A 69,501-nucleotide genomic window follows, 5' to 3' on the forward strand; every position below is an offset into this window, starting at 1 on the left:
AAGGGATGTGAAAAATCTAAATTTTTTGGACAAAAATAGTGAGTTTGAATGGTTAGGGGAGTTTTGACATTTCAACCGTGAGAAATATCAAGAGTGGGGTTCTTGGATTGATTAGAAATAATTTTTTTATTAAACAGACTATTAATAGAAGCCCTAAAACTTAGGGACTAATTAGAAAAAAACAAATCCTTCCACCAGGGTCCTTTAAGTAATTTCCCCCTCTTTTATATTAAACTAGAAAGCAATAAATATAAGCATGCTTTGATAAAACCTAAATTAGGAATTTTGATAGAATTAATTAAATGGAATTGAGTTTACCTATGCCATTAAATCAAAAGAATCTCTTAATTCCAATTTTACCCTTACTCCAAATTCAAACTCATTTTGTGTCTTCTTTACCGTAATCTACTCTCTCCCTTTCCTTTTTCAACCAACAAATGCTCTGTTAACCGCTAGTCAGGAAAATAAAAGAATAATCGATCCGTTCCAATTTCCATCTCGCCTTCTGTCACTAATTTTTTTTTTTTCTAAAAATCAGTTAAAATATTTAAAAATTAGTTTGCTATAAATAATCACAATTTCTGAAACCGCGTAAACAGTCTGGCCATCTTTATCTAAACAAGAAGAAAAAAAACAAAGTGACGAAGAGAAACAAAAAAATAAAAATAATATAGAGTTCTTCGAATTATTTTCTGATCTTCAAACGTGATCCTGTAACAGAAATGAAAGATATTTTTTCCAACATATAAAACTCCCAATGTCAGCTGGTAAGAGATACTATTTTTCTCCCAATTTTTCGATCTATTTATCAGTTATTTGTGAACTTAGTAAAACAAAATCTAGAGTAATCGATTAGTTTTCCCCTCGAAAGCTTCAAGATTCGATTAGACTCTTATAATCGTTTGATAGATCGGATTGAAATTCGTTTGAAAATTAGAGGATTTCTTATGGTTTTGATTTGAAATTGGGGTTATTAACCCTAACCTTGTTTTCTGTTTTTAATTTCTGTGTGCAATCTGAGGTTCAGTTTTTGGATTTTTTTTTTTATGAGATTAAGAATCTAAGGTTGTTGTTTGTCTACTTTTTTGTCAGTTTTTGATTGATGAGGAATTTCGTTGAATGAGGGAAAGATTTTAGAGTACAAGGTTTTGTTTTTGTTTCATGGGCAACACATGCCGTGGATCTTTCGGAGGCAAACACTTTGAGGGCTACACTGAGCCTCTTGATCGCCCGATCTCTAGGGTCAACACCTCCGAGTATTCGAATTCCGATTACTCACCCCACAGCTTGAATTCCCAACATCTCATTGTCGAGGGATTTACAAAGGAAAACCCCCAAAAAGACCATAATTTATCTCTTATAAGCCCAACTGCAAAAGATAACACCATGAGACGAGGGATCGATAACCAAGCTTACTACGTATTAGGTCATAAAACTGCAAATATTCGTGATCTTTACACATTTGGCCATAAATTAGGACAAGGGCAATTTGGTACAACTTATTTGTGTACAGAGAATGCCACGGGTAACGAGTACGCGTGTAAATCTATCTCGAAGAGGAAATTGATTGCTAAAGAAGATGTGGAGGATGTTAGGAGGGAGATTCAGATAATGCACCACCTCTCGGGTCACAAGAACATTGTGTCTATCAAGGGTGCTTTTGAAGATTCACTATATGTGCATATTGTGATGGAGCTATGTGCGGGAGGCGAATTGTTTGATCGGATTATTCAAAGGGGGCATTACAGTGAGAGGAAGGCGGCAGGGTTGACGAGGATTATTGTGGGTGTTGTTGAGACTTGTCATTCACTTGGAGTTATACATAGGGATTTGAAGCCAGAGAACTTTTTGTTGGTTAATAAAGACGACGATTTCTCTCTCAAAGCCATTGATTTTGGGCTCTCGGTTTTCTTCAAACCAGGTATAAAAAAATTGTGGTCTTTACGAGAATTAGATGTGCATTAAGCTTCTAAGTATCAGAAATCATAAATTTTCGTTTTATTTCAGGTCAGATTTTCCAGGATGTGGTTGGAAGCCCATATTATGTTGCTCCTGAGGTACTTTGCAAGCATTATGGTCCAGAAGCTGATGTATGGACTGCTGGGGTTATACTGTATATATTGCTGAGTGGTGTACCACCTTTTTGGGCAGGTATGTATATTTAGTGTTTCTAGAGGCGTGCGAAGCTTACGCCTTGAGGCACACCTTAAGATGACTTATTAAAAAATGCCCTAAGGATACGCCTTTTGGCTGAGGCATATGCCTTGCATTTTATTTTTAAATAATGTATTTCTTCCTCATTCTTCTTATTTTTTCTTGCTAATTTACTTTTTTATTTCCTTTTTGTTATCTAAGCAAGATTTTATAATTTTTTTTCTTATATTTCTTTGTTATTGCTAATATGCAATATACTATTGGAACACTTAGAAATGAATTCAAATGCAAAATAATAATATATATAAATCAAATTGTTGAATTAAGCTGATTTATAATAATTTTTTTGTAGTATTTAGTATAGTACATGTGAAGTTATCGGGAAAAAAAAATATTTAGAGATATTTTTGCAATAAATATAAAATAATTATTTATTGTAGAGACTTTCAGCTATTCAAAGAATTTTTTATTTTTTTATTTTTGTACTATTATTTATTGTAATGGATTAAACTTGAAATTTGATTGTGTGGATTTGAAATTTACAAATACTCCAATTGCTATCCTAATTTTTAGTTTTTAATATTATATTATTTATTTTAAAATATAATCCATCTGACGCTTACACTTTTAGTGTCTGAAAACATTGTGTGCATGGTTTGATGTCCTGTCTCATTCATGGATGAGACCAAGTTTTCTTGGACAAAATAAACCATTTAATTTGGTTTAAAATTATTTATTCATTTATATTTATATGAACACAATTATAATTTTTTTTTCCATAAAATAAGGTGGATTAGAGGATGTTTAATCATAAAATCATATTTTGTTTTGATTACAAAAATTTAAATTAAAAAAACATAGTCATTTTAATAAAAATATACAAAATCCCAGTTGACTCAGATGAGTCTTACTGACTCGACAAGATTTTTAAAATATCGTCCGAGTCATCTCGTTTGTCTCACAAGATTTTGCACATGTGAGACGCCTTGTCTATCCGTCTCATTCATTGAAGATACCAAGATGACTTGGGCGAGTCATGACGGTCTCGAATGAGATTTAAAACCATGGTATGTGTGATGTTAGCTTCTAGTGCTGCCCAAGTTCTTGATTTAGTGGTATTGCTATTCTAATACTTAACTTCTTTCAAATTCAGAAACACAGCAGGGGATATTTGATGCAGTGTTGAAGGGAGAAATTGACTTTGAGTCAGACCCATGGCCTTTAATCTCTGACAGTGCCAAGGATCTTATCCGGAAGATGCTCTGTTCTCATCCGAAAGATCGTTTGACTGCTCATGAAGTACTATGTATGTTATCCCTAATATATTGGCTTTTTAACGAAACTGATGGTTTTATACAGTATTTGTGAACAAGTTGATGGAAGCAACTACTGGTTATCTGGATTGGTGAAAGCTCCTTGATAATGATTGTGATCACACACAAAATTTCAATCAATGTTTTGCCACTAAATTCAGTATGGTTACAGTCACATTGTTATGAAATTAAGGGGACGAGTTAAATGGCATATCATCGTATAAATATTGATATACATTTGATATCTAGGTAGGTTGAAGGTTAAGTTTGATTAAAGGAAGATGATGAAGAAGAGAGAAAGGGAGGAAAAAAGAATGGGAGAAATTTTGGAGAAAGTTGTGATTTAGTACGCAACTCATATATTTTAAAATACACCGGGAGTGACCAAGTTGCTCTTCTAGAAATAAGGTAAATATAATGGATGCATAAATCAAAGAAACTGACAAGTAGGCCCAACTTGTATAAGCACTTCATGTTATGTATCCTTGGAAACTCATTTGGTAAAGATATCTACCACTTGATCTTCTGACTTCATAAATGGTGTATAAATCTGACTTGTCTTCATTTTTTCTCTGATCAAATGTCGATCAACCTCAATATGTTTAGTTCTATCATGTTGAACTGGATTATATGTGATATTGATCGCACCGTTATCATTACATTAGAGGCTCATTGGACTAGGTTTATCTAAACGAATTTATGATAATATAATTCTCAATCATAATCTCACATGCACAATGTTCCATAGAATGACACTCTGCCTCAATACTAGATCTTGCAACCATAGTTTGCTTCTAACTCCTCAAGTTTACAAGGTTACCATCAACAAATGTATAGTAGGTTAATGCAGATTTATGATCTGTAATTGAACTAGCCCAATAAGCATATGTGAATGTCTTTATCCTCATATGTCCATGATTAGAGAACAATAAACTTCTCAAGACAAGTCATCATAACAGAATGCATAAATTGGCTAATAACATTGATAACGTTGACAACATATGCAACATTTGGACGAGTAATTGATGGATATATTAACCTTGCTACCAACCACTGAAAATACTCAGCATCGATAAAAAGTTGTCCATCTTGATTATTCAAACCATGACTCTATTCAATCGGAGTATCCGTAGGTTTAGCTCCAAGTTTTCCAGTTTCTCAGAGAAGGTCTAATACACACTTTCTTTGAGAGATAAATATTGAGTATCCGTAGGTTTAACTCCAAGTTTTCCAGTTTCTCTGAGAAGGTCTAATACACACTGTCCTTGAGAGATAAATATTCCTCTCTTTTTTTAAAAATTTTTTTTGGCAACTTCAATTCCCAAAAAGAATTTCAGTGTACTGAGATCCTTTATTTCGAGCTCCTTTCCTAAGTATTCCTTGAGACGTTAGATTTCTTCCATGTTGCTACTAGTTAACACTTTATCGTCCACATAAATAATTAATGTCATGGTACCTTTTCATCATTCGCCTAACAAATAGAGTCTGATTAGCTTGACTTTGCAGTTTGCACATAACCCTGCTTTCTTCATAGCACTGCTTAACCTCTCAAACCAAGCTTTTGGGAGACTACTTTTGACCCATACAGTTCTTTCTTTGGCCAACACAATTTTCCTTCATTGCCTGGAAACTGGAAACTAGGTGACATTCATATAGACTTCTTCCTTAAGATCACCATTAAGGAATGCATTCTTCTCATTGAATTAATTTAAGGGCCAAGGTGAATCTATTAGAATCCTTCTCTCTCAAGTTGACATCTGGGTAGAGTTAGGGTTTAAGTTTGATTAAAGAGAGAAGAGGATGAAGAAAGAAAAAAAATGGGGAAAATTCTGGAGAAACTCCCACTTATATGTTAAAATATAACTAGAGTGACCACATTGCCCTTCTATACCACCATGCCATTTTCTTATTAAGTAAGAACACCAGACTAGTGGTCCATCTGATGCAGATTTGCTTTGTCCCACTTGTTTCTGTCACTTGAAAAGATGATTCAGAATCAAGATATCATTAGTTACTGGTGCTGTCAATGCCATGCGATGGCTTCTTTATTGTAATAAGTCTTTCCACACTATATTTGTTATCCACGCACATTTCCTAGGTAAAAGTGCCATTGTATGAAGGACATGCCAAATTTTTATGGGACTACGATGTTATTAAGCAACAGTTGCCCTCTGAAAGTGGTCCCTACTCCCATCAACACTTTTAGAACTTAGCTCATTAAAATTGGTGGTCCTCAACTATTCAGATCAACCTGGGGACAACTGTATTGCATCTTCAAGTTATTGGGATTTTTATGGTTTGGTGATGCTGAATTTGATTTCTGCACTTCATACCAATGCTTTTCCTTGTTCTGTCCTGGAGGTTGAGTAGGAATCAGGATACTCCTGCTTAAATGAGATGTCTGGTTAAAATGGTTGCTTAATGTTCTATTTCCTTTGTTAAAATATACTGTTTTCCTTTCATTTTAAATCTAGGTCATCCTTGGATATGTGAAAATGGAGTTGCTCCTGATCGTGCACTAGATCCAGCCGTCCTTTCTCGTCTTAAACAGTTCTCTGCAATGAATAAGTTGAAGAAGATGGCATTGCGGGTGAGTATTTTTTTTCCCATGAGCTGTACGTTTTTTTTGGTAGGTAAAATTTTGGATTTGCCACTGGGTAAGCCTATTATTATTTAAAGGAATCCTTTCATTCCTTTAGAAAACAAATTTTATTCTTTGAGGTTTGTGCTGTCCATTTTCAGGTTATAGCTGAAAGCCTATCAGAAGAGGAGATTGCTGGCTTAAAAGAGATGTTTAAGGCAATGGATACTGACAACAGTGGAGCAATCACATTTGATGAACTGAAAGCTGGTTTGAAAAAATATGGCTCTACCTTGAAGGAGTCGGAGATCCGTGATCTTATGGATGCAGTAAGTCTTTTACTAAAAAAGTGTTTTGTGCTTTGATGGATGACATTTGATGATAGATTTGAATCACATTACAATATTATTTTATCTGATTTGGGTGCGTTCATTTGAATTTATTGTACCCATCTCAAAATTTTGAAAACCATATTCGATTCTATTGCATTAGAGAAACTTATATTGGGGCTATCTTTGTCATAAGTTTAGAGGTCACGTCCCATGTCATTCTCAAAGCATGAAAGACTGTCAGACTCAGCTGACTGCTGTCTATGACATCTAGGACTAGGGGAATTTAAGATCAATATTGTGTTACTGGAATTCCTTATTTGATTGTCATGGGTTTATTTATTTTTTCCTTATCAATTTTTTTTTAAATCTTATTGATCGAAAGAAAGGGGGAAAGTATTGTTCAAGTACTTTAAAACATATGTAAGGAATCACTGGTTAGCTACACCTATTCTATTGTATACATTTATATGGGAACCTATACTTGTCAGATGAGGAAAGTAGAAGTGATTACGGTCTATGACCCCATTATAAGATCACAGAGAAGAGAATTCTGAGGTGTTTTGTTAGGCTTAGTTTATGAAAAGATAACACTCTTTCTAAATTTTTGGCTATAGTGGCTTTCATCTTATCATGTACAAGAATTCTTTTTCCACTTATGTCTTTATCTTTCAAAACAACGTTTGTTTTATTAATAGATGGTGATTTTCATTGAAGAAACAAAGGAGATCATATTATAAAAAGGTATCAATTATTTGAAATCATCATTCTCAGTTTCTCATAAAAAGCCACCCCCACAATTTGGGGTCCGTTGAATGAATACTGGTCCTCCATTCAATTCTTACAAAGTCATATCTCTTGTTAATTAAAATTTTGCATATCCTCTCTCACCACTTAAATCCATATTCCTTTTGATTTTGGTCTTCCTCTCTTTTCTTTTTTTTCATAACCTTCGCTTTGAATGTTCCTTCTAACTATGGCTGTAATCGGCCTTCGTTGTACATGAACAAACTCTCTCTGTCGACTTTCCCATAGTTTATCACCTATCAGGGGCTACTCATAAATTTTCACAATGCCTTCATTTCTAGTTTTATCTTTCTTAGTGTTCTACTCATCCATCTGAACATCTTCCATCTCTGTTATGCTCAATCTATAAACATGTTTCCTGATGCTTGACATTCTGTTCTATAGAGAATAACCAGTCTTACTTCCGTCTATTGAAGTTTTCTTTTTAATTTGATTAGGATATGTTGGTCACATGGTACTCTAGAAGCGCACCTCTTTAGCCATCTAGCTTGATTCTATTGGCAACATCCTCCCAAATCTCTCCATCCTTATGGATAATAAACCAATGTAAATGATTGCTTCAGAGCATTCCTGAGCATTAATTTTTAGTGGACCTTCCTGAGCATTATTTGGTTTCCAGCTATAATCCTTATATTGGTTATATGTGATTTGTTAGTGTTGACAGGCTTATTGAGTTTCTTGTTTTTGGGGTTACGAACCTAATCAGAAATGTTATTCTCATCTCTCTTATGAGGTTGTTATGCCTAGAATGTGATTTTCAAGTGTTCCATGTAGCTGACCTAGCCTAATCTATTCTAGGCAGATGTGGACAACAGTGGGACCATTGATTATGGTGAATTTATTGCTGCAACAGTGCATCTTAACAAGCTAGAACGTGAAGAACATCTTGTTGCAGCATTTGCATACTTCGACAAGGATGAAAGTGGATATATCACCGTTGATGAACTTCAACAAGCTTGTTCAGAGCATAACATGACTGATGCTTTTCTTGAAGATATTATAAAAGAAGTTGATCAAGACAATGTAAGTAATAATGTTTTAATCTTCTGAGAGTGCCCCATTAAAGGGAGTTTATTATTTATTATTTATTATATACCCTTTTATTTCCCAAAAGTTCCTTTATTCCTTTTCTGTTACGAATGAGAAGCACCCTTTGCCTTCACAAGTGATTGTCGGGAGTTACCAAAAAGCTGGTATTTAGCTCATAAATCATAACCATCAGAAACTGCATGCTTTACATCAGTTGGTTGGTTATGTTTATAGTTTCATAAAATTTATCTTGTTAGGTCTATACAATCAGTTATTATATTGTGGCATCCTTTGTAATTTCTTAGAAACAGGCACCTTGTGATAAATTTTTGTCAAAGAACTTAATGACTATTTGTTGTGACATTTTAAATTAAGTAGGTTTGCCTTTATGACATGAGGATGTGACCTCTGCCTAAATTTTGTGTGATTATTGTAAATTCATTTACTTTTCATTACCAAATAATTGGACTATTTGCTTCTCTTTTAACATTTTCTTTTCACCTACTATCACAATAAAACGAGGAATACTTGAGTATACATGTTTGCAAGCCAATCGACTGGTAATGTACAACTAACACATGTGCAGGTGGTTGGGATCAACCACTACATGTCCTGCTTATGGTATCTCCTAGGCACAAGTTGAATATAATGTATTGAATGATCCTTTTCTTTTGAATGGTAGAAAAAATCGACAAGCTTGCTAGACAATCTGTATAATAAAATACAACGGTGGACGGAACCCACTCTTTTCTCTCAATCTCTATACCCCATAAAGAAAGTATCTGGAGGAAGACTTTTACCTTTATTGCCTTTTCTCTTTCCAAGAATACCCACAACTTTATTGTCTTTCCTCTTCTACCCCTTTCTAAGAATACCCCTCTACCTTTTCTCTTCTTCCCTTTTTCAATAATATCCCTCCAACTTTATTATCATTTCTCTTTTACCCTGAATCCCAAAGAGGATGCCCTCCCAATAATACCCCTCAACTTTATTATCTTTCCTCTTTTACCCTCGCAATCCCAAAGAGTATGCCTGTGCCGTGCCGTAGGCACAAGCAAACTCTAGTAGTATATAAATTGGATGAGTTGGGTATATTTTCATTTCAATTTTGACCTAGAAGACATACTAAGCAGGGCCAATAAATGGTATGTTAATTCGTTGCTAATGAACCTTGTGTATAGCCATTTAAGATGTTGGATGTGCAATTGTTCCAAGCTAAAATAAGTTCTGATAAATTGTTTTTTTGGTTTTATTCAATGGCTTGGATTAACTTTCGATATTTATGTTTCAGGATGGACGGATTGACTATGGTGAATTTGTTGCTATGATGACAAAGGGCAATGCAGGAGTTGGAAGACGAACCATGCGAAACAGTTTGAATATGAGCATGAGAGATGCACCGGGAACTCATTAACTTTTGGTTACGCACATGTTGTGTACAGGTATTCTTCAAAATTTTATTTTGTTTTCGTGTCCTTCTCTTTCTCTCTTTATATAAGTGTATGAGTATAACAAATAGTGTCACCTTTTCAAGAAACAGTTAATTTTTACTATTGCTGTCTATGGAGAAAATTGTATTGGATAGATCTTTTAAGCTGAAAAGGCAATATATCTTAATTCCTTTGCTTACATAATGCAAGATTATAAATAAAACATAATAGTTTTTGTTATGTTGCTTTTCAACAAATAAATTACATGGCCATAAAATTTAAGATATGCAACGAGTAGGCTGCAAGGATAGTCTACTCACCATGTACTGGTATATGTAGCACACTTGCAGACCAATAAAAAAAAGTAGCATACTTGCGGGGTGGTCCCATTGAGGAGATAAGGAGAAAAATGGAAACAAACATACCTTAGTTTTTATTTTATTTTTTTTCAAATTGTTCTGCCCAGGGACCTCCGCTGTAACATTTAGCATATTTTCTGAGTGTCCAAATGAATTTGGGGACAAAATAGTTATTATCATCCTATTTGGTTGATTTTGCCTTGGATATCTCCTTGGTGAGATTGATTAAGATGACAACTCCCATCGCCGCTTGTGTCAATTGTACTGGTTACATTGCTATCACCTGTCCTTGTGTTCCACTTAATGGGTAATTTATATTTCCTTCTTGCAGAGGCACGCCGTTTTTTCATAGAAACTTACTTTGACTTGCTAGGTTACCCACGAAAGAGCTTTATCTTTTTTAAGGGAGGGGTATGTAGGTTGGGATTTACACATTTCCGACCTACCTCTGAGGATAGGGTTTATATGTACTGCATCTTTGCCGTGCATGTGGCATAACTTGGCTTTGGTGATGAAGATGATGACAACGAGCCTATGGACATGAACATTCTTAGCTAAATATTTTCTTTTTAACTATTTCTTTGATTTTCTCATTAGATCTACTCTGCAGCTAGAATTCAGAAAATCTTTTTCAGTTTAATCCATGGATGTAAGTGTTTTATGTAAGTTTCAAGTCTTGTGTTATCCGCTTTCTCAATTCCCGCATCCCCAGTGTTGATTCTTGCAAAACTGAATTACTATGACAAACAATTCAAAAATATGTTATTTTGTACAATTTGTCTCATCAAACAATCTATCTTATGAGAGGTGCATTTTATGATTATGAACCCTATCTAGAAGATTTTTTGGAAAAATCAGACTTGGATCAACTGCTTTTCTTTAAGTTGGCCAAATGAGACAACAGTGTCTAGTAGTAAATCTAATGGGAGTACTGATATCATGCTCTCTGGGTCATTGAAAAACGTAGGCACATGTTGTGTAAATGTTTTGTATTCTGTTGCGCTATGCAGAGCTTCAGGGGTGAAGGGGGCAGAAATTGTATATATTTTGAGAGTTATATTGCCTCATCACTTTCTTTTTAATACGAAAGGAGTGCTCATTTCATATTTTCTTATGATGTTACCACCCTAATTCATGTAATGGCTACACATCATTAGATCATATAATGACACCATAAGAGAAATTGTTGTCTCAGAGGTTAGAAGACCTCACCACACTCTTCTTAAATTATATTAAAAAAAAAAAAAAAGGTAAATTTTATATTAGTCGTGATTTTTTGCCACCCCCTCTGACATACCCCCCTATCCTTCATGAGCTTATCCTTGCAATTCACCTACCTTTTGCAAATATCAAATCCTACCTTACTCAGAGTAATGACTTCAGTTTCCATTTTATAAGTAGAAAGCTTAACAAGCAGGCACATCTCTTGGCTTCTCGTAGCCTACTTTGTAACTTGGTCATGGAGAACTTATCTACTCATGTAAGGGATTTTAATTTCACTCATGAATAAAATCTATTATTATCTTTTTAATATAGAAATAAATAATACAATAAAAGATTGTTTTACTTAACCCCAATCTTTTAGGTTTTACTGAATATTATTATTTTAATAAAAAAAATTCCATTACTTTAAAGAACACATTCATTTTCTCTTATGGATTTCCAAATGAGACCAACTAGTTGCACGCCTCTAGTGGTTGGTTGCACTTCAATCTTAAATTTTTTTTATACCTCCTTTTTTATATTATTATTATTTTATAATCTCTCCTAACCTACAAGTTGCACTTCATTAGGATTACCCACTTGATCATCTTTCTTATTCTACGGCGTCCTCTTCATTTTAAAACAATTAGCAAAATAATTCTTCTTTTTTGGTTTTTGTAGAAAAGTATTTTGGTCTACCGGGGAAACTGAGAAAAAATCGGCTAATTCTCTTTTGCACAAATTTTTATAAATAAGTTACATTTTTTTGGGCATGGTTGAAGTAGAAGGAAAAAAACAAAGTGCAACATTTTTCTTTTTGGAGTGCAATTGTGCAAAATGAAGTGCAAGGGGAAATTTTTAAGTGATGGAGTGCAAATGGTAATGGATGGTGTGCACCTAGTCGGTCTGTTTTCAAATTTATAGAGGAACTGTTGCCAGAACAATTGCTCCTTCCACACCAACTTTTACTAATGCCGCACCAATTAATAGGTAAATTACCAAAGAATTGTAAACAGTTAGTAAAAGTTGGTGTGGCAATAGTAATTCTCCAAATTTATACTCCTCGTCTTTATTCCTGAAACCATAAAGATAGATTTAGATTCCTAAAGAAGAAGAAGAAGAAGACAGTCTCAGAAGGAGGCGATGATGATGATGTTCATGAGAGGAGAGCCATTGGTGGCGAAACTCGCAACACTGGCGAAGTTCGTTGTTTTTCCAGGTTCCATGTTCGCTGCTTCGATCTACTCTCCTCAAGAAGATCCTAACTACAATAACAACAAGAATAAAAAAAATAATCTATTTCTTCTCTTTTCAGGTTCGATTTCTTACCAGAATTTAGGGTTTACGCTTGAATCATCTGAAAATTTTCTTATTTTTATTCTGGAGATAATTAATTAAGAACTAGGGTTTCATGGAATCTTACACGGATTTGATCTCCGTTATTTTGTTCTAATTTCATTTTTCCAAGGTAATGGATTTAATTTGGATGGGAATTTGATTGAATGAGTATACTAAACGAGATATTTATATACCCGATTATGTTGATTGATATCTACTAACCAAATCGTCGATTGCTTGGATGTTTACATCATTTTGAACTTTGTTCTAATTATTGGATTGCTAAATGAAGAAAATATAAAAGATGTACCTACTCGTCAATTCTTTTTTTTTTTTTTTTTTGTTCATGAAGTTCGTGGTTAATCCAGAGAGGGCTTTTTTTCTTCCTTGGAAGCTTTCAAGTAGTCCTAATATTTGGGTCTCTCCTCTTGTTGTGATTTGGGAATATAAATTTAGTGGGATCTACAGGAGGAATTCTTATCATTTGAGTGTGGATGTTACAAAAACTATCGTTGGTGATGCATAAAGTTACGTTATTATTTCTCAAGTTTTGAGGTAATTGGTGTTGTCGGCATGGTTTTAAAATTCGTTTTGACGTCTTGTCTCTTGCATGAACAAGACCGAGTCATCTCGGACGAGTTTTCTGATAAGTTTGAGTCGTTTCGTTCAACAATGAGAAAAATGAACTATGGTTTCAAATCTCGTCTGATACATTTGACTTGTCTATCCGTCTCCTTGGTGGACAATACCAAGATGTATCGGACGAGATATAAAACCATGGTTGTCGAAGTAGGAGCCTTGATGTCTTTATTATGTTGTTAATGTAGCCAACACCAGAATTCTCTTGCTTTTTCTTTCTTTTCTTGATCGAAAGAGTATAAATCACACAAAAAAAGGGACAAAGGCTGAAAATTAAATCATAGCGGAACAAGGGCTCCTCAAAGTCCTATAGAAGAAAAAAAATAAAGAAAAAGCAAAGAGTTTGGAAGGTTATTAAAATACACTCCTACCTAGAAAAAGATAGTAAAAAACAAATGTTGTGCATCCGATAACAATAGAAGAACACAGGATAACAATGCTTTAGTATTGAAAATAATATATCAACTTGCATCTCTGTCGCAGGTGCCAACTAGCTTTGTTGGTAAAGTCTTTGGGTGATGATACCGTAGACCTTAGCTTAGTTCACTCCAGCATCGAGTTACTAATCTCACTAAAAAGAGGCTTATGGAACTACCCAAAAAAATCTCCTTCCCCTCCAAATTCTTGTTATTCCTTTCTTTCTATATGGTTCGACAAACAGCAAAAAGCAAGCATGGCCCATATGACCCTGACTCGAGAAGAGAATGCTTAGGTCCTCCAACTCCAAAAATCTTTTACCATACTCTGAGCATAATGAGCATATGCTAATGAGCTCAAAGAAGAAATATCACCCTTCTAGAGGACAATGAAGGAGTAAATGAATACCTGACTCACTGGTTCTTTTGCATATGACTGGAAAGTTAACTATCTATTTCTCCAAGATATCAAATGGGCGACTATCAAAGCAGGCAATCCAAACAGAAAACAGAACCCTACAAAAAAGCATGTAAAAGTTGGGATGTCTTCAAATGGATGACTAAAAAAAAATAAAAAACTGGCTGAGAAATTGATAGTTATCTTCTCATACATATTATTTTTTGAGAATGCGAGAAACCTGATGCTTTTCATTCAGCAATATCCTCATTTAGAGGATGGATCTTATTCTTAACTTGATGTTTTTAAGCCATTGTGTTTTAATTTCTTTTGTAAGGGGTTAAATTTTAGAAGGTGTCAGCTGGTTTAGTTAGTAAAGTCTATGGGTGATGATGCCATAGCCTTGGGTTTGATTCCTGCCACTTTGAGTTACTGATCTTATTAAAAACTGGCTTACTGGTAAAAACAGCGGGCCCGGGAGGGGGGGGGGGGGGTGGAGTGCTAAAGGAGTATTTATACAACCTGATAAAGTGAACTTTCCAATGTTTTGTACTTATGTGACCTTATATCTCCAGTTCCTTAAACTTAACATATTTTCATAAACTCGTCCATGGCCTTGGTCTATCTAAATCAAACATTTAAACATTGGCTGGCATATTATCCAAAGGTAACTTTCCAATTTTGTACTTATGTGAGCTTACCTCTCTTGTTCCTTGAACTTAACATATTACCCCATATACTCATCCATTGCCTCAGTCTATTTGGATCAAACATTTTAACATTGATCTGTGAAAGTAGAAGAGTATGATAGTTTAGATTGGAATAATATTCTATTAGAAAAAATAACAACACATCACTGTGAATCTATTACATTCATTAGCAATACCTTGAACAAATTATTTTCACTATTTAGGTGTATTGTGCATATGAAGGGGGAGATTGAGGTGAATGGTCCCTATAAGAGTTATGTTGGCAAATTGGATATATGCTACAGTGCCATTTGATTGACCCATATTAATCATACTAGAAAAAATTAGGAGACAAAAGCAAGGTCAGCTATGCTTTATGAAGCATACTAACCCCAATTTTGAGGGAAAGGATTTGGTGATGTTAATGATCTTGAGCATCTATATGTGATGATAATGACAGTAATTTTTATTTTTTTCATTTTCATTATCATCACATTCAGATGCTCAAGATTATGCCTATAAAAAAAAGGCTATAGTATTAGGCTCACTGCATGTGTATGTTCTTTTCTTCTTCTTTTTTTTTTTTTTTTTGGGGATAGATAAAAGGAATTTATTGAAAAAGGGCATGGCCAAGATGACCACACCAGAACAGAGATGAATACAAGCACAGAAAAATAAAAAAAATAAAAAACCCCTGACCAGAACACAATACTCTGCTACACCTCTGTTACAGATCCAATCCCATCTCCCCATGAACTCATCAAAGAAGACCCCTTTTGTTTCCTCAAAGACCTTGCTCCAAGGGGGAAGAAAAGTCCCCAAGATGAAGATGATGATCCCAGAACTTTGGTTCTCCTTATCTTAAAAAATACGCGCATTCATTTCCTTACATTTATGTAGTTACTGCATTATGAAGCCTAACTTTGATTAGCCGTTGGAGTCAACTTCGTGGAACTTTCTTTCCTTGCTAGTTGCTACCAAAAGCAGTTCTTTCAAGCAGTTACTCAATTATTCAAAAAAAAATTTGTAGATTTTGTGACCTATTTAAAGCTGCTCATCTCACCTGATTGGGGGGGGGGGGGGACTGAGGTGTATTTTGTGGCAATAGCCTTTGGTAGAAGCTCATGAACACACAAATTCCAGGCTAGGTTCAACAATCTAAATACAAAACATCACTATAATTGATGAAGTGAATGTTTTTTCCCCCTGAAGATACCAGAACAAACTTGATCTTCTATGCCCCAACATCCTGATCATCGATTTAATTTCAACAGCTGTCTGCTTGAAGCTTTCAGATACATCTTCTAAATTTAAACTTCACATGCTACTAAGCTAACTTATTACATAAACTTTGGAGGAAATTACAATTGAAATGTTGAACTTGCATTCTGCCTTTGGTTTAGGCATTCCTATGTATCTGCTTCGAGGAAGTGTCTTTGTTGTGTTCTTGATTAGAGGAGCTTATTTTTGTTGTTAGGGAACATCTAGTTGGCTCAATTTTGTTTTGATAATTTTATTTGGTAAGGATAAGTTGGATTGGCATATTCAACAGTGATGTTCATGTAATTTCTCTATGACCATGTTATCTATGGGGTACCATCTACTCAAAAGACAGCTCCCGGGTAGGTCAGGTTTTGTTGACTACACAATTGCACAGTCCTAAATTTATGATAATGGCATCCGTATTGTAATTTTTATGAGGATTTAATTTTCAAACTCTTGAGGAAAAACTGGCATTGGCCCAATGATTGCGAGTTTTGTACTATAAAAGGCATAGCCAATACAAAAGAAGCAGCCCATTGTGATGGTCCGAGAGAGAGAGAGAGAGAGAGAAAGAGAGGGGTTATAGGTCAATATTTACATGCTTTTGTTGCCTGCAAGAGAGAAGTATGTCTCACTATGAAATTAATATTCTTTCTTCTTCTGATGCAGTAGTTTTCGAGGCTTGGGAGTGCATGTTCGGAATGCATCAGATGGCTCTCAACTGCAATAATCATCCTTCTACTATCTAGATCTTTGTTATTATTTGGTCCTTGCTGTAGTAGGTAAGATGGCTGGTTCATCTCGACCTCTTGAATTGTGGACATAAATTTTCGATTTGAATAATATAGGAAGACCTCATCTTGTGTGTTCGTTTGTGGTGCAATTTTATTTTTCTCAAACCGAGAATGAATGTATCTTTGATCATATCCTCCATTTAATACCCCATGTTTAATCCATCAGGATGTAGTGGTAGAGTAGACTGAACCTTGAAGAGATGCATTAGGATGAAAACTAAAATTAACAATTATTACTTTTAAGCCTTGAATCACAGACATCTTTTGACCTAAACCTTGAGTTTTGAATTCAATTATTTCTGTTAAGCGGCCTCCATATGGTAGCTTAAAATATTTTTCCCGGTTGTTTCATTGAAAATTTGCATTTCTTAAATTATATATTTAGACATGCTTTGTGTTTTTTTTTTCCACCAAAACTATTATCTTTCCTCACTGTTTAATTGTACAACGGAACATATATAACAAATGAATAATAATTATTGTCTTCACATAAAGATCTGGTTGAAGAACTATTTGTTTCTAAATGTCTTTATATATGTATAAAAAAGAATAGCAAATAGTATACAAATATTTCATATTGTACTTAGCTTACTATTTGTTTCTAAATGTCTTTATATATGTATCCAAAAAGCGTAATAGTGTATAGATATTTCATATTGTACTTGGCCTGGTTGTGTGGTGATTGTTTTGCAATTATGTGCTTGTGATAGATAAGTGGGGGAGATGTTGGAAAAGGGATAAAAGAAAGGTGAATGATTGGGAGATCAAAGAGGGGGTGACAACTTTCCTTGAAAATCAGCATGCGCTGTACAAAATAATGTAGGAAAATTGCCTTAATGAACCCTGAAGGTGTTTTTTTTTTCTTTTTCTCCTAAGTACTCCATAACTTAATAATTCAGTTGGTTTAACCCCCCATTTTTTTTTTGTTCTTAATTCAATCATTATAGATCGACGATTCAAATAAATCATTGAGATTGACAATTTGAGTTTTCATATTTTATAGTGGAGAGGGCATGAAGAAAGATTCCTGATCTTCCAAACATTGGATCTTGAAGAAAAATCATTAGCTTTTCAAAGTTTTCCCTTGGTCATCTGATTAATTTTGTGGTCGTTTGCAAACCATCTATTGAGCCATGCGTTTAGTATGCCTCAATGTATTAAGGAGCTTTCCCATAGCACTCCCGTTAGAAGAATGTGACCGACTTTAATTTTCAAATAATGGGATGGAGGGAAAAGATAAACGTACCTTCTTGAGAAGTAGAAACGGTAATAATCACCATTCCTAATAAGATTCTAAAAAATTTCATTGTTAAATGAACGTAAATTTTAAAATAGTTGTATATAAGCCTATCCCATTCTTTCTATGGTGCATGGTTGAAATAAAATATTATTTGTAGCTTTCCCAATTCAAATCTAAATTACAATGTGATTAAGCACTTGTATAGGCAAAAATTCAAATATGCACGAATAGGGCAATGTAATTATAGCTTTGAAGATTATGATTGATGTTGGTGCACGTGTGTTAGAAAAGCATTTGGTTCTTTTTTTCAGGCTGAGCCATGGTTAAGTTACGGTCCCAGCCAAACATTTAACCAAGACTGCATTGGGGTTTTAGTACAGGAACCAAGGGAGGGAGGGAGGGACCCATGTACGTACACCCAATTGAACATGCAATCATAAATAACGTGACATCAGATGATAAAACTCCCAATCCCATCGTTCACGTCGCATCAAAAGCCCTGCCATCCTTCAGGGTTTCGAATATCCAACCAACAGCTACTGATTTGACATAGAGAGAGAATCCAAGAGCAATCTTTGAACAATAATTTCTAAACTTCTGAAAAAGCTAAAATACATATTATAATAATAATAATAATAATAATAATAAGGGCAAATACTTAGCCACATTTAATAACAACAGTAGGTGTACACAAACATATATATATATATATATATATATTGAGAGAGGACAAAGAAAGAGAGAAAGATTTTAATTAGAATCCAAAGGTCCAGTTTTTTCTCCTCCTGATCCTCCTCTGGTAGAAGGATCTAGCATCCTCTGAAAGTCGGACCTAACTGAAGTGGACATATCATGAACAGTAGTAGTATCTCCTAATACTGCAGTAGCAGCAGAAGTCCCCAAAACCCCACACCCCATCTCAAAAAACAAGGGGTTTTGCCATAGATTTTGATGATGAATCTTATCCATCCAATGCAGGTTAAAGTCAATTGGTTCAAAATAGGAAAAATTAGTCTCCTGCTGCCACTGTTTAGGAACAGTGGCTGTTTCCTGTAAACTGCACTCTTGATGTGATAGGAAGGACTTGAAGAAGATTGATGGTAATGGATTGGTGTTTGTAGGGACTGAAAATGGGGGTTGTATAGTGATGGGCCAAGGTTGATGAGGTTGACACACACCACCTGCATTTATTAGGGTATTTAGGTCATTTTCTTCGTTAACAAGGTAAGGGTTTTGGAGGGTTTGAGATTCTAATATTGTTGTGTTGTTGTTGTTGGATTCAAGCAGTGGAGGCAAACAAGTGGAGGGTGAGGATGAAGTGTGGGCTTGGGATAATGGGGTTTTCTTATCTCCTCCTACTTTGTGATATATTCTACAAATCACCCATTCCTCCTGTCCAAAAAAATTAAATTAAATAAATCAATGAAAACTCTATGATTTAATTCGTGATATTATGATGTTAGAATTGAATTTGAAACACACTAGTTTTCTTCAATTTGAATATTGATTAATTTAAAAGCCAGACCCCCCAACATGTTAACTCAAACCCAAAACACTATGAATGTTAGTTAACCAAGTCTTTGTTGTTAATTAGCTAAAATAATATAATGAAACCGCATGGGGCCCACAATAAAGAAACCCTCATCTTTGACGAATAAGTACTCGCCAATCAGGTTCATTTTGATTATGGTGTGCCTCAAATATGAGGTGGATTTGGATCACTAGCCCACTTATCCCAAGAGAACAGAATCCACAATCAATCTAAGGTTAGGTAATTCAGAACAAAACAAAGTCAACTCTTACAAAGCTTAATAGTAAAAAATTATTTTCAGAAAAAAATTGTCATTTAACAACCCTTTATATTCACCTGAAAATGAGAAGTAAAAAACAAGAACTTCTACTGAACAAGGGAACAAGCAAATATTCTCCAGAAAATCCATTTTACTCCACTTTTGACATAGTTTTTTATTTTTTAGCCTGTTTTCTATGGGGTCCATCTTAGAGTTAAGAGGGACAGAAAAGGAATAAATAATTTACCTTACACGTGTGACGATAGGAGAAGTCACCATCAAGGCGGTACTCATGCATGACCCACTTAGTCTTCTCACCACGTGGAGCTCTTCCTTTATAGAAAACTAGGGTTTTTTTCATACCAAGTAGGGTTCCACCACCCGAACCACTGTAGATCTCCTTGTCTTTCCCTGTTGCTTTCCAATACCCAGCTTCGGTTGCTCGGTTCGTTCTCAAGCCTGTTGGGTACTTTCTGTCTCTTAAACTGAAGAAATACCACTCTCTCTCCCCCATCTTAGCCATTTCTGAAAGTTCAAGATATATATTGAGTTAAAAGTTAAAACCAAGACCAAATGTACAAAAAAAAAAAAAAACATTTCTTTCTCATTTGATTTTCAAATATTGTATAATTTTTTTTAAAGGGATTTTATATTCCTGATTTGCTCTTTAATTTATGTGCATGATTTTTTTCTTTCTTCTAAGTAAGCAAAGAGTGTATTAATGAGAAAAAAAAAATGCAAAGGGAAGAACCCTTAATTTATAATCCCTAAAAGAAGGCAACTTATGTGTACTAATGAGAAAAAATTACAAAGGGAAGAACCTCAATTAATTTATAAGCCCTAAAAGAAGGTAACTTATGTGTATTAGTGAGGGAAAAAAAATACAAAACCCTGAATTTATAAACCTAAAAAGAAGGCAACTTATTTGCATGGTTGTTACAATGAGAGAGAGTGTTTCAATGGAAAAAATGTGAAAATAGCTTCGGATTAGATTGAAACGAAGGTGTTAAAAGTTAAAAATATTTTAACTTGAAATAGAAATGTGTCTTGTTCATTTGTTTTATCAACTTTGAAACCCCCTTAAAGAATAAAAATTAGAGCACTTTTCAACAAAACCCATCAACCAAAAAGGAAGAAAATAACAATTCGTCTTAATGATTTTCACATAACACATGAAGAAAGCAATGAATACCTGGTAGTTCCCATGGCTCACATCTATTGAGATCAACCTCTGCAATATCCACACCACAAAAGCTTCCATTAAACACCTTTGAAGCTAAATAAAATGTTACAAGTTCTTCATCAGTCGGGTGAAATCTAAAGCCAGGAGGCAACCCTTGCTGGTTTGTTTCTTCTCCATGAATTTCACTAAGTACTTCATCCATCGCCAACATCACACCGCAGAAATTAACAGTTCGATAGTGTTTCTATGTGTGTGTGTCTGTCTGTGTAGATAGATAAATGAGAGAGAGTTTATATAAGGAGAAGCACTGAAACCGAAGTGGAGGTAAAGCTACGAAGGATAGGAAGATTTGGGTTTTTCATCTAGTGTGTGTGTGTGAGAGAGAGAGAGAGAGAGAGAGAGGCTACTAAAGCACACCTAGGCCTCTGAGAGGGTCCGACATAGGAATTGAAATTAAATACAAAAGATTAGGAGTTAATGCGAAGTCAGTTGCAGAGATTTATGCGTGCGTGTGTGAGCATGTTTTTAGATAGATATAGATGTCAGATTTTCAGGGAGAGAGAAATGAGATCACCTGACCAAAGCTACAAATTTATAACATTATTAGTGGGGTTGGAGTTAATATTATGTGGATTTATACAGCAATTGGATCTGTGGTAATTAGTTTTAACGGTTGTAAATTATACACGTGGCATCAATCAAGTATGTTTAAGTATGATTAGATGATGATCTGATGTAAGTTCAATAAGATAGTGTGGGTAGTTTGCATGAGAAGTAAATACGATGAGTTCAACTCCTGAACTCCTGAGAGTAGTTTTCCATCATAACTCCAGGGTCTCTTGTTCTTTCCAAACAGCACGATTGGTAATTTTTCAATATTGATTGGAGTACGTTTTAACCATAGACAAAAATATAGAAATACACAAATCCCGAGGATAATCCAATGGTCTGGACTATGGAATGACAGTCTCGTCGTACGTTAAATTAAATAAAGAAAACGACAGGTCATCAAATTTGTACGAGTTTGGGTTGGAATCATTGGAAGGTCTGGAGATGCACAATTGTAAATTTCGAGGTCAATCCAAGGGTGAGGGAGACGAAGGTACAAAAGATTCAGGGGTCGGTGGCAGATGCTCTGGTTGTGTGGGGCTATTTAGGTTTGAGAAGCTTGATTCGAAGCTGTGCATTAAACAACAGAAATTAAGTATCAATTGTACTGTACCGTTTATTTTGGAAATAATTAAAATTTTGTAGCTTTGGTTATAAAAATAATTAAAAATTTTGGGAAAACTATACCATTTGATCTAACCTCATTTGCACATAACTAAGTTATGGATTTGAAAATATTTTAGCCTAGCTCGATTAATAAATAATTAATCCAAGAAGAAAAAAATGTGGGAAATTAAGTAAATGCTAATTTTGGATTTCTTCCCAAACGACTACCATATTCAACCTTTCTGAAAATTTAATCTTATTCTTGAGATTTGAAGGTAGAAAGGTAAAATTTTTACCTTTTCGAGTAAAATCCCCTGATGATACATGTAACAATGAGAAAAGTGTTTTTGTTGTTGTGGAATAATTTTTTCTAGTATTTAATGCATGTATTTGATTTTTTGGGAGTTATAGAGTTGGATCCACTTTTTTGAAAATATGAATAAAATCAATAACTAGATTTCTATTCAATGATTGATCTATTGAGTTGGTCTTTTATTCGATGATTTGTTTTTTTTAAAAAAAAAGGAAACAAATAGGGGCTAGATTTTGAATAGGTCTTGCCCCAAGATAAATATAATTTTAGATCATTACTTACTTAAATAGGTTATTAAATTTACTTTAGGTGAAATTGGGAAAGATTTATTGATGGTTATAATGTGTTGTATCTCTTATCTATGAATATTCTTTTTCAAATGGATATTTTGAGATCTCTCTTGTTCATTGATCTTGAAATCAAATCAATATCTATTTATCGATAAAAGGGTCTAGATTAATTGGATTTATCACCAAAAGATGGTTGAGCCTTGTCAACAAAACACTCCGATTGGATCACTTATCTTTCTTTGTCAAGGTCACCTTCCAAGAGCACATTTTTAACAACTAGTTAAAATATCTTAAAATTCATCTTTGCAATTAAGGCAATCAGGACTTTAACGGAAGTCAATTTAATTAGCTATAAGAAAAATTGTTTCCTATGCATCCAACCATTTTTTTTTTTATTTAAAAAGGAATTGATTAAGTCTTGAAAATTTAGAGATATTAATACATTAAAATAAGGGTAGCATTCTTTTATCAAAATCCTAGCCAAAGTGTTTTATCCTATTTGGGCTGAAAGTTTTGGAATGAGCTGAATTTTTGTGAGGATGATCTCTACGGAAAGGAGACCATCCGTACAAACAAACAAAAAATTCAATCATTTTTGAAATTTCCAACCCTCGTTGACCATTAATTTTTAATCGTTAATTTGTAATCATTTCTCATGGAGATTAGAAGTTTCAGAATGGGTTGAGTTTTTGTGAGGATGATCTCCTTACCATAGAGATCATCCTCATGAAAAATCAGTCAATTTTGAAACTTTTAACACATATAAAACAAAACTTTATCTAAGATTTTGATTGTTGAACCTAACCCTTAATATAAATATGATGAAGAAGACAAATTAAAGAATGATCTCAATTTGTTGGAGGATTCTTGGAACGCTAATTACAAAGATTTATTCCACAAAAAGTACATGAATAAAGAAGACTTGTTGCATTCATTTTCTTTCCCTACTCTTTTTCTTGATACCAATGTTACAGATTCCGCATTAAACGCAAAAGTCAAATTGGTATGTACTTGACATTTGTAGAAACTGAGAGAATAGGGAATCATAGAAAAATTAATCCCTCATGTTCCGTCATCTAATATTTGAATCATTTTTTGTTGTTGTTGTTGCTAGGCAAGCAAGGTGATTAGCATTCAAGGGCAAAGTATGTTTAATGTGATTTGAACCTAAGTCGTGGGATAAACACTCCACATATTGTTACCAACTTAGCTACATTGGCACTTCACTTATAATCAAATCATGACTACCATTCTACCAACAAAGGTTTTTTTTTTTTAATAGTGGTAAGCTAGGATAGAGGGACCCCTCCCTTAAATTAAAATCAATGCCTGCGCACATAATTACAGGTTACATCTTCAAGCAAAATACTTGCAAACTCTTGAGGAATCAGACACAAAGAAACCATCCTGACAAGCTCCAAGTCGTGCCAAATAGTGAGTATTGTATTTTTATTTTTATTTTTATTTTCTAGGGATGACCAACTGATTTCCTTGAATTCCATTATGGAAATTGTAGATGCACGAAATGGCACTACACTTTCCTTCTCTTTAAGCTCGGGGGACCTGCAAAACAGCCTACTCCGACGATCAAGTTAGCCAAATTGATCAGTGTAATGTGTTTAGAGAAGAAGAATTCGAACCTCTTTTACTCATAATCTTCTTCCTTATATAGGTGCTTGACTTGTTCGTTTTCTGTGCCACCCCTTGAGGTGACTTGGGGTAGTTAGCCTACTCTCTGACATGTCAGCTGCAGGAGTTGTTGCAACTGCCCTATCACTTTTTGAGAAAGTCAGATTTGGTCTGACATGACGTGGGTGGTTAGAACTGACTGTCTATTGCAGGCTTATATATCAGACCTGTCATACCGACCTACGAGCTGATGGCTCAGCTCCGATCTCGGAATGCATGCATTCGTCGGGATTAATAAACCGACCCACGACCTCAAAGCATTAATCTTGGCCCCTGACCGAGCCACGTGTCCATGCTCAAGAATTTTCCCCCACAGAAATCCTTGCATGAGCCAAACAAGAACATAGCCATAGGCAGGGGCAGGGGCGGAGCCAGGATTTTCTTGTAGTGTGGGCAAACTATGATTAGTTGTACAGTTGAAGAACTTGAATGGAGGAAGGTGAGGGTGCGAGGGCAAAAATTGGAGGGAGATAAGGGTGTGGGGGCAAATGGGATATGTAATTAGTTGAAAATATAGGGGTGAGTTAAAGATAACCAGCTCCTTACTAGCTCCGCCCCTGGCCATAGGTGATAAGCGAGTTAAAGATAAGCAGCTTAGAGTTATTGTTGCAACCAAACAAGCCTTGGAGGTTCAGAATTTACTACTAAAAGTAGGAGAAGGAACATGTGAATGAGGTTATTATTTGGATGGTGGAACCTCATAAATGAGTAGAGACTGAGAGACTGAGTTTAGAAGGACGGATGGACGCCTTGCAGCAGCAACCACATCTGCTAGTACGCCCGAGGAGAGAGAGAGAGACAGTTGAAGAAGCAAACTCAGACAGACGTTCATTCAATTCTCTCTCTCTTAACTCATTTTAATTTGAGTAACCCTAGCCTTACTAAATTAGTAAGGATTTCACCCTTACTAAGGTCCTTTAGCTATCTCTTGGCATCCAAAAACATGATCCGATGCTTCAGGGATGTAGAGGACGAAGTTTTATGCATTTTGAAAAAAAAAAAAAAAAAAATTTAAATTATTTTTCACCATTTAATTTCATTTTTTAGGTTTGGGACTTATGCGGAAGTGGGGTAACCGTCAATTTTCAAAATCTTGGATCTCATTCAAAATAAATTATATTATTAATTATTATTTTTTGGATCTGAGTTTTTCCATGAAACTTAGAGGAATGTGGTGTTGGATTTCTAATGTTGTAATCTATTTGAGCCAAACTACCCTTAGTAAGGCTCAAACTCTTACTAAGCTAGTAACGAAAGGATTTCACTTTTAATTTTGTACAATCGGATAGCATTTCAATCATAGAACTGATCTCTAATCTCCAATAATAAACGCTGTAAAATTCATACACATATATGATCATTCTCATAAAAAATCAGTCATTCTGAAATTGCTAGCCCAAACGTACAAGTTGAAGGATTGTGAATCATTTATTTTTTATCATTAGTTTGTAATGATTTTTCATAGGGTTTGAAATTTTAGAATCTGACTGATTTTTTTTTTTTTTTTGTAAGGATACTCTCCTCACTATAGAGGTCATCCTCACCAAAAATTAAGTTATTCTGAAACTTTTTTGCCATATATGACAAAACTTTGTATAGAACATAGTCTACGAAACACTATCCATATATATATATATATTCCTAATCTAAAATTTTTAACCTCATCAAAAATGATTTACAAATTAACAATAAAAAAAATACATGATCCACAATTCTAAACCACTTTTGATGGTTTTAGAAGTTTTAGATTGGACTGATTTTTTGAGAAGATGGTCTCCTCACCATAGTGATCATCCTCACCAAAAAAATCAGCCTATAGAGGACAAAGGTGTTGATTTTGTGTTGTCTCCCTAACGTTACCTGCTAAACGGAACTTATATATATAATTGTGAATTAAAAGAAATTTTGCAAATCCTATAATATAATAGAAATTTAATTGTGGTAATCCTAAACATGGGTTGTACCTTAAATCATCCTTAAAGTAGATATCAGGCCTATGTCGGCTAAGCCTTACTTGATAGATGACTTCAGGTTGAATTTCAAATTTTATAAGAAATATAAATTCATGCACCTTTTCGAATATGTCAGAAGTCATTTGATGTTACTTTATATTCATCTAAGTTAAACAATGATTAGAGATCATAATAATTTTTTATATGTTATTTTATGGATTAGAGATCTTATATGAAATAAACCAGATTTAATGGACCGCAAAATTTTAACTTGGTCCTATCTTCGTGGGTTCAAGATCATAGCCCTAAATAGGGCTTAAAATGGTATGTACACCGAATCCAAATTTAATGGGTTTGGTCCATCAAGTATATTTGAGTTAAAATATGGTTTGAATATGGGTAATGTCCCTTGATCCGAATCGGATCTGGATCAATTACAAATTCATTTTATATCTGTTAACATCTGAATGCTATATTATTTTGCAAGTTGTAACCAACAATAATTGGGTGTAGTAATTAAGAATTTTTTATTTTAAAATGAGAGGTCTTGAATTCAAGTCACCATTTGACCACATTTTAATAATTTTATTAATTTAAACTTAAATCATTTAACATTTTTTACCTAACCAACCCGAATCAATTAATTTGATGATTATATCCGGATATGAATTTGATAAAAGTAAAATGGTTTGGATATGATTTTTAACTATTAGGATCCAAATCGAATCCGAATAAAAAAAAATTGGCTATGGATATGGACATATTCATATCCAAATCGTATCCAACCCGTTTTAAGCCCTAGTCCTAAACCTTTAGGGGTGAATCTTGCTAGTTAGTCAATGCGACCAAATTACACTCTTGCACAAGTATAAGTCAAATTTGAGGTTTTATGAATAACATGTGACTAGTTTGACCTTTAATCTAAATAATTAAAGCTTGTCAAATAAATTACATAATTGAAAAGTTAATCATCCCTAGAAGATTACTTGGAAGGATCTTAAATCATTTTCTCTCAAAACGGCTTAAGACCCCACTCACGAGAGATGATTAAGCTCTCTAATCCTACTCTAAAACCAAAATAACCACTTGAGAATTACACGTTCTTCTCTACAAGAAAAACATCATTCTCAAACGAACAACATCGAAAATCAAAAAGAAGAAAATTCACACAACACCTCTATAGATGATTGAATACAAAAACTAAAAGCAAAAACTCATATACTTAATCGATGAAATGTGAAATACTGAGGGAATAAAGTCCAACATCAACAATTTTCTTCTATTTGATTGTTGGTTAGATTTTATCATTCCTTTCAATGAATATTTATGATTTGTATCATATTTTCATAAAAATTAAAAAAAATATTTATTATTATTTATATTTTAAAATATATAGTTATATTTTATTACAATAAACATTTTCGCTTGTGACGTTAATTAGTTAGTTTTTTCAACGGTTATTATAAATTACTTGATAAACACTTAACCAACATTTAAAGTTAGAAAATTGATTTTGCTTTTTTTTTTTTTTAATTCCTAAACCTTTAGGGGTGAATTTCGCTATATTTTAAATATTGTCATTTTATATTTATTTTGTGTCATATTTTTTGTGTCGTGTTATTTTTTTAATAATCATTTGGATTAGAAAGAATCCTTATTTTTCTTTTGACATGTGGCAAATAATAATTGGTTGAATCATCAAATATTTGATTGCTTCAACTTATATCATCTGCCACGTGTATGAAAGCTGTTATCAATCCAATTCTGTAGAGAATCCATAGTAAAGATACTTTAAAAGATTTTGTAACAGTGAATGAGCAAATTAAATTCAATACCTTGTCATAAAAGTCGCACGTGCGATAGGTAGCAAATGAGTTAGACAGTACGTATCTGATGCACTCGTGCACACGCCACAGCCCTTATGTGATTGTGCTGACGTGTCTAGAAAGGGTGTGGTGAGAGGGGCCAAGTCTAGTGTTTCTGATTTTGTCGTTTAGTCTTAAAGCCTGGCCTACAAACTCTAGCCGGGTCTGACCCAAGCAACAACTAACTCGTTCCCTCCCCCCCTCATTTAATGTTTCCAAACTTCTTCTATCCACAAAATCAAAATACCTCGAGATACGAGACATTAACTGTGTCAATTCCAGAAACATGGTTTAGTGTGCTTTTAAAAATATCATCGACTGCAAACGATATGATGACACAAATCAGGAAGAAAATGGCATTTATATGGTCCCCAATGACATCTATACGGTCCCCAGTGATTATGATTAGGGAAGATTATTTAATGAAAAAAGTTGAAATAAATGACGTCTATATGGTCCCAATAACTTTAAATTTACCAAATATCACTTAGGTATGTATGATTAAACATGAGAAATTGGTGATTTTTTCTTTTTATTTTATTTTATTTTCAAGAAAAGTGATATTTTCCATTGTCGCATTGCTTGTTTTTTATGAAAAAAAATAAGATTTTCCACCTTTGATTCTTTATTGGATTTTAATTTCCTACCCAACCCAATGGAATCGATAGGGTAGAAATGGGTTGGAGGACTAGTACTAAAATCCAAGTGATTTGAAATCGAATTTAGTGGGTTTAGATTCTGAAAGTATATTTGAATTATAAAAAAATTATAAAAAAATAATGCTGAATTGAACTCATTTTGGAATCTCATATTGCACTTTTTTAATTATCTCGATGAAAAGCATTTATGATTCCCATACACTTTCATGTCAATAAATGCAATATGAGATTTCAACTTGAGGTCATTCCAGTACGACTCTAAAAAAAATGGGATAAATATGGTTTGATGTCTTTTGACCATTCTCGAATGAGAATCCAAATTAGATACAAATCTATCCCTAGATTCTATGGGATTCCAATGATGGGTTGATTTTAAATTTATCGAAACATCCTTTTAAAATACTTTTCTATAACATGGATTCTTATAAAATGAAAGGATTCAAATGGTATGATAGACAGAAAAAGGCCAAATGGTTTATTAAAATTCAAAATTATCCAAATTAAACGATTCAGATTGAGTCATGTCGGATTCAATTTCAGTGAAGGATCCAAGTCGATTTCAAATTAAAATATGTGTGGCCTTAGATTCAACCTAAGTTCGACTCATTTTTTAGTAGGGGTGCAACTTGCTCATGTTCAAATCAAGAATTGAACCAAATTGATAGTTTTGGACTGCGTTGGAAAAAAGTTACGGTTTGGTTCTGGGTTAAAAAACTATAAAATTGATCAAAATTTGATTTAATTCTCAATTCTAGGCCTTTATAGATCCGAACAAAATCTAGAACCGAATCTTTATAAAATAAATATATATTAATTTATTATGGATTATTTTAGTCCATTTATCCAAAAAGATATATCCTATGGTGCATATTAAAATTGGAAACTCCCAAAAGAATTAGACTCAAGCCTATTTCTCCTTCATTTTTTAATTGTTTTAGGGCTTAGATTAACGACTTACTATATAAAATATTTCATATTTATTATTTATTGATTTCATTAAAATATATATTGCTTCCAAGCAGGTTTATAAAATATTGGCAAGTCATAGAACCAAACCAAACCAGCCTTAATTCAGTTTGGCTTGGTTCAATTCTTTGAGCAGTTTGGTTTGGTTCTTGTTTAGTGGAACCAACCTAGGTAGGTTCGATTTCAATTTGGCCTCAAACCGAACCAAGTTGCACCTCTTTTTTTATCTTATAATTGAAATTCAACCCATAAAATCTCTCCAATAGACTTTTCTTTTCTTCCCACGTGAGAAACACCCCCCTCCTCTCTCTCTCTCTCTCTTACAATTCTCCATTATAATATTTTTTCTCAAACATACTCTTTCCTCATCTCTGTTAATTTATCTAAGTTATTCAAAGGTGATTGCAATTCATTTTGATAATTTGTGATGGTAAATTTCAAATGGAGAATGATATATTTGCCATTTTCATCTCTTCGATCGAATTATCCTTTTAAAGCTGCCAAGGTTAAAATTATGGAAAACTACATCAATGGAGAAAGGTTTTTTACCGTTTGATTTTTGTAATGTCAATAGACCAATGTTAACTTGGGTTTAGCTATGTCAATAGGTACCCATTGATAAAAGACAAAGCCATGTCAAGACCCAAAAAAGAAAAAAAAAAATCGATTTTGTCTCTGTCGATGGACCGATATTGACCTGGCTTAGCCATGTCAACATTGGACTATCGACATGGAAAAAAAGTGAAAATAATTTCTTATAATTTAAACCATGTTTTGAATGAGTTGGGCAGCTCATATTCTAAGGGTATTGCTTATTTTATCACAAGATCCTCGTTGAAATCTCTGTAGAGAGAGAGAGAGAGAGATGATGATGACAATGATGAAGATGAATGCAGAAGGTTAGATTAATGAATTTGTTAGGTAGGTGCACTTATCTGGGTAAGTATGCCTATCAAGTTCTATAATTTAGGATGGTGAAATCCGAATAGAGGTGCATTTATATGAAATGGTACGTAGAACAAGAACTACCCCACTACAAAACATAAGGATAGCCAACGTACTATTACACCCTATTATGCACATTTGTTTTGGTTTCTGTCCGTTCTAGTTTGAAAATATAGTTATAAAATTAAATGAAGAATGTTTAATTTTCTATGCACCTCGGCCCGATTTCGTAAAAAAAAAAAAAAATTGAAAAAGAAAGCTTTAAAAATTAAATGAAGAAAGAAACTTATGGATGTGAAATGGGGATGTTACTGTGCAAAGTAGGCCTGAGTGCCTCACTAATGTGAGCATAGGCTTGGGCTAGTCATGTTGTGGCCCACTAGGCTGTAAACAAGTTCAATTTAAAAGCAAATCTTATTAAGAGAACAGACTTGAGGTTTACTTCAATGAAAAAACAAAGCCCAAACCCGGCCAGTTAGTTCTTTAAAAGGGGCAGATTTGGTTGGGTTATGGGCTGGGCTCACTTGTGCCTCTATATCCATAAATCCTTGGTTGGAATCGGGATGGTTTAACTCGGCCCATATCCAACTCACTCAGAGCATGGATCACAAAATTGGACCCAAATATTTAAGTGTCAACTTTAAAAAATTGTTGATAAATTTTACCCCAAATATTTAATGAATAATGATGAATGCACGATGGGGTATGCAGCTAACATGGCAAGGGCACAGAACCGCACATATTTTTCCTGTGTATCCCAAAGAAAAAGATCTATGGTTCTGTGGCCTTACCACATCAGCTGCATAGCAAAACTGCGTGCATTCATCACGACTCATATTTAATAGAGGGAGCATGTGGAATCCAATTACTGATTGATAACTTGGCCATCGGCATCTTTGCATGCCATTTGAATTCTGTCTCATGTAATAGAGGCAAAGGGAGGCTCACTAGTCGCCATCAAGGTATTGTTCTCTTTCATGGACGGGTACTATAAAATAAAATAAAATACCGATTGGATATGATTCTATAAAAGTGACAGAAATTTTAAACAAGTTCAAAGTGAGTCGACGTTTTCATGTTCAAACCAGGGCAGTCAAGTTTAAACTATCTGGTATAAAGTGCGAACTGTTCCAGAAGATAGGTAAAAATGGGTACAGTTTTCATCTAAAGCTTACATGCCAAAAAAGTCTGCATTGGAATAATATAATCAGAACTTCTCATACAGAGAGCATTATAGTAACTCGTGTGAAAAAAAAAATGTTAACTTTCAAGCAATCTATAATTGAAACAGGTGGTCTAGGAATAAATGTGTCTTCTAAAATTTCTAGAACTAAAGATATTCTGATTTTGTTTATTTAAAGTCAAAAAGAATTTTATTCGATTTCATTCAGAATCACATATTTAACCAGTTCAGTTCCAACTTGTATGCTTAGTGCTTTAAAGCTTGTTAAGTTGACTCTAGTAAATATCTAGATTTCATGCACTAATCCAATTATGAGCATAACAAAGACATCCCAAAATGCCATGTGGCACACTCTTTGGGTCCAGCATCCTTAAGAGGTGGATCTACATACCAAAAGTCAATGTCATTGTCAACTACTAGCCATTGGATTCAAGCATTTTTCATCAATGGTTTCTAGCTATTGAATTTGGTCATGTTTTTTGGGTTCTCAAGTCTGATTTTTTGAGTGTAGGGTTCGCACCAAGGGATGGGCCAAAAATCCATAAGGTCGGTAAGCCCGAAGGATTATCATGTGTGTCATTTTGGATGGCTTTACCTTACCACACTTTCAATAAAGACATCATTATCATAGTCTAACTCATGATTGGAGCTCTAGTAAAGTTGGTAGATGTAAGGGACTTTTCTTTTTCATTTTTATTTTCAATAATTGCTTTGTAGTAGGTTTATCATTTGGACAGAAAATGAGATTAAAATAAGGAAAGTCTAATAAGTTAAAGTTCTAGAAGTTTTTAGGTTTGCCACTAATGTCAGCACTTATCAAGTACTATTATAAGTCCCCTAGAGTTGTTGTCCAATAATTTATAAAAAAGACTGGTACTCATTACTCAATAAAATGAATGAATAGCTTTTGTTTATGTGTCTGCTGAGATAGCTATGTGCGAGGTGAGACTCCTAGCAGGCTATATGCTGATTCCATCCATCCATGCATCCTTTATGTAATTGTTTGTTGGTTAGACTCCAAACATGGAATGCTTAATCTGTCCAAATCCAATTCAATCATTCCTCCGGATAAAACACTGTTTGAATCCATAAAACACAGCTGCTTGGAAATTTTGAACAACACTTATTTGATAACCTATATTCCTATTGTTAATTCAATCCCGAACATTAATCCATTATCTCAAGGAATGGAGAGTATAGCAATTCTTAAGGATATACACTATCTATATTAAATCATATAAGGTAACTGCAAGAGATTTAAGAAGACATTTAGGAATTTCAATAAGGTATTTTCCAGTAATTGATTTGAAGTAGGTTTATTATCTAGAAGGAAAATGTACTTCGAATTAAGAAAGTGCAAGTAATGTTGTACAAATCCTCACCAAGGCGACACCTTCAAAACACTCTAGAAGATTCCAAAAATCCTTAATGCAATCATAGACTTCAATGTGATACCAATTGATTAATCCATGAAATTCAACATAAATTAGATCATTTCAAACAAAATCTCCAACTAGACTAGCCATAAGAAAAGAGACAAAATCAGATTGTGTGAGAAAAAATAACAAGCCGTAACAATAATGGTAATAAGGATAAACTCATTTAATTTAACAAATGATTAGTATGGAGTACAATTGTTCTTGTTTTTTTCCTTTTTTGCCGCTTGAAGTCAATGGTACATCTCATTCTAGTTCAAGAACATTACAATTACAGGGAATCTAAAACAACAAATCACTGGAACAGGATTCTATAATACAAGGAGGAGAGATTCAGAATCATATCTTGTCCATCCGTTTGGTTTCTTGGATATCTACGATTCATTGAACTGAGCTCACAGTTTCCACTGATATATCCACTGCTGAACTCCCCTGCAGCTTGATTGGTGCATCACCAATCAATACTTCTGAAAAAAAAAAAAGTAATGAAGGAATATGAGCATTTTCTTTAATCAATAAGTAAGCAGTTATGTTAAAAGTAATTATAAAATGATGGACCCTGTTTGGTAAAATATCAAAAAGTAACTAATTTACTGATTATATTAATATAATTATTTTTACCTATATAAATAGTCTAGAAACAACAAAAGAATAAAAAACACATCAGGAGGAAGGTTTTTGGAAGTATTATAACTTACATAGCAGACTGGAACCTGTTTTGGAATCAAGCTTTGACATAGTCCAAACCATCAAGCTTTCTCTTGTTACATCTTGAGAAAAAACACATCTGAGTCCAAGTCTTTTTCTGCTTAACTGGTTGCAACTTGACATCCTTCTTGGAAACAAGTTCAGCCATGTACTGAACAACAGCCTGAAAACCACAATACAATGATCAGCCTTAAAAAGAAAATGATCACCTAAATAGAAAACAAAACTGCAAAAAATAAAAAATTACCTGCGCACCCTGTTCAGCTATATGCCTTGGTGGCAACTCTAGTGGATTTTCTTCAGCGTGAAGCACACGTAACCGTGATAACATCGCAAAAGTGTCTGGAAGAAACCGTATCTGATTATTGCTGATGTCCAACTCTTCTAACATCTCAAGGTTCCCAATGGACCGTGGTAGCGAGCGTAGATCCGCAAAATTGTTTCCTACGTTTATCTTTGTAAGTGTTGTCGCAAGGCACAAACTTTCAGGCACTGATTCTAGCTCATTGAAGCTAACATCGATCTCTCTCAACTTCGATAGAGATGCCATTGTAGTAGGAAGTTGTTTGATGTTATTATACCTGACGGACAAAATCTCCAATGACTCAAGCCTCCCTACAGCTTCAGGAAGGGCTTTAAGTCGATTATAAGCTGCTCGGAGCTCAACAAGGGAAGCACATTGGCCAATTGTATGTGGGATTTCTTCAATATTATTAGTCTCCATGTTCAACTTCTTCAAGCTGACGAGGGTTCCTGTTGTCTCAGGAAGTAAGGCTAGCTGGTTCGAGCTAATATCAAGCTCCTCAAGACGGATTAATTTTCCGAGCGTAGCAGGTAGAGATGTTAATTGGTTTCCCCTCAAATCTAAAAAGACTAGACTCAAAAGATTTCCGATAGATTCGGGGAGTTCAGCAATCCTATTTGAGTGCAGGTCTAGTTTTGTTAATGAAGAGAGGTTTCCAATTGTCATTGGTAGGGCTACAATTCGATTCTCGGACAAATCAAGAGCATTCAAACAAGATAGCTTTCCGATTGAGTCTGGTAACCACTCAATTTGATCCATTAATTTATTCTGGAGATTGAGATCCCGAGTACCTTTCTTCAAACAAACCTCAATTAAACTGGCCAATTTTATCAGACTTAACTTCTCACCATCATTACCTATAACATGGAGAAATAAAATTAAAACATAATTCTTAACCTAACCATTACCAAGCATCAGAAGAAGCAAATTACCCAAAATTTGCTAAAGTAATCAAACAAACATACAAATCCAATGCTGGTAAATTTGATGAATCAAATATACAACTACCAATCTAACAGCCAAATTTAAAAAAATAAAAATAAATAGAGAAATAGAACAAATAATGTAAACCAAAGGTGAATTTAAAACTCACCAGAAGTGGTTACAGATTTAAGAGTGGAATCCACAATTTTCGGTCGAGACGAACCAATTGCTCCAACCCCAATTCCATCAACATGAAATGTCCCCTTGGCCTTCTTTACATAACTATCATCTCTAGTAAACAGCTCAGGACTTCTTCTAGACTCTTTATTAGAATATAAAGCCAAGGATGAATCCATCGAAGAATCTAGACCAGCAGTTGAAGTAGCAGGATTCGCAGAAGAAAAACTGCTTGAAACAGCCTTGATCGAGTTGTTGTTAGAGTAGTCGGCCAAATTTGAATTTGACGCAGATGGAATACATTTCGACGCTCTCTGGACAAATTCATCAAACAGCACATGAACATTTTCGAGATCAAGTAGTTTCTGAGCTTCCCTCTTCTGTTCTTTACTCTGAAACACAACAAAATTCTTCTGCATCTCTAATAAGACGAAGAACAACTCTTCGGGGACTTCGATACTCTTTTTCTGCCTTGAAATTGCTTCTAATCTCGATTGTTCTTCCTTCTCAACGTTCTGGATCAAAGCTATAGCTGCTTCGATCTCGTCGAGGCCTGGTCTTGTAGGCAGAGATCTATGAATTCTCATAACCTCGTTCACAACATCATCGATAGATTGTAGAGACGAACCCATCTTATTGTAAGCCAATCCTCAAAAACCCAAGAAATTCAAGAAAACCCCCCAACAAACACGAAGCTCAGGTCAGAAAATTGAAGGAAGCAGACTATATCTCACCTCAAAAACAAAAAACACTCGAATTGAATCTATTTCTACAAGTTTCTAATAAAAAAGGAGGAGAAATCTAAACCCAATTTTCATTTTTCAAGAAAACAAAATGACCCAGATCAGAAATTCAGAAAAAAAAAAAAAAAAAAAAAAAAAACTCCTAAAAGTAGAGAGAAAACTTAAAAACTCTCCTTCATGTCTCCCTCTGTTTCTCAAGATTTATTGTAAATCGAGATTGCGTTTACAGAGCTGTAAGCCATGAAAATTTAACTTTTTTGTTTTTGTTATTTTTAAGAACAAAATGAAACGAAACGAAACGGCTTCAAACATATATAAGCAGACACAGCTGGAATCCTCTCTGTGGTTTCTCCTGAAATCCACTGTTTTTTCTCTTTCCGAAAGATCTAGCCATTTCCCCAACCTCCGTTTTTCGCAACTTCACTTGCCCGATTTCGGATCTGGACTTACGGTAGTTTTTTTTTTTTTTTTTTTTTCCAATTTAATTCGTTGATTTGTTCAGAGAATTCGATAAATATAAACCGTGAAATCAATTTAAGACCAATCGGTTATTAGTAAGATCCGAATGACTCATCTTTGTCCAATCCCAGCGAATGCCCCTGTATTATCTCTAAATTTACCAAATTGCCCCAAAATCACTATCTGTAAAATTGTTATTGGGCAGCAATATTTCTGAAATCTATTAGTGACATCACACCGTACGATTTGTGACCATAACTCCAATTGTTTTCTTCAATCTTTCAGGGTCTCTGTGGGTGCTAGCGTCACACTTTAAATTTTTTTTTTTTTTTTAATTAATGATATATTGAGTAAAAAAATTAAAAAAGATTTACTAAATATACTCAATTGACGTGAAATATGCACAGAACCATACAATATTTTCTCAAAGGAAAAAATCTATGGTCTTATGCACATGGCGTCACCTAAGTTGATTATATTTTTTTTTTTTATATGACAATTTATCATGAGTTTTTTTTTTTTTTTATCGAGGGGTTTGGCCTTCTCTTAAAGCACCCCATACTAATCCTTAGGCGTGTGCAGTCCCTTCTCTCGACATGCATCGAGTAATTTCTGACGATAAATGCCTAAGCTTGTCACCTAAGAGACAATTCAAGTTCAAGACATCCATTTTTTATAGTGTAGTCTTGACCATATCGCAAACCTTTCGGGATTGCACTTAGAATTTGGTGGGGTTAGATCATGACGCTATCTTAAATAAGATTTTAATCTCGAGGATGGTGCTCCAAGCTTGATGATAATATTGTTTTCTTGATGGGCGGAATACTTTTGAGGGTTAGTTTTTGAAGTTCTACTTCAAAATGTTGACATTGAGAATTAATTATAACTTCAATGTTAGGTTGGTTACAAGAATTCATCTAAAATTATGGATAACTTCAACTTCATTATTTTATAAATTTAGACTTTGTTTGAATTAGATGATATGAAAACCATCACTATGTTTCACGGCTCACCAAAACCATTTTAGTAGATCCATGAACCACTAGTATGATTACTCTATCTATTATTTAGGAAATAAAAAATGTTTGGCAGAGATCGATTTCTGATTTCTATCAATATAGCCAAATACAATCAATCATAATCAATTGTTTTCTCATATTAGGTTTTAGGGTGATTTATCAACTATCACTTAATAATAAGTTTTTTTTTTTTTGAGGAGTACCATCTTATAAGAAGAGTCATGTGTTGGATTGACCTCAAACTGGAATCTCTCATATCGCATTTCTTGACATGAAAGTGAATAGAAATCATAAATACTTTTTTACTCGTATCTCGATGAAAAATATATATGATTCTCACACACTTTCACGTCAAGAAGTGCAATATAAGTTTCAGCTTGAAGTCACTTCAACATTAATTTTATAAAAAATAATTAGAGAGAACAAAACTTAATTTGTTGGCCGTTCCAAACATACATAGATATGGTAAATTTTGTGAGTCAGCAACTTCCACCCTCAACTATCTACTTCCAAACAAGTCTAGAATGAAAGTTGATTGAGATATTCAAACTCTTATATCTAGAATCAAGATAAATAATATTGAAAAATAAATAAATTCTAATTATTAATAACATTAACTGACTAAATTGGATTCATGTACCCAGCCAAATAATTGAAATAGAATGTGTGTTTTATATGTATTTTTGGCTTGCACAACGTGGTTGATAGTGATGGTAGCATCTGTAGAGAAGGCAAACAGTCAAAAAATAAAAATAAAAAAAGAATTTTGGGTGATAAAATTAAAATAAGGTTAAATAAGATATTTTGATTGATTCCAAAAGAAAAAATAAATTCAAGGTTATGTTTAGCGTCCATCGACATTAGACACTCATACCTAATGAATGGCTGTGACTTGTGACGGTAAGAGAAAAATCATAATTTCTAAGAATCACATCAATTTGACTTGATATTTTATTGAACGATTTAGAAAAACATTTTTCTAGCTAACTTAGTAAAGATTTGAACTTTACTAAGGGTCGTTTTGCTTAAATGGATTATCACCTCAGTAATCCAACACCACAACCTTCTAAGTTACTTTGAAAAATTCATATAAAAAAAATATAAAAAATCAAATATATATATATATGGGTTAGGATCAAGGGCCATATGAAAAAACATATGTAAAAACAATGTAACATAAATAAATTTTCAAAATATGGATTAGAAGTTTTGGATTGAGCTGATTTTTTGTGAGAATGATCTCTATGATGGGAAGATCATCCAAACAAAAAATCAGTCCAATCTAAAACTTCTAACCCCATTAAAAGTGATTTAGAATGTGGACCGTCGATTTTTTGTCAATTTTTATCAATAATTTGTAAATCACTTTTGATGGATTTAGAAGTTTCAGATTGAGCTGCTTTTTTGTGAGGATGATTTTCTCATCATAGTGACCATCATCGCAAAAAATCAGTTCAATCCAAAACCTCTAACCCATATTTTGAAAAATCATTGTTTTTACATATATATATAAACTTGTTTAGAAGTTTTGAAAATGAATGAGTACCGAACTTCCACGTAACTCCCAAACTTAAAATTAAAATTCAATTGTGAAAAATAATTTTGTTTTGAGATTTTTTTTTCAAAATTCATAAAAATTTATCTTTTACAATCTTGAAGTATTGAATCATATTTTTGGGTGCCACAAGTTGAGCCCAAGGACCCTTAGAGAGGGAGAAATACTTACTAACATAGTAAGGCTAGCCGGACTCAAAGATTTTTATCCCAAATGCAAATCAAAAGAAAGTCAATCTATGTGATGGTGCAAATCAATTTGTTGGTCCTTCAACTGCGACCAATTTCACTTTGAGACTTGTAGCAGCATAGCTGTAGCCATCAAGGGTAGTTTGGTAAACGTAAGACGTCATTCTCCATTTTCTATTTTCTCCAACTGTCAACCAATGTGCTCGTTTGCGCATTAAATGCTATAGCCAGATGTCCACGTGTTCCCATATGCAGACGTGGCTCTTATAGATAAACCACTTCTAGTGTTCGCTAGCCGAATCTTGCTGGCATCGCTCCTCACGAGTCGCGCGCCCATAACTGCTCAGGTCCACTTCTTATAATTTATAATATGATCCCATGCATTCCGTTGCAACTTAAACGATGCCAGCTACCCACGCCGTCGATATCAAGTGAAACAACAACCTGTTTGGTAATTGGGCCCACATTTCATAGCTGTGTGACAAGATCGAATGGTTGTCATGTCATTTGTGGGCCCACATACTCTGGATTTACGTATTGGCGCCACCTCGACAACCTGATCCAACCATTTTCATTAAAGTCTTGTGGGCCCAAGTGCCCATCCCATTCCTTACCGTTGATTTCAAAAGGATTTTTATCAAATAGGCTGTAAAGGTTCCGATAAAATGGTTATACGTCACTAACAGGTGGAAGCGTGGAGATATAAGAGTATGAAACGTGTCATATTATGATGGATCTTCCTGTATCCAACGATCCGGATCACGAGAGATTTTTTTATTTTTTACTTTTTCTTTTAAAGTGAATGAGAGAGAATCCGTGAGCGTTTAACTACCCTAAAGAAAAAGGTCGAAAAAAAGAAAAAAAAAGTTTCACTTTTGAGAGGTGGAAGATGACTAGGAGGTGAGGATAAAATCAAAAGCTTAATAAATCATCACTCACACTAATCTTTCGCCATTTTAAAGTGCAAATCACCACAAAAAAAAAAAAAAATAATTCTAATTTTACTGTTTATTATTATTTTAGTCTCTTTCAAATCTTACACCCTAATTATAGAAATTTCGTGCCGTCTTCTAATCTATCGAAATAATATGGCAAAGTGATTAAGATTATTTATTTTGATTAATGGATCATAAAAAATTGATTATATATTAGAATAATGCTTGATTATCGAGGACTAGATTTGATCGATAATCAATTTTTATCATAATCTGGATTATAATTACAAATTTTGACCACAAGGTGGGACATTATCCTACTTTGTCTATTAATATTCACATGCTTTTGTACTCAATTGTACAATTAAATGTCAAATCTCTTTGTAAATGAAAGAGTTTTTTACATTTTTCATATATATATATGGGTCCCGTTCAGCACCAAACATTTTGGCCAACATTTTAGCCAATCATTTTTGTCCTACATGGGTTAGAAGTTTTGGAATGGGCTGATTTTTTATGAGGATGGTCTCTACGGTGAGGAGATCATCCTCAGTAAAAATCAGCCCATTCCAAAACTTCTAGCCCCATGTTTACAAGTTGAAAAATCGTGGACCGTCCGATTTTTGTAAATCATTTTTGATGGGGTTAGAAGTAGAGATCATCCTCACAAAAAATCAGCCCATTCCAAAACTTCTAACCCATGTTTTAAAAAATGTTTTGCCAAAATGTTTGGTGCTGAACATTTCCCTATATATATATATATATATAGAGAGAGAGAGAGAGAGAGAGTGTGTGTGTGTGTGTGTCTTAACTTCTTCCACCCTTTAATGATCCCATTGATAACTCAAGAGTGAAATAAGCACTAAAGAAGTCTTATATGTTATAAAATTGTACAAAAATATGTTATCAGTAGCTCTTTATATATATATAGGGAGATAGTAAGAAAAAAACTACGAGTGTACTTAAATAAATAACTTTACCATTATAATGAAGAAGGGTCACTATTGTTGATGTAAATTCACATCAATAATTTTTAAATCACAAAAATTTCCATTGCGTTATGGTAAATAACATGTTTATAAACTTAGACTATCTATTTGAAATTTCTAATAATCTTTTAAATTAACTATAAAAACAATTACAACTATACATAAAAACTAATTTTTGTAAATCATGCAGTTGCATATGCCACCTATTAGTATTATTAATGATGGAGTTGGTGAAATAGATTTCCATCTTTCAATGGGATAATGTGTAGATGAAGATTATGGTTGTACATAGGACTGTTAATGGGCTGATTTTGGCCCGGTAAGCCAAGTTGAATCAAGTTTGGCATTGTTATTAGGCCCGTTTAGTTACATGTTAAGGGCTGCGTTGGGCTTAGAAGGTAGGCCCAGCCCGACCATTGACATATTTATGGTGATGGATGCGCAGGAGATATTCTGGTAAGAGTTTTTCTTAGAGAGCCACTATTGCCACACCAATGTGCAATGCTTTGGTGATTTAAATAGGAATTGGTGTGGCATTAGCAAAAGTAGTTGTGTCAATAGCATCTCTCTCTCTCTCTCTCTTACTGAAAGAAAGAGACAGAGGACCCCCTTTTGTGTTGGCATCATGCAACCCTTCATATATTTTGTTTCTTTTAACCATCTAAAGTTCAATAAAAAAGTACCTTTAGACAAAGGCATGAAAAGAACCTTTAATTAAGAGATATCAATCAAATCGGGACACTGATCATATAAATTTATTGTACTAAGGTCATTGGACATTGGTTTCTCTATAATGAACTTAGTTTAATTTGATTATTGGTGATTTTTGTCTAATACTAGATTATAAAAACCCAATAATTGAGGCTTAGGTGTATGAGACACCTCTCATGCTGTCATGGTCCTTGACTAGATCACGTTGTAATCGATCTCCCGATTTGAACATTCATCCAACAGAACTTTCAAGTTAATATTTTTTTACTTTTTATTCTCTCTCTTTATGGGATGTCCAGCTCGATACAAGTTGAGGCCAAAGCGAAAACTTAAAATAAGACTTTCTTGTCAGTTAAAAACTTGAGAAAGATCAATGTAGTCTGGAGATAATATGGATTTTGTAATTGTTATTATTCTTTTTTTACTTTTAACACACAATTACGGATGTCAATGGGTTGGTTCCGTTTTGATTCCTAAGGCATTTAGAGCCAGAATCACCAAATTTTACTTAAATCATATATATGTATAGTACAAAATGGAATGACAAAATAGATTAGTTCCAGTTACCCGTGGTTCCCATCAAAGAAAACCTCAGGGTTCTTATTCGTGGTTCAATTCCATTTTAGACCCAACTCTAATTGATTTCAATAAAAGGCAAATCTGAACCAGGATTTTTTATTTCAATTCTTGTTAGATACCTATTAACAGCCCTACGCACAAAATTTAAAAGTTTTTTATTTTTATTTTTTAGAAACTAACCATTTTTTGGAAATCATCCAAAGTGGGTGGATTTGATTTTTTTTTTCTTCCTTTTATTTTTAATTTATAATGTATATATGAGTCAAGATCCATATACACATAAAGCTACAACGTGTTTTGTCTTATACGGACAAAAAGATTCGGAATGGGCGAATTTTTTTGTGAGGATGATCTCTATGGTGAGAAGATCATTCTCATAAAAAATCAGCCCATTCTGAAACTTCTAACCCCATGTTTACAAGTTGAAGAATTTTGGACCGTCCATTTTTTGTAAACCACTTTTGATGGGATTATAAGTTTTGGAATGGGCTGATTTTTTTTTTCAAGGATGATTCCCTCACCATAGAGATTATCCTCGCAGAAAATCAACCCATTCCGAATATTTTTACCCATATAAGACAAAACACATTGTAGCTTTATGTGTATACCGATGTGCATCATTTAATTTATATATATATATATATATATATACATATGGGACGGATCATGGGACATATGTAAAAAACATAAGTAAAAACAATGATTTTTCAAAATATGGGTTACATTGTTTTTACATATGTCCCATGATCCGTCCCCCCCCTCCACACAAATATATATATATATATATATATAACTTTAAACAAAAGACGTTAAAATGCATAAGAGAGATAAAGATGTAAGAGGTTATTTTTCTTTAGAAACTAATATTTATGGGAACTATGAGATCTTGCGAGATCAATTTTTTTTGTTTTGTTTTGTTGGTAAAAACCATCCCAATTCTTAGTGAGTGAAATAAATTTTTTTTTTTTGGGATTCCAATATGTATGTATATATTGGAAAAACCTCCCAATTCCAACACCTAAATAGGTGTAATAAAAAATAAATATTTTTTTTATTAATTTTAAATCAAAGTGATAATTATTTAAAAAAGAAAATGATGGGGCGGGGCGACTTAGGCAATAGCTTAAATGACCTTATGCTTCATCCGGCCCTGCTAATTGTGTGAGATTATGATTGAGAAATGTTTTTTAAATGTATAGAAATGCAATTTACCACATGTTTGATTGCATCTTTAAGGTAAAATCATTTTCCTTTCGCATTAAGGGAAAAATGTAAAATCGACTCTCTTTTGACCATATTATATGAGTAATCAAACAAATATTTTTTAGAGAAACTGATATTGTTGAGAGACTACTTTTCTCACTAGTCACACTCACATACTTATAGATAGATAAATTAAGCATTGAATTGATATAAAATATTCTAGAATTAAAAGTATTTTTAAGGTAATTTTACTATTAATTAATATGTTTCTAATATAATTTATATAAGAATAGGAGTCTAATCTAATCTTAATTAACAATACAAACATTAAAAATGAGTCCTTGCATTGCTGTCCAGTCACAACAAACACACATGCCACATGTGCCCCCATATACACAAATCAAGACAAAGTCCTTTTATTGCAACCCCATGTCATAAACATAAACACACTACATGTCTCCCTATGTTGGATTCAATAATTCAACTTTCGTTCTTTATTTTCATTTGAGTATATGTAGATGTTTTCACTTAGTTTTGGGCAAGAAAACAGTTTCATGTACTTTTCATGTATTTTATTAAGGTTCTAGTTAGTAAAATACATGTTTTTTAGGAGTTTTTAGTGAAATTATACTTGGTGAGAAACTTTCGAGCTTTAAAGAAAAAGAAGATTTTCAACTTTTTTTTTTTTCATTGGTTTATGTTATTCATCAAGGTTTTGAGGATTTATTTCTTCATTCAATTCTTTCTGATGATTCCAAAGAACATGTTCATCATTTGACATTTCTTTTATAAAGTTTACATATTCGAAGATTCTTGTATATTTCCATATTGAAATTTGAATAGTTTTGAAGAAAAATTAAGATTGTTTTTTCCTTCATGTTTTGCTTCGATGATTCCACCAAGCATGTTCTTCATTTACGTCTTCTTTATAGAGCATGCTAATCTTTAAGTATTCTTAATTCTTATAGATTTACTTATTGAAATTAGAAAATATTTGAAAAAAAAAAAAAAAACTTTCAGATTTTTTAACTAAATCTTTTGATTTGTTGATGTTTTTCAAGATTGAGATTATATATATAGATAGATGGAGAGAGAGCGTAGAAATCAGTTCGACCAGATTGAACCATGGTTAGACCCCGGTCTGACTTATTAAGCAAAATATTGGTTGGATTTTAAAACATTGTACAAATCACTTTTGCCACACAATAACTTTGGAACCATGCGTGTTTGCATTATTATTATTTTTTCCTACAATTCTTGAAAACATAAGCCCATAATAAAATCCAAATATATCTGTTATTTCCAAAGAAATAACCCCAACTTTTACTTATTACACCCCAACTAAAAATAAAGAAAATAACTGAATGGTTGATAGTAAGTAAAAGTTGAAGTGCCAATACAAGTTGTTACTTTTTTTTTTTAAGGCTAGATTTCTATTTTTTGGATTTAGGAATTTATATGGCCTAATCATAACCGTAAACAACTACTTAAATTGATTGAACGAGTGTTATTATGTTTTATAATGTTGAGATTATAATTTGAGCCAAACTTTTGTAATGTTTGAAGAGTGTGTTTTAATATATTTGAGGTGTGATAAGTAATTTAAGAAATTGGGGTCTAATAAGTACAAATTAGGATGCCAATAGCAGTTCTAAAACATTTATAATGATGGATTCCTAACTTAATTTTAGGGCTGAAGAGGAAAGGTAGTTTTGGTCGTAAAGTATCTACATATTAAGCTATAATTGTAGGTCGAGGATATGCCTTAGCTAATGTGGGTGAGAGGAAAGACTTGTTCCATTAAGATGTATCAAAAATTGGTGGTGATTCTAAAACCTAAAATTTGAGGACTTCTATTGGCACACCCAACCTTTTAATATAACACCCTAATAGTAAAATTTAATAGATGTGAAAAATAACTTTTTAAATTTTTTATCATGACAACCCATTTTTACTCACTTCAACTAAAAATCCAATTAAATCTAAATTTCAATATGACAAAGTGGAAAAAGAAAGAGAGAAACCAAAAGGAGAGAAAGATTATTTTAAATCTATGAAATCAACATTTCTCCATCATAAGATGTGGATCTTATTCAACATCCTTAAATTCCTCAATAACCACTCGCAATTAAACATCAACAGTCCACAATGCTGAAAAGGGTTAGAACCAAGGGCAGAGCCGGGATTTTATGTTAGTGGGGGACTAAGTGTCAACGATGGTCGACCGATAATTACAATTTCCTTTTATGTTAAAGTTGGACACGTCAATGCAATCAATGGATGTCTAATAATTTTTATAATTGTGTTATGACTAAGAACCTTTAAATCCCCCTAATTTTATAAGAATATATATATATATATATATATATATATATAATTAACAAATTATTTTACTATTATGATTAAACTATTTATCTTATCTAAGATGAGATGACTCTAACAAATCAACTTGGTAATGGATGGTAAGATAAGATAAAATACCAATATTTTTTAAAAACATGAATGCGAGTGATTAATGCAAGAACGAAGTGAGTGATTACTTTAAGAACAAATGAGCTAGATAATTGGGGTTTAATGGTTTTATATAACATAATTAATTTCAATGCATGCAATGTATAAGAAACAATTTCATAATTGAGCATTATTAATTTACCATATAATAGAAAAATAATATATATATGAAGAATGACTCATGAAAAAAAAACATAATCCCAACTGTATAAACATAAAATCCAACTGTTGAGATTTATCATATATCTACATAACACACATCTCGGAGATACTTGTCTTGAGGATAAATATCAACGGTTGTATTTTGTAATTAAACAATAGGAATCATGTGTTTTTTTCCATGAGTCATTCTTCATGAGTCGTCAGATCTTGACTCTATTATTGTTAAAATGGACATGTTTTGAACATAGATAATATATTTATTTTTCATAAAAATATAAATTAGCATTTTTAAAATAAAGAATTTCTTTTGCCACATAACATTTTGCTAATGCTACCCAAGATGTGTGCTAATTCTATGGTGATTTACAAATGAATCGTGGTGGCATTAGCAAAAGTTGGTGTGGCAATAGAATATCACTAAAATTATTGAGAGTGAATTACAAATGAACTGAGTTACATTGATTTTTTCATATTTCTTATTTTCTCTTATGGCCTATATTAATTTTATGATAACTTGAGTTATTAAATTTATTATATATTTATTTGTGATTTTTTTTAACATATATATGAAGTCATTTTCATAGTAATCTATAAGAGAAGACTGAGCTCAAAGGGCTCGGCATGTCACCAGTTTGAAAACATAGGGAGCGTATCGAATATTCAATAAAGTGAGGGGCATATTATAAGAATATTTTTTTCTTTTAAATATCTGCCTAAGAAGAATGAAAGGAAGGACAAAAGGTTGTATTAAAGAAGCAGGGGAATCGTTAATGAATTTGGAGAAGGTGAAGGGGAAAGGAAGTTTAGGGCTTAGCTTATTTAGGATTTTGGAGAAGTAGATAGGGAAAGCTTGCAATGATTTTAGAGCATGGTTTTATGATTCGGTTTCACGTCTCATCTCGTTCATGCTAGATATCGAGTTGTCTTGGATGAGTTTTTCCATACATTTGAGATGTCTCATTCAAAAATCTCAAAAATGAATTTGAGGTATTAAATCTCGTTCAAAAATTTGACTTGTGTGTTTGTATCGTTCAGCCCTAATATCGAGTAACTTAGATGATACGTCTCGGTCTTGAACAAATTTTGAAACCATGTTTTAGAAAAACAAAGAAAAGGGAAATGGAGAGAGAGAGAGAGAGAGATTATTTGAAGGAAAGATGAGACGTGTGGGACATGTAGAGAGTGAACCGTAGAGGCAAAAATGCAAAAAAGGAGATAGGCAATGAGAAATTGTGAGATAGGCCATTTTGTCTCCCAACTCAGGAGACATGTTCACATGCACATGTATTAAAAGGGCTTGTCTCGTGAGTTATAACCACTTCTACTAGACCTTCTCTCATAATAGTGGTAAAGATATATTTTGAGAACTACTATTGGCACACAAATTTTTATCTACAACACACAAACCTTTTCAAATTTAGTGATTTGTTAGGATGTAGATATTTATTTTATATATATATATATATACTACGGCATCTCAATTTTCTTCTCTTAGAAAATTATTGAAATCATTTCTTTTTTTCCAAATACTTTCTCTCTCTCAAGAGCGACAAAATCCATTTATCTTCCTCCATATGATCTTATTCAAAGAGAGAACGATAGATGAATTTGTATTGGAATTTCGTTCATAGAGGATTTTTGAGATTTTTTATAGGGTTATTTTATATTTTTAAAATAATCAATTTTTTTAAATCAATAAATTTTAGAATTAAGATTTCTTATTAGACTTTCGAAATTAAATACACTCTACATCTTTTTCTCCTTTTCTCATTCCCTTTACTTCTTCCTCTTTCCTTTGTACCATCTCTTTTTTGTAGTTGTATAGTTACTTGTAATGGTTGTGAAGTATCAACTCTACGAGTGAATAACCCATCTATGATTTAGCTGCCTATGTTACTTTATATGAAAAAATGTGGAACTTGTGATTTAGCTGCAACACATGCATTCCAACTGGTGTAGTTACTTTAATCTTAAAGTAGTGATTATCTTTCACTTATGTAGTACACTTGTGCATTTGTTTCCTATCTTGACCGAAATTGATACAAACCCATAGACTTTACAATAATATTTATGGAGTTGAATGTTGAGCGGTCAAGGAGGACTTTGTTTATAAGTTGAGCATATGTAAATTTAGATATCGATGAGTGGAAAGACTACGAAACATATAATTTGAAAAGAACGTACTCGAGAAAATGTAGGAGTGACTCCAATATGTAATAAATTAAGAGAAAATCAATTGAGATGATTTTGGTATGTTCAATAAAAGTTGATTACAACTCCAATTAGAAGTAATATTCAAGTTGAAAGTCTTAAAAGGAGTGAGAAGAAGACTCAAAAGAATGTAAATGATTATGGTAAAAGTACATATGAACTCATTTTCTATAACAAAAGTGGGAAGGAAGAAAAATGTTGATTTAACCAACCCCAAATCTTTTGGATAAGGTTTTGTTAGAAATTTAAAAACCTAAATCCAATTGTAACTTGTTAATCACATGGACTCCGGATTCCTTAACATTTTGAACTGTACAATGATTAAAAGAGATCTTGCAAGTCTAATGAAGACAAGTCAATTGTAAATATGAAAAGTGTAGATTGTCATATTTTACGCTAATCTAGATTTTAAATGGAAAAAACCCACTTGAGAGACTCATAAAACTATTCAGGATGCTTATCATTAGCAAATTCAATCAAAATCTCCAAAACAGACTCATAAAATCGAGTGAAATTGATACTTATGGTTAAAATTCTTAATGTATATCAAATGAGTTGTGATAATCTAACTCATTTTTTTTCCACTTCTTCACAAAACCATAGATCCTTTGCTTCGAGATACACAAAGACATATTTATAATTTAATAAGATTCTGTGAAGAGAACGTACAAAAAAGTGAGTCAGATCATCAAGACTCAGATAAAATTTGATAAATGATAAGAGTTCAGATTAATATAAAGTGCCATAAAATTTTTGAAGTGCACAAATCAAAGTGACTTCATCTGTACAAAACTTATCAATCAAGTTATTGCATTATTTACTTCAAATACAACTCAAGAGGAAATAGTATGTTTTCAAAATCAAGAAATCATGCTCTAGAAAATGCACCAATGACCATTTTAAACAGAAAAAGAAAAAAAAAATGAATAAGATTCGAAACTTTCGTAAATGTGAAGCTACAAAAAGTGCATATTTTCAAATAAGATGCATTTTCGAACTTAAATGAATTTTAAGAACACATCTAGATACAAAAATTTATTTCTTTGGGTATAATCTGGGAAGACTTGGGACACCATTGTTATGGTATAGACTATAGAGGGTTGATCCATCCCTAGGATTCAACTAAATCTTGATTTATTACTATTATTTATTTTTGCAAAAATACATGAACAAAGGATATCCATTTGAGATTCTGAAATATCAAGAGTTAGATGCTTTTAAAATGCCTAAATCTCATTACCTAGATTTCAAATTAATAATTTCAACTAAACAAAACGTAAAGCAAACAGAAAACCCAATTGAGATCTTATGCTTAAACTTCAAACCAAAAATCAGGCAGAAAAAAATGGTTTTTTTTTTTCGTTTTTGGTTTGAAAAATGGAATATTTAATCAATAGAAACAGAGATAGAGAAGTAGATTAACATCAGGTCTTTGATTTCTTCTGTAATTATTAAAAAAATGTTAAAGTGATTTGGCAGTATATTGCGTCCGACACTGAGCTGACGTACGTCGGCCACTTAACCAGTCAGCTACCACGTCATCATCCATGTTTCTGGAAGGAAAAAAAAAAAGAATAATGCTGAAGTGACCTCAACATTGGTCCACACATCGCACACCCGAACGTGAAAGTGTATGGGAACCGTAGATTATTTTCCTCGAGATACTATTGAAAAAAGAATCTACGACTCCCATCGACTTTCATGTCAAGATGTGAGATATGAGGTTCAATCTAGAGGTCACTTAGCACGACACCTCTTCTCTCCTCTTTGGAATGAAGGAACCCTAGAAATCAACCACATCGAAACGTTCGAGTCTTCTTCCTCAAATCGAGATTTGTCTCCTCTTTAGAACGAAAGGAACCCTAGCCAGGTTTCTTCTTGGCCCAACTTGCGATTCTCTTTTCTTCGTTTAGTTCTTCTTCTCTTCTGTTTGCCTGTCGAAGCTTATTACAGAGACCCAAAACAACGATTCTCAATATCTCTGCTATCTGCTGAGAAAACCCTAGCTTCATCTTCTTCTTGTGATTCTCTTGGATTCTCGTTACTCTCTGGAACGAGTAAACCCTAGAGCATCAAAACTTGATTGATTCTCTTTGGAACAAGTAAACCCTAGACCCCATCTGCTTCACGAAGACGCGATTCTCCTGGATTGAACGGACCCTAGGCTTCGAAAAAAGGTATTTCTGTACTCAATCTCTCTCTCATATTCTGATTATTTAATAAAATAATTAAAATATTTAATACAAAGAAAATATTCGGATTATTTTATTAAATATTATTGACACCATTATTGTGATTGTTGGGGTTCCTGTGTTGTGTGATTGGTGTAATGGTTTGTGTGATTGGCGTTCTTATTGTTAAAATTTGAACACTTTCTGTCTCATACATTCCATGTTTTTCTGTTTTGTGCCAATCAGAGATACTCACAGCTTTGAATTAAATTTGTTTTCTTTATTGTTCATTTGGATGTAGGATATGGAAGATCGTATGATTACTGAAGGATTATCGTCGAAAGATAAAGGAAAAGAAAAAGTAAGGAGTGAGGTAGAAGAAAGTCCACATAAATGGGTGGAGACGATATAGCACCGAAGGAAGGAATGCAGTTCAATTCACTGAGCGATGTTTGTATTTTTTATAATAACTATGCTCGACAAATAGGATTTGGTACTAAAATTCGAAGCACGTGGCGTGAAGAAGGAGAAGTGACAAGGTGCACCATAACTTGTGTTCAAGAGGGTAAAGCAAATGCAAGACGAGATGCAGATGGTCATCGAGACTCGGATGCAAATTCAACAAAAATGTCATCAAAAGTTGGAAGCAAAACTAAAGTCAATGCAAGATGGTCAACAAAACTGTCCTCAAGAATTGGATGTAAAGCTAAAGTTAATGCAAGACGGGATGTAGATGGTGTGTGGTTCTTAACAAAGGTGAATCTAGAACATAATCATATGGTTAGTACATCAAAGGCGAGATTTTCTAGGTGCAATAAGAGATTGGATAAGTGGTTGAAAAAACAACTTGAATTAAACGATACGGCCGGGATACCGGTATGCAAATCATTTCCTTCATTAGTTGCACGAACAGGGGACCTTGAGAATTTATCATTCGATGAAAAAGATGATAGAATTTATGTTGAGGGTGCAAGGCATTTGAGACTTGGTGAAGGTGATGCTGAAGCAATACACCAGTATTTTATGCGCATGCATAAACAAAATTCGAATTTCTACCATTTGATGGACATTGACAATGAGGGGCGTTTAAAGCATGTATTCTGGGCCGATGCAAGATCTAGGATATCTTATCAATATTTTGGTGATGTCATTTCATTTGACACAATATATTTGACTAGATATGACATGCCATTTGCACTCTTTCTCGGAGTCAATCATCATGGACAGTCTGTTTTGTTGGGTTGTGGGTTGCTTTCTAGTGAATCAATGGATAGCTATGTATGGCTTTTTACATCTTGGTTATCATGCATGTCAGGTCGACCACCTAATGCAATAATAACTGACCAATGTAAATCTATTCAAGGAGCTGTGTCTGACGTGTTCCCTAAGGCTCGGCATCGTTTGTGCTTATGGCATATAATGAAGAAGGTTCCTGAGAAATTTGGTGATTTTAAAGAACGTGAAGCAATTGTCCGGAAGTTGAAAAAGGCGGTGTACGACTCATTAAAAGTTGAAGAGTTTGAGCAGACATGGGGAGAAATGATTGAAGACTTTGCATTGCAAGATAATGAATGGCTTCGGTCCTTATATGAAATTCGACAAAAATGGGTTCCGGTGTTTGTGAAAGATCACTTTTGGGCAGGAATGTCCACGACTCACCGCAATGAAAACGTGAATGCATTTTTTGATAGTTATGTTAATTCGAAGACTTCCTTGAAGCAATTTATTAGTCAGTATGAGGTTGCATTGGAAAGAAAATATGAAAATGAAGCTTTAACGAATTTTAACTCATTTCATGATGAACGAGAATTAGTTTCTAATATGCCTATTGAGAAACAATTACGTACAGTTTACACAAGCAACATATTCGCAAAATTTCAAGAAGAGGTGAAGAATGTGGTGAATTGTCGATACACATTGTTATCTCAAAATGGGTCTCTTTTTATATATGATGTAAAAGAAAGGATGGTCATTGAGGGGAGTAGTGAGCCCATTTCGAAGAAGTTTGAAGTTCATTTCAATGCAGAAAAAATGGAGGTGCATTGTATATGTCGTTCATTTGAGTTTCGAGGTATTTTGTGTAAGCATGCAATTTGTGTTCTTGATCTTAATGATGTCACAAAGCTTCCAGCTCAATACATCTTACAACGATGGAGAAAAGACTTCAAGCGTCTGCATGGCTTCAAACGTTCCGATGAAGTTGGTTTGTTTTCTTGTGCTCCGATGGATCGTTATGATGACATTTACATGCATTGTCATGAAATTGCAGAGATTGGGTCGATGTCAGATATGAAATATAAGTTAGCATTGAATGAAATTAAAAAATTGAAGGATGAATTGCTTGCCTTCCAAGAGGAAAATCCCGATGGCCACCCGACTGTAAGTGTTGGGTGTGAAGAAACAAATACTACCAGGGTTATTGACCCTATTCAAGCTAAGCGTAAAGGTCGACCACGTGAAACAGTTGAGAAAGTAGTGAATGCCAAAAAGAAAAAGGTTAGTATGTTTTTATATTAAAACAATTGGTAATGGAATCGTTGATTATTTTTTTAATATGTTTTTAAAATACGTTATGAGACCAAAGAAAAAATCAAGTTCTGCCTATGAGACCAACAACAACCAACATCTTAATCTTTGTTTTGTTTCTTACATTTAAGTTTTATCTAAGTATAAGTTATTTACTAACCATGGTTTTATATAAATATGGTCTGGACAGGTACCGGTGGGAGAAGTGAACAACATCAACCAACATGATATATCTCTTACGCAACCAAGCATCGGAACGCAAGAAAGCATAAACATAACAGTGAGTTAAAGGGTAGCAACTACGTACACGTATTGGATACTTATTATCGGGTCTAATTTATGTTAAAGCTTAAAAATTTGTAGGAACAAACCGAGTCGATCGGTAGCCAAGTCAGGGTGCAATCATGTTTTGGCAATCCTCCATATCCAGTTGGACCAATTGGCCACCAAGGCAATACTAATTTCCAGCAATTCATGTCCCCGGAGTGGATGCGCAAATTTGGTAATATCTAAGAGTGTTGAGCATATTGAGAAAACATTTTATTGAATTCTTTTAGCATCTTTTGGGCTAACAAATTTATCTTAATTCAGGGAACATTTAGTCTTGCAACAAATGACCGGGAGAGGGGAAGCACTTCGAAAAAGCAACAATGGAGATCAATTGAATTTGAATCTGTATTTGGGAGGGGGCCCTCAAGACATTATATTTTTGGTTGAATCTGTGTTTGTTTTTTGATTGAATTATGTGGACTTCTTGACTTGTATTGTTATTGCATACCTTACATAGAATACTTTTTGAAACTTTGGTTAGTTCTTATATTTCTAGCTTGTAAAGACATTTGTGTTCACATTGTAACAGAAGGGGAATATAAGAATTTAAAGAGAAGTCCTATGTGTTATGCATAACAACTTTTATCCTGATGCAACACTGAGGTTGTGATGTTTAGTGATGCTTACTCAGAATTTCTCATTGTAAATTTGGGTTTTTGTGATAACCAGGAATCAGCCAAAAGGTGTGGAATGAATACCTATCAACCTTTTTTTTTAATTTTTTTTTGACTTGGTTGATTTCTTATATAATTTTCAGCTGTCAGTTTGATCCATCAAATCTTTGCAGTTAGAGGGGAGTGCCTTTTACAGTAATTGAACGTGTCTTTGTACAGGGGAGTGCCTTATTTCCATTTGAACTTCCTTGACAAATTTACTAGGTTATGCCATCCATATGTTTTAGTCTGTGTAATGATCTGGTTTCATTTATTATGTCCTTGGTAGGCTTACCAAGGTTCCCCATTCATGATGTATGCCGGTGGTGGTGGATTTCACTGCTTAATGGTGCGTACCATCTGGGGTGTTTGATATTTTTTAATCAACTTTATTGTATTGGAAGATGGTTTTTGTTTGTTAGTTGTGATGAAAGAAACTTTGGTGCATTGCAGGGGATCTGACCGTTCAAGGATTCAAAGGGAGCCATTTGGTTTTTGTGGCAGCTGGTTCAGATCCCTTTGTTGTCACCACAAATGCAGTGAAGTAAGAAATTTAATTTCTTTCTGTTCAACATCATGAACTTAGATTAGAAGTTTACTCTATTCATACACTTGTAGCTCTCACCAGTACCAACACTGTTGATCCTGCAAGCCATGCTCTTTGAAACTTGTTATTCTTTGCATTTAGCATGGATAAGATGCTATGTACTGAGATCCATGTGGTTGGAAGACATGAGCTTATGTGGTATAGCTCACAGGATATCAAAACAGAACTCAAATTTTAGAGTAGAAGACCTTTTTTCTCATTGGAATGTACTACTGCCTTGTCTGTATGGTTATTTAATGAACAAACAAATGCTATTCTTAAGATGATATTTTTCTGTAGTTGGATCGAATCAGAAGAAGAGCTGCAGCAGATATGATGCATGTTCAATCCATAATATTTGGTTGAAGCCATGAAGCTAGCTCTGCTCCACGGGATTATATAGGCATTCTGATCGTTATAGGCCTTCCAGTGGGATGTCCTAGATTTAATGTCACTTCAACTGGATGTTTTCTTACATTTGATCTACCAAATGTGTTGTTTGTTCTGAAAAAAAAAGGTTGAAAATAATATTGGATGGGTTTGATGTCTTATATGTTTGTAATTTGAAGTATAAAAATAAACAGAAGTGTAGGTCCATGTTGCACCTCACTTGTTTATCTTAAAAATATTTAAATTCTAACATTTTCTTTTTTATTTAACAAAACTACGCCCTATCTATGTGGGATTAATTTACATCTTCTCTTAAATTTTCTGCAGTTTTATTTCATTATAAGGATAATTCTCTCTAGCTTTCTACGGGTTTTACCTATATGGGGAACTGAATAAAGCTTTTGACTGTGCAATGAAGTGATGAGTAAGGTGCAAAACCAAATCGGGTTACATATAATTCTCTCATTCACGGAACTTGTTAGGTTAGTTCTTCCGCATTTTTAGGAGATTAGCTTTGCTTGCACAGATTGTTTTCACTTTACATGTGGTAGAACCCAGAGAAAACTAAAGATGTTCAGTAAATCATGAGTTGGGGTGATGTAAATGGTTATTTAACCAATGCAGCAATGCCTTTGAACAGGATCCACCAATCTCACAACGTTTACATCGGCCACAAAGGTCCAGTTCAGCTAATGGTCCTTCTAGAGAGATCCTAATTGGATAAAACTTTGTAACATAGAAAGTGGGGAGACCACCACATCACTGACAGAGCAACTATTGTTACATTTTCATTCTTCAACCAATGGTTAGAACTAGTTTTTGATATGTCTGCTAAATAACATTGCTGGCCTTGATGAAGTTGTACAGAATATGTGAATTCTGGTATAATTAAATTATGTATATAAAGATGATTACATCCCACCTGTCATGAAATTTGATTGGTTGAATCTACCATGACAACAAGATCGATCGAGGTGTGATGCCACCATAGGTGACTTCCAGGGGTGGAGTTAGAATTTGTCTACGTAAAAAAAAATTCTTGGATGGCAGTGGATTTTTTTCTGCAAAGCATATAACCTTGGTAATTTTGATCTAGGTTGCAATTGCTAGGACTATCAATGGATCCAATCTGATAAGGTTTCGATCCAATATCTTATTGGATCAGATTTGGATCAGTATATAAATTATATTACATATTTGTTAAGATGTCTGAAGTTTATTTAGATTTTGTATATAAAATCAGGTTTGACCCGACCTGGACCTGAACCAATTGTTAATGGATTGGGTTGGGATTTTAATATTGAGTTCCGATAAAACCTGATCTGATACTTATCGGATCAGCATTGGATTGGTACCAAATCAACCCCAATCCTAGCCCTTGATGGATTGGTGGAAGATAATTCTATGGCTTCTCCCCCTCATGCTTATGGTCACAAGTTCCATTGGTTGTGTGTTGAAATTTGCAGAACCAAAAAATGGCTTCGGTTCTTTGCTTGGTGTTGGGATTGGAAGAGATTACCATATTTCAGCTATGATTATGTCAAAGTTTGCCAAGAAGATGACACATGGATCGCTTATTGTTGCAGTGTTCTCAGTGAAGGGTTTAGGGATTGTAACGTGTTTGGCTGTTACTATGTTCTATGCAGCTTTCTATCATGGATCGAAAGACTCGAATGGTGGTTCTACACCTGATGAGGCTGATTTGGTTTGATGATTGATTGGCTTAGTAACATGTACTTGAATTTCAACTTGAACCATGAAATCAATTGCTTCTTGTCCTGTATCTTTTATATGTTTGATGATGTTACCTCCTGTTTTTAGGACACTGATTGTGTGAATTGATCTTATACCAATCCTTCTTCACCATTGGATGTTGATGCTTCCAGCGTAAAATCATATATTTTGATCAAATAGTTAGGATTGGATTGGATTGGATTGGCTGATAAAGTTTGGTATTAAAGTAGGCTAGGATTTGGATACACAATGGATGGGTTTAATGCAATAGTTTCCTACTTTCCTTGAGTTTTAGGATTTGGATACACAATGGCAGGTTGTTCGGGTAACCAATGATTTCTTTTTTTTTTAAATTCTTCCTATTTTATATATTAAAAAAATGATGGAAACTTCAATTTCTTGAGGGGAATTATGTATCATGTAAGAAAAATGAGATATTTCAAGAAATTTGTTTCTAACAGTGTATCCAACATCTAATGCATTGACCCGATAGTGAAAAAGTACATATATTTATTTTTAAATAAAAGTTGAGTTTTTCAAATTTTGTCCTGTATAGTCACATAAATAACCACTAAACTCCCAAATTTAAAATATCTTTATTCTTTTAAATTAAAAAAAAAAAAAAAAAAAAAAAGAAATTAAGCTCTTAGAGTTTTGTACTCTCCATTCATTGACTATCAAAGTTTTTAGGTGTCACATGACTGTTTACTCTCTATAGATAGGTGGCCCTTTCAAAATTTAGGGTATGTTTGGATTGACTTTTACAAGTGCTTCTGGTTCTGACGGGGAGCCAGAAGCACTTTCATGCGTGTTTGGATGTCATGTGCTTATCTAGGTTTGTGTAGGTCATGGATTTGCTTCTTTCCACCCTTATTGGCGAGGGGGAGCGTTGAGTGTATATTTTCCTCCACTCTTGGTTGTGTCATAGTCTAGTTAAGTCCTGTGACCCTCTTATATTCATAGTTCTTCCTCTCTCTAACAAATTGGTCTTTTGGAGTAGTTGATTGGTTAACACTGTTTGCTTGGAAAGTAATGTTTATTGGTTTTTAGCTAAAAAAGAAAAAGAAAAAGGAATTGTGAGTGAGAGATATCTCTGCTGAAGTGTTTGATTGATCATCCAACACTTCTTTTCTAGAAAGTTCTAGGTGAAGGCTATCTCTCTTGTTTAATTTGTTTTAGATTTTTGAAGATGTCGTGCTTTACTCTTGAACTTTTTTTTGCTTTTTTACCAGTGATGGTTATTTTTTTGAATTCAAATTATTGTTGGGTAAGTATCTTATGCTAAAAATAATTAACGACTTACATATTGAACATTGATATTGTTTATTTGTTTCATAACTAAAGTACTCTTTTGCAATGCTACAAAAAAATATATATATTGTCATCATTTATAAAAGAGATTAACTTCTAATATAATACCAACATGTTTGCAAAAACAATTTCTTAAAAATCACTTCTCACTAGATGATAATCTTGCAATCGCATGTGTTTACACTAATTTTTTCCAATAATTCTTGGAAACGTATGCCCGTAACAAAATCCAAATATGACTGTTATTTCTAAAGGAAATAGTATAGATTACTAGAGAAAAAAAATAATGACAGATTCTTAGTTTAGTGTTGAAGAGGAAGTGTAGCATGGCTTTTTTGCCATAGAGTATCTACATATAAATCCATGATTGTAGACGAAAGTTGATCGCATGACCTAACTTCAAATCCCGTTGAATCCATCTTCACCTTTATTAACCACTAATCCCTTTCATAGCGGCAACAATAACAAAAAATTAAATTAAATTAAATTAAATTGTAGGTTGAGGCTGTGCTTCGGCTAATAGTGGCTTGGGTGATGATTCTTAGACCTTGAGGTTGAGAATTTTTTCATGAACTTTATTTGAAGAAAAGTAGATAAATAGATTAAAACCACCTATTAAAATTTTATTTTGAGAACTTCTATTGGCACACCCAACTTTTTCTTATAACATCCTAATAGGAAAATTAAGTAGATTTTAAAGATGTGAAAATAATTTTTTTATTTATAAAGACAACCCATTTTTACTCTTTTCAATAAAAGCCAAATTAAGGCAGTGTTTGTTTGCTCTATTTTTCAGTGCTTATTGCTGAAAAAAATTAAATTAAGCACTTTTTGTCAAAATAGTGCGTTGTTTACTCTATATTTTCAGCGCTTATTACTGAAAATAAGTGAAAAAAATTCAGCACTATTTTGATGTTGAAAAAAAGTACTGAAGCGGTAAGCACTTCGCTTTTTTCGACACGGACAAGTATGCATTTTGTTTTTTTGAGTATGGACAAGTATGTCCCTATTCTTAAAAGGATATTACCTTTTACATCCCATGGAATAAGTATATAAGCATCCCACAAATTAATAAACCCACACCATGGCTAAATTATTTTGTCTTATATGGGTTAAAAGTTTTGAAATGAGTTGATTTTTGGTGATGATGATCTCCTCATTAGTATATAAGCACCCCACAAATTAATAAACCCACACCATGGGTAAATTATTTTGTCTTATATGGGTTAAAAGTTTTGGATGATCTCTAGACCATATAGGCCATCATCACTAAAAATTTGCTCATTCCAAAAACTTTAATCCATATAAAACAAAAAAAATTGGCTATGGTGTGAGTTGCCTTTATTAATTCATAGGGTGCTTTTATAATTACACATCCTTCATTTCCATCGAAAATTATTCATCTAAAATTAAGTTTTTTTAATGCTGATTTCAAATTTTGGTGACTTGTATGACATTATTATTTTTAATTTGAAATTTGTGGACTTTTATAAATAGAAATTATTATTTAAAAATTGAAGATTTGAGTATTATTTATTATTTAAAAATAAATTGTATTTTAATTTTATAAGAAATAATATATTTTATTGTGTTTGATAAGAAATAGGCATTTGAAACATGCAAACAATGTATAATATGATTGTAAGGGTAACAAAGACAATTTACCAACTTCAACAATGTGTAACAAACATGGTTCAACATCTAAACAAATAACTTTTTCAGCACTTAAATTCAACACTTATAAATTTCAGCGCTTAATACTATTCAGCACTTATTTTTTTCAGTTTAACAAACAACACCTAAATCCAAATTTCAATATGACAAACTAGGAAAAAGAGGGAGAGAGAAATAGAAAAGAAAGAAAGAAAGATTCTTCCAAATCCCTAAAACACATATATTGGTTGTTCCAAACTTCCCCCTTTGTTCATAAAGAAATTTGAATCTATCTAATCAAACCCTATAATCAAAATCACCATTTCGCTATCATAAGATGTGCATCTTACTCAACATCCTTTAATTCCTCAATAACCAACACGCACTTAAACATCAATGGTTCACAATGTTGATTAGGGTTAGCATATAGCTTGTTTGGGGAGGTGGAGAATTGAGAGAAAATTTTGAATAATCTATAGAAGGTGTAATGGAGTTGGAAGAGGTGAAAGGGAAAGGAAGATTAGGATTTAACTTATTTAAGATTTAGGAGAATTAGATAAATAGAGAGAGAGAGAGAGGAGAGAGAGGAGAGAGAGAGAGAGATTGTTTGTTTCAAGGAACGAGAGACTGTGAGGTTAAGTGATTTGTTAGGATGTAGATTCTTCTATATTTTTCTTTTGATTAACGCTGAAGTGGCTTTGGGTTGGAATCTCATATCACACTTCTTGACGTGAAAATGTATGGGAATCATAGATACTTTTCATCGAAATACTCTTTCACCTTAGAAAGGGCGATATGAGATTCCAACTTGAGGTCACTCCGACAACTCTTTTCTTTTTCTTCTAAAAAATTATCAAAACCATTTATTCTTTTCCAACTACTCTTTTTAGAGAGAGATCAAATCCATTTATTCTCCGCAAAATAATCTTTAAAGAGAGAAAGATAGATGAATTTATCGGCTTATAATGGATTTATAATTTTTTATTTATAAGAGCAAAACATATTTTAAAATCAAGAAACTTTAATTAGAATTAAGATTTCTTATAAGACTTTTGAAATCAAATAAATTCTACCTCCTTTTCTCATTTTCACTCATTTCTCATTCCCTATATTTCTCTCCCCTTTCTTTTGTATCATTCTTTTTTCATAGTCGTATTGTTACTCATAATGGTTGTGAAGTGTCAATTCCTTGTCCTTCCAGTGAACTTATTGCCAATGTTGCTTTATACAGAAAAATGTGGAACTTGTGATTTAGCTGCAACACATGTATCACAGATTGAAAACTCGGCCGAGACTGAGATGTATTGTCCGAGTTGTATGAGTATCAATCATGGATGAGATGGACAAGTTAATTTTTTGGACGAGATTTAAAATCCACGTACACTTTTCTCATTTTTGAAAGAAAAGTCTCAACGTATCGAAAAACTCGTTTGAGATAACTTGATATTTGACGAGACGAGACATGAAACCGAGTTTTAAAACCATGATTCCAGTAGTGCAGACTGACATCATTGTTAGGGTATAGAGAGTCAATCCATCCCTCAAGTTTCAACTAAATCTTGATTTTTTTTTTTTTTTTCTCAAAATGTATGAACCAACTGAAATAAATAGAAATGGGATCCTCCTAAAATTTCCAAATCTCATTAGCAGATTTCAAATTAATATTTTCTACTAAATGAAACCTCAATGAAATCTTGAATGCTAAACAAAATGTAAAGCAAACAGGAAACCCAATTGAACTGAGATCTTATACTTAAATTTCATGCGAAGGTATTTAATCTACACAGATAGAGAAGTCTAGGTTAACCACCATAGATTTTTTTCTCGGGATACATAACTTACATCTTTATGGGGATGTGCAGTTGTGTATCCCTATGCCAGCACATGCAACGTCAGAAGAGTATAAAGAGTATGTCAGACGGGAGTCCGGAAATCATTATTCTTTTGATTTTTCTGTAATTAAAAATGTTAAAGTCACTTTGTGACAAACTGAGCCAACCGGTCAGCTTCCACGTCATCAGCCATGTTTCTAAGCTTGAAAAGAAAAACATTTTTCAAGAACCACAGATCTTTTTTCTTGTGTATCCCGAAGAAAAAGAAAAAGATCTGTGGTTCTGTCCACATGCCACGTCAACCGCGTCATTATCCAGTACGTTTTAGCGAGTCCAGTTGTTGAGAAACGCAATCCTCTTCTCTACTCTCCTCTCCTCTCCTCTCCTCTTTGGAACGAAGGAACCCTAGAAATCAGCCAACTCGAAACATTCGAGTTCTTCTTCAAATTGAGATTTCTATTCTTTTTGGAACGAAAGGAACCCTAGGTAGGATTCTTCTTTGCTCAATCGCTCTCTCTATATTTATAAAGTGAGTTATTTTAGAATCTTATTTGAAGTTCTACGTATTCTCTGAAAATTGATTTTATGGAATTTTTTTTGTTTCCTTAGATTATAATTTTCTTCGAAGATCATCTATTGTTCAATACTAATATCCTTGAATCTAAAACCCCTAACTTTCTATTTTTTCTCAAATCTTAATTAGTCTTCTTATTTGTGGTCGATTTTAAGTATTTTTTTTTTTGGTTGTAAAACAGAGTCCTCTCAAGTCGAAATGGGCAAGTTCTCTTCTTCTATCGATAACATTTCAGTCTTTAGGTTTGATGCTTGATGTCTTGCAAACATGTGTGTGAAAGTTAGTTAGAGATCTGTTGAGGAATGCTAGACTGTTAGATATAGAAAGAAACTATTCTGATTATTTTATTAAGTACTATTGACACCATTATAATGATTGTTGGGGTTTCTGTTCGTTTTGATTTTACTGATATGTGTGTGTAATGGTTAGTGTGGTTGGTCTTTTTATTATTAAAATTTTGTACACTTTCTCTCTCATACATTGGATGAACTGAGATGTTTTTCTGTTTTGAGCCAATCAAAGGTACCCACTGCTTTGAATTAAATTTGTTTTCTTTAATGTCTATTTGGAATACAGGATATGGAAGATCAAATGACCACTGAAGGGTTGTCGTCGAAAGATAAAGGAAAAGAAAAGAAGAGTAGTGAGGTAGAAGAGAGTCCACACGAAATGGGTGGAGATTATATAACACCAAAGAAAGGAATGAAGTTCAATTCACTGAATGATGTTCGTATTTTTTATAAAAACTATGCTCGAAAAATAGGATTTGGTGTTAAAACTAGAGGCACATGGCGTGATGAAGGAGAAGTGAGAAGATGCACCATAACTTGCGTTCAGGAAGGTAAAGTTTATGCGAAAGAGGATGAAAATCCAAAAAGAAAAAAAAGAAAGTCCTCAAGAATTGGATGCCAAGCTAAAGTTAATGCAAGAAGGGATGCAGATGGTTTATGGTATTTAACAAAGGTGGTTCTCGAACATAATCATATGGTTAATACATTAAAGCCGAGATTTTTTAGATGCAATAAAAGATTGGATGAGTGGGTGCAAAAACAACTTGAATTAAAAGATACGGTTGGGGTACCAGTGTGCGAATCATTTCCTTCATTTGCTGCACAAGCGGGGGACATCGAGAATTTATCATTCGGTGGAAAAGATGCTAGAAATAATGTCGACAGTTCAAGGCATTTGAGACTTGGTGAAGGTGACGCTGAAGTAATGCATCAATATTTTATGCGCATGCAAAAACAAAATTCAAACTTCTACCATTCAATGGACATTGACGACAGAGGACGTTTAAGGCATGTGTTTTGGGCCGATGCAAGATCTAGGGCATCTTATCATTATTTTGGTGATGCCATTTCATTTGATGTTATATATTTGACGAGATATGATATGCCGTTTGCATTCTTTATAGGAGTTGATCATCATGGACAATCTATTTTGTTGGGTTGTGGGTTGCTTTCCAGTGAATCAATGGAGAGCTATGTATGGCTTTTTACCAATTGGTTATCATGCATGTCAGGCCGATCACCTAATGCAATAATCACTGACCGATGTCAATCCATTGAAGGAGCTGTGTCTAAGGTGTTCCCTAGGGCTCGACATCGTTTGTGCTTATGGCACATAATGAATAAGATTTCCGAGAAATTGAGTGATTTCAAAGAACGCGATGCAATTGTTTGGAAGTTGAAAAATGCAGTATATGACTCTTTAAAAGTTGAAGAGTTTGAGCAGACATGGGGAGAAATGATTGAAGACTTTGCATTGCAAGATTATGAATGGCTTTTGTCCTTATACAAAATTCGGCAAAAATGGGTTCCAGTATTTGTAAAAGATCACTTTTGGGCAGGAATGTCCACGACTCAACGCAATGAGAGCGTGAATTCGTTTTTTGGTAGTTATGTAGATTCAAAGACTTCCTTAAAACAATTTATTAGCCAATATGAGGTTGTACTGGAAATGAAGTATGAAAATGAAGCTCTGACAAATTTTAACTCATTTTATAAGGAACAAGAATTAGTTTCAAATATGCCTATAGAGAAGCAATTACATGCACTTTACACAAGCAACATATTTGCAAAATTTCAAGAAGAGGTGAAAAATGTGGTGAATTGTCGATACACAGTTTTATCTCAAAACGGGCCTCTTTTTATATATGAAGTAAAAGAAAGGATGATCATTGAGGGGAATAGTGATTCCATCTTAAAGAAGTTTGAAGTTTGTTTCAATGCAGAAAAAGTGGAAGTGCAATGTCTATGTCGTTCATTTGAATCTCGAGGTATTTTATGTAAGCATGCAATTTGTGTTCTTGAACTTAATGATGTCACAAAGCTTCCATCCCAATATATCTTACAACGATGGAGAAAAGACTTCAAACGTCTCCATGGCCTCAAACGTTCTGATGAAGTTGGTATGTTTTCATGTGCCCCAATGTATCGTTATGATGAGATTCATATGCATTATCATGAAATTGTTGAGTTTGGGTCGATGTCAGAAATGAAATACAAGTTAGCATTGAATGGAATTAAAAAATTGAAGGATGAATTGCTTGCTTTCTGTGAAGAAAATCCCAACAACCATCCAAATAAAAGTGTTGGGTTTGAAGGAACAAATACTACTAGAATTATTGACCCCATTCAAGTCAAGCGTAAAGGTCGGCCCAATGAACTAAGGTTGCAGTCAACAATTAAGAAAGTGGTGAATGTCGAAAAGAAGAAGGTCAGAATTTTTTTATTAAAATAACTGGTAATGGAATCATTGCTTATTTTCTTAATATGTTTTTAAAAATAAGCTTATGATTCTTAACTTTTATTATGGACACGAAACAACTCAAAGAACAAATCAAGTTCTGCCCATGAGACCAACAACAACCACCAAGTTTGTATTTGTTGTGTTTCCTAGATATGGGTTTTATCTAAATATGAGTTATTTACTAACCATGGTTTTATATAAATATGGTCTGGATAGGTACTGGTGGGAGAAGTGATCAACATCAATCACCGTAACGTATCTCTTACACAACCAAGCATCAGAACGCCAGAAAGCATAAACATAGCAGTGAGTTAAATGGCAGCAAGTACATACATGTATTGGATACTTATTGTTGGATCTAATTTATGTTAACAATTTGTAGGGACAAACTGAGTCGATAGGTAGCCAAGTCGGGGTGCAATTACGTTTCAGCAATCCTCCATGTTCATTTGGACCAATAGGTCACCAAGGCAATTCTACTGTCCAGTAATTCATGTCCTAGGAGTGGATGCACACATTTGGTAATATCTAAGAGTGTTGAGCATTTTGAGAAAACATTTTATTGAATTTTGTAAGTATTTTCTGGGCTAACAAATTTATCTTAATTCAGGGAACATTTAGCCTTGCAACAAACGACTAGGAGGGGAAGCACTTCGAAAAAGCAACAATAAAGATCAATTGAATCTGAATCTGAATATATATTTGGGAGGGGGCCCTCAAGGCATTATATTTTTGGTTGAATCTGTGTTTGTTTCTTTTTGGTTGAATTATATGGACTTGTGGTGAAGTTGCTTTTTTTGGTTTAATTATGTGGACTTGTTGACTTGTATTGTTATTGCATACCTTACATGGAATACGTGTTGAAACTTTTGTTAGTTCTTATATTTCTAGCTTTTAAAGACATCTGTGTTCACATTGTAACAGAAGGGGAATACGAGAATTTAAATAAGTCCTATTTGTTTACACACAACTTTGATCCTAATGCAACCCTGAGGTTGTGATGTTTACTCAGAAATTCTAATTGTAAATTTGGGTTTCTGCGATGAACGGGAATCAGCCAAAAAATGTGGAATGAATGACCTATCGATGTTTTTTTTTTTTCACTTGGTGGATTTCTTATATCATTTTCAGCTGTCAGATTGATCTACCAAATGTTTGCAGTTAGAGGGGAGTGCATTTTTTAATCAACTTTATTCTATTGGAAGATGCTTTTTTTTGTTTGTTGTGATGATATAAACTTTGGTGCATTGCAACGCATCCAGCCGTTGAAGAATTCGAAGGGAGCCATTTGGTTTTTGTGGCAGCTGGTTCAGACCCATTTCACGTCATCACAAATGCAATATAAGTAAGAAATATAATTTCCTTCTGTTTCTTTGTTCAACATCATGAACTTAGATTAAGTTCACTTTATTCGTCACCCCCCCAATCTATGTAAGGTTGCATTTACAATTTTTTTTTGGTTCTGATTGGTCTTTTTTTATCTTATGAGAAAAAAATGGCTAACATGGATGCACTACTAACGCTGTTGATCGTGAAAAGAAGGTATTCTTGTTCGTAACATTATTTAGTATATTATTTTTCTTAATTTTCCCATCTATTTTTCTTTTATTAATTGTCGGTCAACTTTAATTTAGCTGCAACACCTTTGCAGTCCTTTTCTAAGTATTGGGGATTGGAAGCAATGCCAACCTTCATGTTCCTGAAGGAAGGGAACATAGTGGACAAGGTTGTGGGTGCAAAGAAAGACGAGCTGCAGCAACAGACATGAACATGCGATCATGACATAAGTTGGTTGAAGACCTGACATCATGTATCTCACTACTGTGTAGGGTGTCTACGGTGCCACAAAATGATATGGGCATTCTGATCTTTATTGGCCTTCCAATGGGCCGCCCTAGATTGAATGGTTGTTCAACTAGATGTTTTCTTTCATTTGATCTTTCAAATGAGTTTTTTTTTTTTTTCTGCAAAATAAACAAAAATTGAAAATAATATTTGATGGCTTTGATGTCTTCTATATTTGTAATTTGAAGTATAAAAATATGTGTCGCACCTCACTTGTTTATCTTAAAAATATTTGAACTTGAACATTTTATTTTATGACTAAACTACACCCTCTCAATGTGGATTCATTAACCTCTTCTCTTGAATTTTCTGCAGTTTTATTTCATTATAAGAATAATATACACAAGGCAAAACAGGATTCATAAACCATTGATCAATTCGGACACATGGAAATTGACTTAAATTGTCGATTTTGAGCATTTGGATTTGTGTGTTAATTACATCAAGGACCTGAGATTCTAATGTTTTGCTTATGGCTTTTTATATGAAAAGTGTCAATTCTAATGGCTAGAAATCGTGTCTCAGATTAATTATTATCATTAATTGTGAGGATGTGCCATTGTGTATCCCTAGAAAAAAAATCCGAATTGATCCACTCGCCCTAGTAGAGTCGGCCCTGTTGAAGTTGGGTTATGGTCGAATCTTATTTCTAAGGTCTCAATGTCATGGAATTTATAGAGAAAAATCTTTCCAAAGACTAGAGACTAAGACACACACACACACACACACACACACACAAAGACTGAAGACTTCCGATCATGATTATGGATGCCATACCTATGTTCATATTCAATTTCTATTTTATTTTATTTGGATCCGATTCGGATCCTACTAAACAAAATCATATCCAAATTATTTTTCTTTCACTTTATCTTGACCTAGAATCTGACCTAATTGAATTGCCTGATTCTTCCAATTGGGTTGGACAATTTTGTTCAACATTTTTCTTATATATTTCTTTGCTAATTGCTATATTATTTTATTTTATCATTATAATCCTTTTATTTTATAAGAATTTATGTTATATTAAAATAATAGAAAATAATATTTCGAAATACTTAAAAAATAATATAACAAACGGGAATATAGGGATGGATATCCAACTTGGATCCAACGACATCAAACCATAATCAACCCATTTTTGGGATTTACTCTCGGGGACCAAACCCGATAAATTTAGATCTAAGATCACTTTGATATAAAATTCAACACATTTTATACCCTAGGGGGTGAATAAATTCAACCCAAATTGAACCGTGATGTGAGGACCCTGAATGAAACCCTTATTTAGTGAATAATATCATTCATTGATTCGGTTTTAAAACATTTACAATTAGGAATCTAATGCAAAAAAGTAAACACACAAGAACTTAACGAAAGAGAACACAAAAGAAAACAACTTATTGATGGCATTAGGCCCTCGAATGGAGTCCTTTTTCAGGTGGTATCTCGACAAAACACATATTAGGCCAAAATTACAAGGGTGGCGTTGGGAGGCCCTAAAGAGAGTCAAACATTTTTGAAATGTATGGGTTAGTGGTTTTAGAATGAGCTGATTTTTTGTGAGGATAATCTGTATGATGAGAAGATAATCCTCACAAAAACTTGGCTCATTCTGAAACTTTTAATCTCATCAAAAGTGATTTATAAAAATCGAACGGTCCACGATTCTTCAAATTGTAGATTAGGGTTAGAAGTTTCGAACTAAACTGATTTTTGGTGAGGATGATCTCTTCACCATAGAGATGATCCTCATAAAAAATCAGTCCATTTTGAAACTTCTAACCCCTATTTTCAAAAATGTTTGGCACGATGATTGGCTCTCTTTAGGGCCTCCGAACAGTTCCTAAATTACAATATTCAACTACGCCCCAATAAATAATTTTCAATTCCCATACAAGAATTATATTAGGCCCTAATTATAACAATTACATAATCAATAATGCCTAAATAATCATTGAATCCCAGATTCCAAATAGTGACATTGAAAATTTCTATAACAATCACTCAACCAATTAAATCTTTAAAATCTCCTGTTAATTGGAAAAGAATTGAACTCAAATCCCAAAGTATGGAAATCGAAAAATTAAGCAGGAATCGGTGAACTTAAAGTTCCAAACCCGATCAGAATCGAAAATTTAAACCAATTATAAAATTGATTGGTCCTTAAAATTTAAATCAATTGGAACGTCAATCAAGCCTTAAATCTGAACTGATCAATTGAAAATTAAAGATTTTGAGTTTATTTAAATATTGAAGCATAGAAATTTAAATTCAATGAAATATAGACGTATCTTGGC

At 33.6% G+C, this 69,501-nt stretch overlaps 5 protein-coding genes across 13 annotated transcripts; 3 read left to right on the plus strand and 2 right to left on the minus strand.

Moving 5' to 3' along the window:
• The first annotated feature begins 489 nt into the window (after positions 1-489).
• LOC147407729 (calcium-dependent protein kinase 26-like) lies at positions 490-16,816 on the plus strand. Of its 3 annotated transcripts, none has more exons than XR_015176867.1 (10): positions 490-767; positions 1,093-1,921; positions 2,008-2,151; positions 3,308-3,460; positions 5,942-6,057; positions 6,210-6,377; positions 7,983-8,207; positions 9,505-9,655; positions 10,376-12,520; positions 16,617-16,816. XR_015176867.1 is itself a non-coding variant. In XM_086436442.1 (8 exons), exons 2-8 carry the CDS (start codon positions 1,162-1,164, stop codon positions 9,625-9,627), a joined length of 1,689 nt encoding a protein of 562 aa, XP_086292568.1. In that variant the 5' UTR covers positions 491-767; positions 1,093-1,161; the 3' UTR covers positions 9,628-9,883. The 3 variants fall into 3 exon arrangements, 1 of the variants encoding a protein (XP_086292568.1); XR_015176866.1 differs by having other exon boundaries at positions 492-767; positions 10,334-12,520; XM_086436442.1 differs by lacking the exons at positions 10,376-12,520; positions 16,617-16,816 and having other exon boundaries at positions 491-767; positions 9,505-9,883.
• A 1,879-nt stretch (positions 16,817-18,695) lies between these two features.
• Positions 18,696-21,656, minus strand: LOC147407730 (protein CUP-SHAPED COTYLEDON 3-like). Its single transcript, XM_086432856.1, has 3 exons — positions 20,964-21,656; positions 20,019-20,296; positions 18,696-19,373 (listed from the first exon to the last, which is right to left on the minus strand). Exons 1-3 carry the CDS (start codon positions 21,163-21,165, stop codon positions 18,732-18,734), a joined length of 1,122 nt encoding a protein of 373 aa, XP_086288982.1. The 5' UTR covers positions 21,166-21,656; the 3' UTR covers positions 18,696-18,731.
• An 11,953-nt stretch (positions 21,657-33,609) lies between these two features.
• On the minus strand, positions 33,610-36,800 carry LOC147407731 (plant intracellular Ras-group-related LRR protein 4-like). Its single transcript, XM_086436446.1, has 4 exons — positions 35,573-36,800; positions 34,423-35,336; positions 34,166-34,338; positions 33,610-33,934 (listed from the first exon to the last, which is right to left on the minus strand). The coding sequence occupies exons 1-3, from the start codon at positions 36,210-36,212 to the stop codon at positions 34,192-34,194; spliced, it is 1,701 nt and encodes a 566-aa protein (XP_086292572.1). The 5' UTR covers positions 36,213-36,800; the 3' UTR covers positions 33,610-33,934; positions 34,166-34,191.
• Positions 36,801-50,576: 13,776 nt separating this feature from the next.
• Positions 50,577-54,428, plus strand: LOC147407732 (protein FAR1-RELATED SEQUENCE 6-like). 2 transcript variants are annotated; one of them, XM_086436447.1, is made up of 5 exons: positions 50,580-51,022; positions 51,318-53,512; positions 53,733-53,822; positions 53,906-54,044; positions 54,134-54,428. In XM_086436447.1, the coding sequence occupies exons 2-5, from the start codon at positions 51,410-51,412 to the stop codon at positions 54,142-54,144; spliced, it is 2,343 nt and encodes a 780-aa protein (XP_086292573.1). In that variant the 5' UTR covers positions 50,580-51,022; positions 51,318-51,409; the 3' UTR covers positions 54,145-54,428. The 2 variants fall into 2 exon arrangements, with proteins under 2 accessions (XP_086292574.1, XP_086292573.1); XM_086436448.1 differs by lacking the exon at positions 54,134-54,428 and having other exon boundaries at positions 50,577-51,022; positions 53,891-54,030.
• A 7,929-nt stretch (positions 54,429-62,357) lies between these two features.
• Positions 62,358-67,375, plus strand: LOC147407733 (protein FAR1-RELATED SEQUENCE 6-like). Of its 6 annotated transcripts, none has more exons than XM_086436453.1 (7): positions 62,358-62,517; positions 63,182-65,323; positions 65,573-65,662; positions 65,739-65,877; positions 65,967-66,701; positions 66,846-66,898; positions 66,991-67,375. In XM_086436453.1, the coding sequence occupies exons 2-4, from the start codon at positions 63,185-63,187 to the stop codon at positions 65,844-65,846; spliced, it is 2,337 nt and encodes a 778-aa protein (XP_086292579.1). In that variant the 5' UTR covers positions 62,358-62,517; positions 63,182-63,184; the 3' UTR covers positions 65,847-65,877; positions 65,967-66,701; positions 66,846-66,898; positions 66,991-67,375. The 6 variants fall into 6 exon arrangements, with proteins under 6 accessions (XP_086292579.1, XP_086292576.1, XP_086292577.1 ...); XM_086436450.1 differs by having other exon boundaries at positions 67,008-67,375; XM_086436451.1 differs by having other exon boundaries at positions 65,967-66,898.
• Positions 67,376-69,501: the final 2,126 nt, after the last annotated feature.

Source organism: Akebia trifoliata, chromosome 3 (assembly GCF_017979445.1).
Source record: "Akebia trifoliata isolate Shusen 1 chromosome 3, ASM1797944v1, whole genome shotgun sequence".
Classification (NCBI taxonomy): domain Eukaryota; kingdom Viridiplantae; phylum Streptophyta; class Magnoliopsida; order Ranunculales; family Lardizabalaceae; genus Akebia; species Akebia trifoliata.

Bases quoted from the DNA above. Each gene is read 5' to 3' on its own strand.
- LOC147407730 (XM_086432856.1), bottom strand. From the start codon at position 21,165: ATGTTGGCGATGGATGAAGTACTTAGTGAAATTCATGGAGAAGAAACA. The intron at 20,297-20,963 runs GTATTCATTGCT...TTGAACTTTCAG, and splicing joins TGAGCCATGGGAACTACCAG to AAATGGCTAAGATGGGGGAG. The intron at 19,374-20,018 runs GTAAATTATTTA...TTTTTTGGACAG, and splicing joins CCTATCGTCACACGTGTAAG to GAGGAATGGGTGATTTGTAG.
- LOC147407732 (XM_086436447.1), top strand. From the start codon at position 51,410: ATGGGTGGAGACGATATAGCACCGAAGGAAGGAATGCAGTTCAATTCA. The intron at 53,513-53,732 runs GTTAGTATGTTT...TGGTCTGGACAG, and splicing joins TGAATGCCAAAAAGAAAAAG to GTACCGGTGGGAGAAGTGAA. The intron at 53,823-53,905 runs GTGAGTTAAAGG...AAAAATTTGTAG, and splicing joins AAGAAAGCATAAACATAACA to GAACAAACCGAGTCGATCGG.
- LOC147407729 (XM_086436442.1), top strand. From the start codon at position 1,162: ATGGGCAACACATGCCGTGGATCTTTCGGAGGCAAACACTTTGAGGGC. The intron at 1,922-2,007 runs GTATAAAAAAAT...GTTTTATTTCAG, and splicing joins CTCGGTTTTCTTCAAACCAG to GTCAGATTTTCCAGGATGTG. The intron at 8,208-9,504 runs GTAAGTAATAAT...TTTATGTTTCAG, and splicing joins AAGAAGTTGATCAAGACAAT to GATGGACGGATTGACTATGG.
- LOC147407731 (XM_086436446.1), bottom strand. From the start codon at position 36,212: ATGGGTTCGTCTCTACAATCTATCGATGATGTTGTGAACGAGGTTATG. The intron at 35,337-35,572 runs GTGAGTTTTAAA...TCCATGTTATAG, and splicing joins TAAATCTGTAACCACTTCTG to GTAATGATGGTGAGAAGTTA. The intron at 34,339-34,422 runs GTAATTTTTTAT...TGTGGTTTTCAG, and splicing joins TAGCTGAACAGGGTGCGCAG to GCTGTTGTTCAGTACATGGC.
- LOC147407733 (XM_086436451.1), top strand. From the start codon at position 63,185: ATGGAAGATCAAATGACCACTGAAGGGTTGTCGTCGAAAGATAAAGGA. The intron at 65,324-65,572 runs GTCAGAATTTTT...TGGTCTGGATAG, and splicing joins TGAATGTCGAAAAGAAGAAG to GTACTGGTGGGAGAAGTGAT. The intron at 65,663-65,738 runs GTGAGTTAAATG...AACAATTTGTAG, and splicing joins CAGAAAGCATAAACATAGCA to GGACAAACTGAGTCGATAGG.